Source organism: Lytechinus pictus, chromosome 5 (genome assembly GCF_037042905.1).
Source record: "Lytechinus pictus isolate F3 Inbred chromosome 5, Lp3.0, whole genome shotgun sequence".
NCBI classification, from domain to species: Eukaryota; Metazoa; Echinodermata; class Echinoidea; order Temnopleuroida; family Toxopneustidae; genus Lytechinus; species Lytechinus pictus.
This window is the reverse complement of record NC_087249.1, coordinates 20735874-20803250: the sequence shown is the minus strand read 5'-3', so window position 1 is coordinate 20803250 and position 67377 is coordinate 20735874. Positions and strand designations below refer to the sequence as shown.

Below are 67377 nucleotides of genomic sequence, written 5' to 3'. Positions count from 1 at the left end.
GATCAAAATCGGATAACTTTGATTTTGATGAAATTTCAGCATTATGCTAAATTGATTTTTCTCTATATTTATTCAAATCAACATTTTTCTGGGGTGGACTTGACCTTTAATTTTAAAGATTTGCAATATTCGGGTGAAACATTTCTAGCATGTCTTCATGAATATTCATTAGGTGGCCTGATGATGTTATATCCGGCCACTTGTTCTTTTGTATTTTATTATATGAAATTAGGTTCATTCCAAATGTTTCTAAAAAGAACTAAATCAATTGGATTGTCAACTGATTATGTGCATTAGTTATATCACCACCACCACCATCATCATCATCATCAAAATCACTTTCACCATTAGTTATCATTCCATATGGGGGACACATCATTTACACATGTAAGAAAAAATTAAACAGTTGTGATTTCATGTAATAACATAAGAAAAGGAATGTTGGGATGTGCATCAGCTCACCTAATGAATATTCATGACGGCGTGCATAACTGTTTTCACAATTTTTGCAAAGCTTAAAAATGCAATAACTTTAATTATTTGTTATCCAATAGCATTTTGCTCTGTGAATTATACTCTATCTATTTAGATATAAATATTCTCAGCCCCGGAGCATACCAAGGGGGTCTATTGAGCCAAAAAAATTTAGGAGGCCAGACATCGCGTACGGGGTAATTGATTTTTATCATAATTGTGAGCGGAAAGAAACGCCGGGAAAATAAAAAGAAAACGAGAACACAGTGAGAAAAGGGAGAAAGAAAAGGAAAGGGGAAAAGGGAAGAAAAATGGAAAGGGAAAGAATTGGACACTGAAGAGAAAAAGGGAAAACTGAAGAAAAAAAGATGGAAAATGTAGGAGAGAAGAAGTGTAAGAAAGAATATATCACCCCGAAATACTATAGCTGAGTGAGAAAGGCCGGAGAAATAAATTAAAATTGTGGCAAAATTAATCCGGGCAAAATGGAACTAGAAAGCTAGGATGAAGGCGGGAACGGGAGAGAAAAGAGCAAAAAGAAGGGGGAAATGAGGATAGAATGGGATGAGATAAAATGCTAAGGGAAAAGCTGAATTTTTAAATGAAGAAAAAAAAGACAAGAAATAAAAAATGATAAAGCATAAGAAAAAAGAATTAATGTGATGGCTATAGTCCGGGAGCAAGGACCTGCATGTGACCACATAAAAGGTTTGATACCATAGTCAGTATGGACCCTCTAGATCACTGCTAGGTAGGTAGTAGTCTCAAATTGTGGTATCACTGTCTTCTGTTGAATTTAAAGAGCAATGTAAAATAGCAAAAATTAAAAAAATCAATAACTTTAGAGGGAAGGTGAAATGTAACTTGCCATGTTTCCGCTTGTATATGTCATAAATGCGTCATCCATGTATCAAAAATGTTGCTGGGTGACAGCTCGAATGTTACAGCAACATTCAAAAGTGAAATTGAGATATCGAACCTACAAAATAGCAATACACTAATGGCCAGTGTCCATTTCCATCTCAAGTAGATATGAAAAAATTTGGACGATAAATTGATTTTTGTGTTCAGATTTGTGGCGCTCTATAAAACTATACTTGGATTAAATATGTGCTATTCATAACAAAATGAAGATTTTCAGATATGTAATATAACTAGAATGCGAGCTATACTATTTACAATCTTGTAGTGTCGTTAGTTTGGGATCCAACGCTGCTTAAATAAATTAGAATTACTTTTTACTGGCAATGTAATCTGATCCAAACCAAATTTATTACCACTGGCGTAGGACCCCGCCCTCAAAAATTAAAATGATTGGGCCAGACGTGGAGTTTAGGGCAAAACGTCTAAGAAACTGCGCGCGACCGAAGCGATTGAGCCAAAAATTACGTTTTTATACACCATATTTTTTGACAGATTATGACATATCATCCAGAAAAATATAACATTTCCTCCTGTTCCTTTTCTTTCTTCGAACTTTATTTTTTTATCTGGAAATTTGTTTAGGGGTCAACGGCCCTAAGCCCCCCCCCCCCATTTTTACAGCAGTATTCATTACTGAACATCATAAAATGTAAATATTTCCAAGTCGTTTTCCCCCTCATAGTCTTTGTTTATATCAAATTCCACCCCCCCCCCCGTCCATAGGTATGATGATCTCCGCTACCTAAATAACAAGTATCAAACCGACACTGAATGATAGGCCCAGTGATACGACAAACAATTTGAAGTGATCATCTCCATTTCGTGATAATTTTCAAACAAAGTTTACATTGTGGCCGAATTCTAATGATCAAGTTCAATTCTCAGATGAATTTTATTATATACTCAGTATTCTAATTCATTTGAATTGAATAAAGTAATTGAGGAAATGTCGCAGGTTTATTGTTGTATTATTTAACTTCATTTCAATTCAATTAAACATCTATTTTATTCCAATTGTCATTTAATAAATTTCCATGTATAATATAAACATCAATAATATCATCAATATAGTATAGAAAACAATGAATGTAAAATACATGATTGTACATGGAAGAATGCGTAAAAATCCAGAAAGCATGCAGGTGCCTTGTCGGAAATCGGGATACCTTTAAAACCATGAATAAACAACAATTAAAAAAGAAAGGGCTAAGAGAAGGGAAAGGAAAACAAGAGAGGAGAATAAAAGAGCATAGAGAGGCGAGCGAGCAAGACAAGTAGAATAAGAAAGGACATGAATTATTGTTTATGATGCAAATGACCAAGGAGTATATTTAACGCATATTTTAGTGAAGCAGCTTTTATTTTTATTGATCCCCTGCGAATTATTGAGATATTTGCTCAAAATATTATTTTGGCATATTAAGGCCTATTTTTACAGGAACCTGTTAAAAGTTGCCTCTTACACTTTTTCGTACTTGGCAATTGGAAATAATCGTCTTTTGGCATCCCAATTGTAGCAAAATGGCATTTTTGCTGTATCGGAAACATGCATGCAGCGGAAGTATCTTTTTGCCTCAATGGGGGCTCCAAAATGGCAGATTTTCCCATAGTAAATAGGCAAAATATGAAAAAGGGGTGGGTAACTTTAGCAGGCCCCGAGGGGATAGGCTTCGATTTCCTAGCACTTCTTTATATGCAGCTGATAAAGAAAGAGGCATCCCAGAAGGAAAAACCAGTTCCACTGGACTAGTTAGACCAGTAAAATTTTAACTGGTATACTCTGGAAATTGGAACATCGGTTTACTGGTCTATATAGTTAAAATTGTACTGGTCCAGATAAAAATTTAACTGGTCTTGATTTGTAACTGGAATTTTATACTGGTCTTGTTTCTGGAGTTTGTTACTGGTCTCACTGGTGGTAATACTGGTAACCCAAGCTGGTGGTAATACTGGTGTAACTGGTATTTCCTACTGGTCTGACTGGTCGTCGAACTGGTCCTTCAACTGGTCTTACTGGATCAATTTACTACATGCATTTAGTTTGTTATATACCATGGTCAGTGAAATGTGGTGGAAAAGATGGTTATTAAATTAATTTTTCTGCTGTAATTTTAAATGTGTTATGTGAAATTACACATTTTCATCATGTTTATTGTGAAATAGTTTACACAACTATTTAGAAAGTTTTTTAACAACAATGAGTGCCATTGCAATGATATTCTTTTCTAAATCCTGATTTTTCTTTAAAAAATGGGAAATATGCAAATGAGGTAAACCATGTGATCAGCATCATCAGAATTACTGGTATTACTGGTCTTGACCAGTTGGAAATTCAATTTCAAACAAATAATGGAATTACTTTTGACCAGTTGTTTATATCAAAGGAATATAACTTTGATCTTGATAATAAAAGGAAACAATTATTATAATATTAATACTAATGATGATTATAATAATGATGATAATAATAATAATAAAATAATACAATAACAATAATGATAACATTAATAAGAATGATAACAACAATGGTCATAATATAATCATCATCATTATATCAATGATAATAATAATAATGACAATGATGATAAGAATACTGAACAATAATAATAAAAATAATAAAAACAATATTAATAATAATAATAATAAGAAGAAGAAGAATGATGATGATAACGATAATAACTTTCCCTGAATTGCAAGATTCTTTTTCCATAATTCGTCAAATGAATTTGACTTGAAATAAAGTCATTATTTTTATTGGACCAATTACACCAGTTTGATGGAAAACAAATTAACTGGTATTACTACTTTGCTTCAATTAGAATACAATTGTTGGAACTGGTCTCCAGTTGATTTTTACTGGTCCAGTTAAAAATCAACTGGCCCAGTTAATATATACTGGAAATCAGTGAAAATATACTGGAAACCAGTAAAAAAAAAATTACTGGTCTTACTGGTTTTTCCTTCTGGGATGCACTCTTTTGACTCCAAGTGGCTTTAAGACGATTTAAGTGGCTTGCTTTACAGCGGAAACAGCTTTTTGCCTCATTAGGGGATACAAAATGTCAGATTTTCCCATAAATAGGCAAAATAGGAAAAGGGGTGGGTAACTTCGGCAGTCCCCCGTGAGCCGGGTAGGCTCCAATTTCCTAGAAATTCTCTATATGTTATAGCTAATAGAGAAATAACAACTCTTTTATCTCCAAGTAGTTTTAAAACGATTTAGGGGGTATGGCTTTTATATAGCGGAAACAGCTTTTTGCCTCAATAAGTGCTCCAAAATGGCAGTTTCCCATAAATAGGCAAAATACGGAATACGGGTGGGTAATTTTGGCAGCCCCCTGAGGAGATAGGCTCCAATCCCTAGCACTTCTTTATATGTACCTGATAGAGAAAAGATTACTCTTTTATCCCCATATAGTTTTCAGACGATTTATGTGGCTTGCTTTACAGCAGAAACACCTTTTTGTCTCAATCATGGGGGCTCCAAAATGACAGATTTTCCCATAATTAGGCAAAATACGAAAAAGGGGTGTGCAACTTCCGCAGCCCCTCTGTGTGGTAGAGGCTTCGATGTCCCAGCACTTCTTAATAGCTGATATAGAAAAGCCTATTTGTCCCCAAGTGATTTCATGACGATAAAAGTGGCTTTACCGTATACATATAGCATAGATGTTCTTTTACCTCAATGGGGCCTCAAAATGGCAGATTTTTACATAAATAGACAAAATATTGAAAATTGTTGGGTGACTTTGGCAGCCCCCCCCCCCCCGAGCGAGAAGGTTGCCAGCACCTATTCATTAATAACAGATAGATAAAAGGTTACTCCTTTGTCTTTAAGTGGTTTCAAGTGGTTTCTTATTTCCAAGTAGGCCTATACCTAATTTTGTTCACCTGCACTCACCCACATGCACACACCTGCACTTCTTTTTACCATAAATGATTTCCCAACCGAGATTTTTTTCTTCCAATATTTTATATTTCGTGACATCAGTTTGTCAAAATATGATTCATGATGGTTTTCATGTAGCCCCCTCTCCTGGCTGCTATTGCTTCAAGCACCTCTGTGCTTATAATAGCTGGCCCCTGTATTTTACCAAACTCACTATATCACATGCTTATGTATGATTTAATTATCAGTCTTTTCTGTATCATTTACAATGTATCTCTTTAATTGTCACATTTAAATTGTATTCATTACATGCTTGGTATTATGTGAACATGTTAATTAATCTTTGATTTATGAATAATGCAGAAACTCCTGCAAAAAAAATGAATAAAAGAGGGTTTATATACTATACATAGTAGAAATGCTAGCTGCCTCAGTAGGGACTTCAAAATGGCAAATTTTCCAAGAAATAGACAAACTTCGGAAAAGGATGGTGTCTTTGGCAGCCCCCCCCCCCCCCTGGGGGGATGCCTTTCGGCCAAGAACCCTATATAAAAGAATCATTTACAATTTAAAGAAAATTAGAAAAAATGAGTTTGAAGAAAGAAAATGGAATATGGTTGGCATCAGATCAGCGGCGTAACAGGGGTCGGTGGCCAGGGGGGGGGGGGGGGGGGCAAGAGTAAAAAATTCCCGGGCTCCTTAACACAAAGATTAGCGATTAATCGCTTATTTGAAAGAACAATTCCGATTGGTTCCTAGTCAGTCTACGCAGCTAGCAGAATGCGCATGCAAGGATGATCTCGATAGGCCAGTTCATTTAGCGATTAATCGCTATATGTTACGGAGCCCAGAGCCCCGTCTTACAAAGAGTTACGATTTGATTTGATTTGATTTATTTTATTTCCACATTTCTAAACAAAAAACAAAGAATATACAAGTATAACATTTTTTTTCAATATTACATAATAAGCAAATATTTTTTTAAACATAATGAATAATGCACATAAATCATTATAAAATATCAACTGTACTGTGAAATTATATATCTATATACATTTTCTTTAATTACTAAACATATATATAGAAATGTGGGAGACCTCCATCTTAAGCTTGGAGCTTGAAAGCGATGGAGGCCTCGAAAGGAAAGGGGATAGAAAACCAGACTGTATAGTGCAATAAAAGAGACTATCTTTTATTGCACAAAATAATAGGAATATATCAAAAGTGGATAGAGAAGAGAAATTTGATTGAGATAAGATTAATAACGTTGATAAAAGTGAAAGTGCAAGTGCAGGTGTGCGAGTGTGCATGTACAAGGGGGGGGGGGTTATCAGTTGTTTGGGTACACAGAAAGATTTTAGAAATTATAGCTTGACAGCGTATTTTTTTTCAGAACAGCTTTGAATGAATAAAGTGATGTGCATAGCTTAATGTCATGTGATAAATCATTCCACAAATCCGCACCGTAATGTCTAATTGATTTGTGTGTTATTATTAGTTTTGGATTTGTTAAATGAAAGTTTGTGGAGTTTCGTGTTGGATAAGAATGGATGGTGTTGTTCAGGGTGAACATATTTTGAAAGGAAGGGGGAAGTAATCCCTTTTTGTATTTGAACATGAATATAGCAGCATGAAATGTATTTATATCTGAAATTTTTAATGTTTTTAATTTAAAAAATAAAGGATTGGATCTAGCAAGATATTGTGATCCTGTACAAATACGGACTGCTCTTTTTTGTAATAAGAAAATCGGATTAAGTTTCGTTTTACCACAATTACCCCAAACTATATTACAATATGATATGTGAGGAAGCACCAAAACATTATAAAGTAAAAAGAGAGTTTTTTCAGGTAATATGTATTTTAATTTGGAAATTATTCCAACACCTTTGGACACGGAAGTTGTGACTTGGCTTAAATGATTATTCCAGGATAAATTTTCATCAATAGTTACCCCTAGAAACTTTGAATGTTGTTTTTGCTGTAGAGATACGTTATCAATATTTATCGTTATTGTATTGTTAACAGCATGTGTATTGTAATGCTTAAAGTGCATAAAATGTGTTTTGTTTATATTTAAGGATAATTTGTTGCATTTGAACCAAGTAGATACTTTACATAATTCAACATTTAAAGTAGATATTACAGTTTCTAGTTCTGTGTGAGCATAAAAAATATTAGTATCATCTGCAAAGAGGATAAACGATAATAAGGCCGAAGTATATGATATATCATTGACATATAATAGGAAGAGGAGCGGCCCCAAAATTGACCCCTGAGGCACACCGCATTCGATAGTTTTAAAGGTTGAATCTATTCCATTAAATGTAACATATTGTTGTCTGTTTGATAAATAATTTTCTAACCATCTGTGTGCATTTCCACGTATTCCGTATAAATGTAGTTTGTGAAGTAATATTTTGTGATTAAGTGTATCAAAAGCTTTGCTTAGGTCCAAAAATATTCCAATAACATGTTCTTTATCAGCCATCGCTTTAGTAATTTTGTCGTAAATATTTACTAGCGCTAAATCTGTAGAGTGATTTTTCCTAAAACCATATTGATTTTGATTCAATAAATTATGCAAGTTTAAAAAATTGTACAATCGTGTGTATATTATTTTTTCTAAGATTTTGGATATACTACAAAGTATAGAAATTGGGCGGTAATTACTTATTTCATGAGGATCATCTTTTTTGTAGATCGGGGTAACTTTTGCAATTTTGAGTAGGTTCGGACAAACACCTGATGATATAGATTGATTAAAAATATAAGTTAAAGGATCAACAATAGCATGAATAATTTCTTTAAGCATAGATGTACTTATCCTATCATGTCCTTGTGACTTACTAGAGTTTAAGGATTTCGTAATGTTAATGAGTTCAGTGGGGTTGGTAGGATTGAGAAAAATAGAATTTTCGAATGGCGTTGAAATAAAATCAGTAAAATGTGCATTGTTGCAACTACCTATCTTATTGGCTTATTATAATCACTCGGGTCGCGTTCGCGTTCGAAATCACTCGGGTCGCGTTCGAAATCACTCGGGTTTGGGATTTTTGGCGATTTTTTTTTTTTTTTCGATGCGATTTTTTTTATAACGGTGTCTTCAATGGGACAAACACGCTGGGAAAATGAAATGAAATTGAAATTCTAGTTTCGTGTTAAGCTGACAAGTGCCTCAAATAAAATGCACCCGCCTACTGTTTAACATAACAAACAAGCAAATCAGCCATGTGGCTCAACTATCCGAGAATACATCCAGACTTCTACTATTTTTATACGAGGACTCCGAGTCGGAACTTGCCATATCTGCCACATCGATATGACATCGCAGGGGCCGCGGAACGGTTTTCAAAGTGGGGGGGGGGGCTGACCATGCAAAAAATCACAATCATATGGTAATTTTTACGTTTTTGTACACGGTTTTGGAAAAAAGTGGGGGGCTGAAGCCCCCCCCCCCCCCAGCCCCCCCCGCTTCCGCGGCCCCTGCATCGTCATTCCCATGTGCGGACATGAATGCCTGCATGCAATGGCCCCAAGGCGGAACCCGGCCACGGTTGGACACGGCGTGCATCGGTAGCATGGAGCAAGGTAACGTGAGTCGAGCCGAGTTAGATCCCACGTTACAGTGCCAGTCAGTCCGCAGCTCGTCCAAAAGTATTTAATTCAGCGGTATGCATAGCCAGCCATCCGTGGTTTAATGCATATATACGTAATTAGACCAAGAGCTTCGGTCTCTGCAATGTTCGTTGTTCCGCTGAACTCCGTTAGCTCCACTCACCAATACAGAGACGGAAGTTCTAGCTCGATCTGTACAGGGACTCAATGGCCATATGTTTATGCATTAAGTTCCAATAAAACGGGGAAGTGAAGTTGCGCGACAGCCGAAGCAATTAGTTACTGTTGTTTCCCCTTTTAAGTTTATTTTCCCTTTTTTTTTGGTGCATTTTAGGACAAAACTGAATAATAATCTTTATTTGATACAGTTCTTTTCATATATTTTTATGAAATAAAGACAAAAATCGATGAGCGCCGTCTGGGGGATTTTGCATTGTTAACCCTGTAATGATGGTTGCACCATGGCGAGCCGTCTGTGTACGAGGAGAAATAAAAATGTTAAAAAACTCGAAACAGACGGCTGCCAGCTGTCTAATACGTAATGAGCTTTGAGGACGATCTTTCCGATAGGCGTTTTAAAATTCTGCTCTTAATTACTGTCCATTTCTCATAAAATTTGTCTTATTTTATAGATAAAATGGCCATATCATGTTTTAAGTAACTGGAGACTTAGAAATTTCCCTACCTAAATTCTCGAAACATTGCATTAGGTGATGTGCTTAATTGATCTTCTTTGTGCTCGCGTGCCAAACGTATACGTTGAGCTGAACGGGGATCAGTCTTTCTCTCTCTCTGTCTCTCCTACCTTTCCGAAATTAAAACGGTCCCTCGATCGGACATAGTTATTTAGACGCAGGACAAATAATGCTCTGACAACCAAACTAACTTTTCGTCAGCATCAGTAAAAATGTGAATGGGCTTTTAAAAACTAATACTAAAACTGATCTAAAATTGATCTTAGATCGATCTTAAAATTGATTTTGGAAATCGATTTTAAATTAATTTTAAAATTGTAATTGTACCTGTTCTAATTAACCGATTTTAAAATCGGCTCCCGATTTTACCACAATCGGCGATCACCTGCCAATCTTCGATCATGCCCCTTGAAGGGAAAATCGGATATAAAATATCGGCGTAGATCACGTTACCTTGCTCCATGCTACCGATGCACGCCGTGTCCGACCGTGGCCGGGTCCCGCCTTGGGGCCATTGCATGTCCGCACATGGGAATGACGATGTAATATCGATGTGGCAGATATGGCAAGTTCCGACTCGGAGTCCTCGTATAAAAACAGTAGAAGTCTGGATGTATTCTAGGATAGTTGAGCCACATGGCTGATTTGCTTGTTTGTTATGTTAAGCAGTAGGCGAGTGCATTTTATTTAAGGCACTTGCCGGCTTAACACGAAACTAGAATTTCAATTTCATTTCATTTTCCCAGCGTGTTTGTCCCATTGAAGACATCAAATCGCATCGAAATAAAAAAAATCGCCAAAAATCCAAAACCCGAGTGATTACGAACGCGACCCGAGTGATTTCGAACGCGAACGCGACCCGAGTGATTATAATAAGCCATCTTATTTGCTAGTTGGGGGCCGATGTTACTAAAAAAAGAATTGAATTGTGAAGCATAAGTGGAATTATCTGCGATTTTATCACCGTTTAAAGTTAGTCCATCTTTAGGTAATTAGGTAATACGATTGATCTGATCAATCGTATCTCTATGGAAATCCAACAGCGTCATAATTTTTTCTACAGGAAATTTGCAAAATGTCCTTTGTAAACAAAGGAAAACACACCAAATTGTCAAGAAATCGATGAATTTATGAATATACATATCTAGAATTTTTTTTGAACAAACATGCATTTTAAATGTTGACTTTGCTGGCTTTCCATAGTTGCTATTGATCGGATCAATCGCAACTCTTTGTATAAGACAGGCCCCTGGTCATATCATTGTATGAACAGGCGTAATGTTGTAATGAGGCGACTATTTTGAGAAGGCCAGATATTGCGTATCGGGCAAAATTTATCTTTAAAAAAGTCGTGAGCGAGCAAAATTTTTGACCTTTTTAATACAAAAATCAAATTTTGTGATAGATTTTGACATGATATCCAGAGAATAATATATTTCACTCTTCTCTCTTTAGTTTCCTTTTTGTGGTCTGTACGCCACTGTGAACAGAAATCTTTGCGGCAGAAGCGTGAAGACTAAAAAAAAAAACGAGGGGCGCAGTATAGCACATGCGCTAAAAAGCTGCTTTAAATAAGTCCCGAGCGAGAAAAAAAATCACCTTTTCATGAGAATTTAACTTTGAGCTATTTTTTTACATTATATTCAGTAAATAAACTCATATCCTACACTTTTTCTTTCCTCTTTTTTTGTTTTGTTCTTGTTTGTAGAACTTTTTGGATCGTGCCATGCCCCAACCCTTCCATATGCAGTGCTGTGCGGTTGAGGTCTGGTGCGGAGCCCCCGGAACTTCTTGACATCAAAGCCATTTAAACCTCGCAGATTGCCGCTATTTTCAAGGAGCTTCCAACACTCCTTGCTATTTTTAATCAAATCGCGGGCATATACAGAATATAGCTTTTACACAACACATTTATTCAACCCAGTTGCGTAATGAACCGAATATTTTGAGGGGGCAAAACATAGCAATGTGGGAAAAATTTGTAAAAAGTCGCAAGCGTGCAAAGCGAGCTGGAAAAAATTGCTTATTGAAATTAAATTCTAATTATGAGATAGATTTTTCCATTATATTCAGCAAATAACACATTTTCATTCTTTCCATTCATTTCATTATACGTTGTCTCCTATAAGTTCTTTTATTTCCTCTTGGGTATGGAACCAAGACCCATGCACCCCGCGCCTGTATGCCAGTGATTGAACGTGATTGAACGGGGGGGGGGGGGGGGGAGAGGCGTTTATATAGAGCCATTTGAAGGTTATAAATGAAGAGCCTCTACTGCGTGGGGTCTGGGGCAAAGCCCCGGTAGCTTATTTGCATAAAATTTAGCAAGCTTATAGCATAATGTTGTATGCAGTCCATCTTTCTTCCCGCTCTTTAATTTCAATCGTCGGCAGCCTGGTCGTATTATTTTTGTTTTTATTGTCCCTTTTCTTTGTTTTCCAATTTAGCTTTTGATTAATTACATTCTACTTTCGTTTCCATGTTGTTTGCCATGCACTTTGTCATCTTTTGATTTATTTCTCACCGTGCTATTGCATTACATAGGCCTAGCTATTTTGGAATGATTTGTTTTCTCTCAAATGTTCTCCTTTCTTACATTTTCCCGCTTTCCTTCCTTTTCCATTAAAAAAAATCTTCGTTTTTTTTTCTCTTTTCCCTTTCCTTTTCCTCCTTTCCTATTTCCCTTTCCTTCCCCTTTCCCTTTCTTTCTCCCTCCTTTTTTTCTTCTTTTTTCCGTTTTTCTTTTATTTTCCCGGTGATCGAAATCCGCCAGGGGGGCAGCTTGCCCCCTGTGCGACCCCGCCTGTTACGCCACTGCATCAGATTATATCCCCAGTGAACAAGAAATGCGAATTGATTCATACAGCGTTTGATCTCAAACTAACGGCACTAATACAAGACTGTAAATAGTAGCCCGCAGCTAGCTAGTTAGAACATATCTGAAATGTTTAAAAATATTGCCAAAATCTTCATTTTGTTATGAATGACGCATATTTAGTCCCACTGTAGTTATATAGAGCGCCTCATGACACAAAATCACTTTATCGTATCAGTTTGTTTATATCTACTTGAGATGAAAGTGGATATTAACCATATTTTGTATCAATATTTTGAAGGTTTGTTATCTAAACGTTTAATAGAGCTGTTACCGGCCCAGCAAAATTTTGATACGTATGAATGACGTATTTATGGCATATCAGTACAAGCAGAGATATGGCAACTTACATTTCACCTTACCCTTAAAGGTTATTATTATTTTGTTGTTGCTATTTTACATGGCGCTCTTTGAATTCGACTGTAGAAAAAAGTGATATATATATATATACCACAATTTGAGACTATATACTACCCCCGACATAACAGTAATCTAGAGTAATTAGTACGGACTCCTTAAATAGGACCCCTATGAAATTTTGCTCCAGGACCGTCTCAACTCAAGCGTCTGGTAGAATTAAGTAAACTTAATTGTCATCACGACATATTTCCTGGCAAAGGGGGAGGGGGCACGCCCCCCCCCCCCGATACGTTTTGAAATATTTCAGAGTGGCCCATTTAATCCTATATACCAGGCATATTACGGCTATTACCCAACTCCCAAACGTGCGGGGCTTTAAGGCTTTAACGCTTTAATGAGGGGTAAATCTACTTTCCACATTCTAAGACCGATGATGATGGATTTTTAAAGGGACTTTGTTCTCGAAATGCTTGACTGCTACTTGGAGTTGAAAGCAGCCTCAGCCGCATAGCGAGAAGAATGACGCATTATCGATACACTTACAATCACTTGATGATCAACGCCCGTTCGAACAAGGAAGAGTTTATTTTAGCTGTCGGTTTCAACGTAATATTTTAAGCAATCATTTCACATCAAATTTTCTTTAATTTAATATCATAATATTATGCCTAAAAATTGACATAAATTTAGGTAATATTTGGATCAAGATGTATCTTCATTTGTATTTTTTAGCAGGAAATCCAAAGAAAATGAATTTTGATTCCCCTCCAGACAAATAGAATATTCCAAATGTAGTTTACAAACATTACAATATGGCGACGCGTCCCTAGTTCCCGGAAAATGAGCCGAGCGTTAGGTTTGAAATACTTTCTACTTTTTATTGACTTTAATCTTATGAAATTTTTTGATCGTTGTCTAAATTAATTCTTCTTCGAATTGTTCTGTTTATTGCTTGTCTTCATGAAGTTTGTCAATGTTGTATTCTGCTGTAGGCCCTACTCTTAATGTAGACAGTACCGTACGCGTACCGTACATCATAGTTCATACATGTAACGTTAGGCTTAGCAGCAGCGGCCAGCGCGGCGGGGGCCCGCATGCATGCTTGCTCGCTCGATGCTCGTACTCGTAGCTGCTGAACGAAGAACCCACCCGCTCGAGCTCGCCGCTCATGCCATGGGCATGGCCATGCAACACTATTTCTGCTTAGCCTTACTGCCGCCAAAAAAATTGTTGTATTGGAGAATCCGCCCTACCCTAAGAATATCCCGACCCTAAGACAAGTTTTTTTTTTCTATTGCTATAAAATAATCGGTCATTCATGATCATGTTGGTATCTAGAATCTAGTCATTCTATTGATTTCTAGACAGCTGGCAGTCTGTTTCGAGGAGTTTTTTAACATTTTTATTTTTTTTATTTCTCCCCGTACACAGACGGCTCGCGATCGTGCAGCCGCCATTATGATTAGGGGGTTAACAATGCAAAATCCCCCGACGGGGCTCATCGATTTTTGTCTTTATTTCAGAGAAAATCATAAAATAGATCTAGATCTATAATTATAATTATAAAAAGAAGTGGACCAAAATAAAGATTATTATTCCGTTTTGACCTGAAATGCACCAAAACGGGAAAGAAGTAAGTGCAGAGGCAGTATCTCTGTCTTTGGGGTAAAAGATTTCAGAATTTTCTGTCAGAAACTTGGGGAAGCATTTAGTGCAAGTTTAAAGAAAATCAAAGATGGTTGGGACTTGGGTGACAAGTTTTCTGGAAATTTTTGATTTGAACTTTTGAAGTGGATAGACCCATGGTGTCAATTTTCTCCCTGATTGATCAGCCCATAGATTACACAATTTTTTTCCTAGACAAAAGGAATCGCTTGGAAATTTGGCCGGGCCAAAGCAGGATTTAATAACATTATGCATAAGATTGTAAATGCCAAATGTTCCTCTTTTTTATACTTATAGTTGGATTGGAGGAGATTTTTAGACAAATGTGGTCTTGAAATCATTCAGATGAATTGTTTCTACATGTAGATCTAGACTTACAGTTGTTTACATTTGTTTTTTTTCTCCAGATTTTGCAACAGTGACGTTTAATTATCATGGCACACAGATGAAAGTATAGAAAGTCAAGGTCTGAAACACCTATATAGGAAGAGACAATGGATATGAGAGTTCGAGATCCAGGGATAATTACCTCATCACCTGTGAATTATGAGGTAGAATCAAGTGTTGGGTTTGGTTCCAATGCTAATTTGGATACAAGTTTTGAGCTGATGTCTGCCAGCCAATTACGGGATCAACTAAGGGTAAGTGATGAAATCAATTACATCTTCTTTTTCTTTTTTTTTCTCCTTCTTTTTTTAAATCTTGTTCTCCTCTTCCTCTTATTTTCTCTCCTCATTCCCATTCTCTTTGATCATTGTTCTTCTACTACCTCTCCTTAATCCCTCCATCTTTTCCTCCTCCTTGAAGGGGTGCTCCAGGCTGAAAATAATATCATTTGATTTGAACAGATGAAGAAAAATCAGACAAACAAACACTGAAAATTTGATCAAAATTGGACAAGGAATACAAAGTTATGACACTTTAAAGATCTGCATTATTTCAGTGAAGCAGTTCTGTGCATGTCTTCATGAATATTCAATGAGCAATCTGATCTATGCTTTTCACATACATTGAAGTCTGGGATAGGTCAGCAAATAATAATCCACTCCTTAAAGGGGTACTCCGGGCTGAAAATATTTATATCTATTTCTAAATAAATAGAGTAAAATTCAGCAAAATGCTGAAAATTTCATCAACATTGGATAACGAATAACAAAGTTATTGAATTAGAAAATTTAGCAATAGTTTGTGAAAATATGCACGTCATCATGAATATTGATTAGGTGGGCTGATGATGTCACATTCCACTTTCCTTTTTCTTATTTTCTTTATGTTATGTTACATGAAATCATAATTGTTTCATTTTTTCATACATGTATGAATAATGTGTCTCCTTTGTAATGAAATAAGTTGCAGCAATGAATATCTAATGCACTAAATCTGGTGTCAATCCAATTTTTTTAAGCTCTTGGTAGACAAAATTTGAATAAACCTAATTTCATATAATAAAATACAATAGAACAAGTGGGGATATGACATCATCAGTTTTCTCATTGAATATTTATGAAGACATGCCTAGAATATTCATGAAGACATGCCTAGTACTGTTTCACCAGAATAATGCAAATCTTTAAAATGTCATGACATTGTCATTTCTTGTCCGATTTTGATCAAATTTTCAGTGTTTTGTTTGTCTTTATCAGTTTAAATCATATTATTTTGAACCTGGAGCATCCCTTTAATGGAAGTCGATCTTTAATCTCTCCTCTTCTCCATCTTCCTCTGACTTCCTCTTTTCCATTTATAAGTTCATTGCTTTGAACCAGGACTTTATATACAATCAATTTCTATAAGAAAAAGAATGAATATCACCATATAACAATACTACATGTACATGTAGGTCTAACACTTACATGTACTTTGTTGAAGGGTCTTATTTAAGCTCTTTTTGTTCTGTAAATTTTTGATATATTTTATTAAACTTTCGGAATATCAGATTTTAAAGAAAAATCAAGAAATTATCCCAAATTTTCTGTGGAGCTTTGGAGCTCCAGTTATGGGCAAACTGAGTCTGTGGGCCAATGTGTCCTTTTTGAAGTCAAAGTTAGAGAAGGAAAAAACAGCATAAAATGTGCATATAACAATCCTGGCATTGTATTTGATGTGTGTGTGTGTGGAAGGGGGGGGGGGGGTAAATTGTACAGATTGTGGATCATTTTATTTGAAAAAAAAAAAGATTTTCCAAGTCATGTGTGCTCTTCTCAGATTGAAACTCCCCAAAGTCAAGTCAGTAACCAAATAACAATAACATACTCTAGAGGATGTCAACACTTGGCTAACACATTTCTCTGTTAGTCACACTTAGCTCTTGTCTGTTGTGACCCCCCCCCCCCCTGTTCTATATTGGACTTCACCTTGGGCTTGATGTCACCTTTGGCCCTGTACATACCAGGGACTTAATCCCAAGTTTACATAACAAACAAAGGACATGTACAAGATTAATCAGCAAGACTATTTGCTCAAACTTTAATACACATTTTTGGACTTCAGTATATAGCCTCCACAGCAAACTGTATGATATATGATACAGTATGATCACAATTTTTTGTAATATCAATTTTTTATTTTTTAAATATTGAAAACTGCTTAAAGGATAATTTGAATATAATAATCTTTCTTTAGATAGTTGCATTGAAGAATTTCCCTCATTCTTAGTTAGGAGTAGAAGCTGATTCACACTGGAACTGATCATAAGATTCAACATTGCTACTAGACATTGCAAGATGATTTCGGTTTTATGAATCCAAAAGTGCAGACAGTTGCTCAATTTAGAAGACTTTGAAGTATTGTCTGTATCCAAATTATCCACCCGATTAGAAATTTGGGGAGTATGATTCTCAATAAAAATTCAAAGACTTGTATCTTTCAAATTCAATATTTCATTCTTGGAGAACTATGAAGCACATGGAACAGTTTTTTTTTATTGGTGGACTTTTGCGCTATATCAGTTTATATTGCTATAGCTCATCCAGCCTGAAATGATCTTCACCAGAGATCTGTAACACAAAAGCATAGCAATTTACTGTACAGTTGATTTTTACAATTGATTGCACATAATGAAATTATAAAATAAAAATGAGCCCTGCAATCACATATCAATTTTGTGTTGACAGATTCCACCCTTCCAAAATATGTACTGATGTGTTGGCAGGTTTGTCGTGTGAAATATTCAAGTGACTTATCAATATCAGTTGGTTCATTTAATTTCCAATCACAGAGAGAGCAAGGTAAAAGAAGAGAGAAGGAAGCAGAGATAGACGTTTTGAAAAGAACAACTGGATCAAGTCTTTATGGAGGAAGCTCCACCCCTAAATCTTCCTCGCCTATCCATAGTAGAACCTACGGGGATCATGTACCAAGTAATAGCCAAGACTCAGACTCTGGAATAAGGTAACATATTTTTTTCTGTTATTTTTTAAATTGGTACATATAAAAAATATAATGAATAACATGAATTCATGTATAGAAATAAAAGCTAAATTAACTGATTTCCACTCTTTCCTCTGAAAGAGAAAGAACTTGTTATGTCACAAGAAAATAACTTGCCTGGCCCAATCTAGTTTATGAAAACATGGGATGCAATGCCTCGTTTGTCTTTTTTGTGCATTGTATGTACACGAAGTATCCTGTCCAATTATTTATCAAAGCATGGGCAGTGCTAAGTTTTTTGTGAATAATTTCAGAATACTTCTGGATGTTTCAACCTGTCCATGATTTTAATTCATATTTGTGACGTTCACCCACAGTGGAAAAACATTCTATGACAATTTTGTGTGAATTTTGTTTTCTAGTCCCCCTTCACCTCCCCCCCCCCCACCAAAAATATTTTCATATTCTTCAGAAAAAAAGTAAAGACTTTTTAAAGCTAACAATTTTTTGTAACGTGTTATTAGTTAAATGTATAAATGAATGAACTTTTTGCTTTATTTCTAGCCATGGTGGGTCAAGGAAATCCCCCTACCACCATTTGACCCCGCCCTATCAATCAAGCTCGCTCCCCCAAGTCTCCAGTCACACTGCCTATGGGAGCCACTCATCTGCTGCACCTACCATGCCCCGCACCGTTCGGTCATCCCCCTATATCTCCTCAGGCTATGATGGCATAGGAGGAGGAGGGGTGTTGCCAGGGGGTAATACCAGCACAAGTGAGTTCTGGAATACGTCCCCGTCGTCAATGAAAAACATGAAAGATGCTATGTATGAGAGTGAGCAGCGGAGATTGGCTTTGGTTGAGAAACTGAGAGAAGCTCATGACACATTGCAGGTTTGATTTTAATTTTTTTTCTTTCTCTTTCTTTTCTCTCTCTCTCTCCCCCTCTCTCACTCTCCTTCATCACACACGTATTCCATTATACATGGCATATTTATTAAATTCCTTCATTGTCATGTTATTGATAAGTGCTAATATAAAAACAAAATTTTTAGCAATATTAAAAGTGACATAAATTGACAATTGTATTATCTTTTCAACAGCATATCAGAAACTTGATCTCAAATTGATTGACAATTCTCAAGCGCTCTCTCCTTCCCTGTCTGTCTTGTATCATTATCATTATTATTTACATAGAACAAGACAAACATCTGTTGACTGTTTCATTTGAAAATGTAATTATGCATAGAAAATGGGGTGTGGGTGTGATCCCTGAAGAGTGAAAATAATTGAATCACCATTATTCACCTTTAAATACCCAGACTTTACCTTTAATAATGTTTATTTGATAGAATCAGACAGAGAAATTGTGTAACAGTGAAGGAATGCTGAACGATACTCATCATACATTATCAAGTCTATCGGCAACAAATGAGGTAAGACCCAGTATACCATTTCGATTTTCATATCCACCTAGGTTTAGAATGTTTTAAAAGGGAAGTTCACTTCGACAATAAGTTGGTTTTTATAAGAGCAGAATAATTATGGAAAAATATTGGTAAAGTTTTGATAAAATTCAGAATTTTAAAGTTTTATCATGTGACATCTTAGATGAGTAGGTTCTCTATATGTGGTATGATATAAATTCCCCAAAATGATATTTTCTCTAAAATTGAAAGTGATTTTATTTGGGAGGTGGATATATCATCAGACACATCATTTCACACTAAGAAGAAAAATATTCATATTCACTGTTTTTCATTACGAAATTGAAATTTATGGAATTATTAGTATAAATGATATATTGGGGAGCTGCTCGCGTATGACGTCACAAATTAAAAACTTTCACATCTTAACCCTAACTAGGCCGGGCTTTTTTGGCTGTTCTGTGGCCGGGGGGGGGGTTGATTCAACCCCCCCCTGAGATCTCGGCCGCCGATCGCGCGAGCTCCGCAAAAATTTGCACGCTGGTATGGTAAAATTTTCAAATTTAAAAATTTTATATGAATTAATTATGCTAATTTATGCATAAATCATACTTTTTGCTCTAATTCACTAAATAAAGCTTCTAGAATGCTAATTTTTTGGTAAAAATATTCTTTGTAGCATTCTTAACAATGGCAATTGAAAAAAACTTCGGTTTGGAAATCAATTTCTTATGTATTTTATTGTTTTATGAATTTCTTATGTATTTCCTTGTTTTTCAACCTTTTGCTTTTCTTTGTTTTTTTCACCAGATTTATTGCACAACCTTTTTGAAGCATAATTATGCTAAAATCAATTGCTTTCAGCTGTTTAAAGTAAAAATAATCATATCTTTATGAATAAGATGAGAAAACTCAATTTGCATTGACTTTGTACACAAAATAACGTTTCGGAACAATTTTGGGTCTGACATGCACTTACAAAATGTTGCGTAATTTCGGAACCGCGTACCCGGGCATCGTAAATTTGGTCTTAAAAGATGCGCGAGACTTAAAAGTATAAACTCTGCAAGTGACGCGGTCGCGCGGCGGAATGATCGCAGAAAATGTTGAGGGGGGGGTTGATTCAACCCCCCCCCCCCCCGGCCATTTTAGGGTTAAGATTTATAGCTCTCTTTTTCTTTAATGTATTTTCATGCAAGCGCTTAGAATCGAGCCCCAACCTTGTGATTTATAGTCTGGATTAATATTCAGAAGACAACAATTTACAATGGTGCTATGCTTATTTTTTAAATCCTAGGCCCTTCAGAAGAGATTAGTAGAAGTCCAGAAAGAGAGAGACTGTTCTGTGACAGACAAAATGGATGCCTTGAGACAACAAGGTCTTCTTCAACAAAGGTTTGTATTTTCTGTTCTCTTACCATTATCTCATTCTAATACATGCAGTGAGAAAACTACATTTACGCCCTTCTTGCAATAAATGGACAATAACATATATACCTAGTGTCCGCTGTCACAATTTGCGCCATGATTCAAACAGCGTACTTAATAATAGAGTAATCGTAGTGATCTTATCATCAGCTCAGTCGTGGCAATCCTATTGATATTACAAAAAAATTTAATGGTTCAAAACTTTACGTTCAGTTACGAAAGGCCAGTAGTGAGAACGAGGTATTACACATGTTTGGGTGTGAAAAGAAGCAAAACAATAAAATTCTTTCATACATGAGGGGGGGGGGGGGGAAACTTATTTTTTTCTTCCTATTTTAGAAAAAGCGTTGTAAAAACAACAAAAGATGCAAATTTTTATTTGTCTATTATATGACCTGTCCACTCTCGTCAAGACTTTGTTCAAGTCATTGCTTGCATATTTTAAACAGATCCTATACTGGAGTGAGGATAGATCACAGAATTCATTCATGTGCTGACATTATTTGTATAATACCCATTAGCCATTTCCCAAGCCCTTTACTCATTATCCAATAAATATTCTTGTTATAATGCCCATTTTCCATTGTCAATTTCCCAACCCATTACCAATTAACCCATTACAAATAACCTTTACCAATTACCCATTATAGATTTCTTATTACCTGTTATCAAATACCAAGTTTCCAATATCCATCATTTACAGTGTGTTTGAGACAGGTCTGTAGATTTTTCCTGTACATGTAGTTTGTGAAAGCCAAGGTAAATTTAGCTGTTCTGTTCCCTTGCAGGGTGGTTGATCTGGAGCAAGAACTAAAGAGCCTACGGGCTGGTAACTCTGCTCTCCAGGCCGAGAACCGGAAACGGGATGTCCTGGTAGATCAGACGTCTCGAGCTATGAGTCTCTTGGATGAAGAAAACAAGACATTTCAACAGGTGGGTCCTGCAATGAATCCTCAGTGTTGCCTCTCAGTCACGCCAATGAAACCAACTCCAAACCAACCGATTGTATATCGTTGAAAATAACCTTTTTTTTCTCAGTCTGGAGATGGTTTCTTCAGGGAGCCTGCGACATATGGTCTCCACATCTCTAGGAGAGTCTTGGTGAATAATTCTTTACCACATCTTGGTATTAAAGAAAATATTGTTATTTGTACATTTTGTAATCTTATTGTACATCATTATAAAACTGTTTGGTATGAAAATAGTGTGCCATAGATTTGAAAATTGACATTCATTTTTTGTTCCCATCTTTAGACAAAAGACACTATGTTGAAGGAAGCCCTTGCCTTGAAAGAATCCATCATGATTGCTAAGGCCAAGAACGAGAAATTGGAATCCGAAGTGAGAGAATTAGAAAAACTCAATGAGGTAAGCAAGAATCCTAAGAATTGTAAAATAAAACTTATCATTAATTGCAACTCTGCCACTAGGGTAAAATGTCATACCAAACCAGCTCAACTACCAATGAAAACCAAGGATGTGAAGTATGTCATCAATTGCATTTTTTTTGGCAACAGGCCCTGAGAGTGTTTTGCCAAGCTTTTGTATGTTTTTTTTTTCTGGATCGTGAATACTTGGTTTAAAACCACTTGGTCTAACTTCAAGATAAGATGTCTACAATTATTGGCCTGCATTCTAAAGTCAGGTCTAACTCTGCTAAAATTATGGGAAGCCAAACATGTCAATATTGTTATTAAGTTGTTTGTTTCTTATATTTACTGTGCTCTTTCCTGATTCTTCAATGGTGAAGACAATCATCTATTCATACTTCCTAGACAATTATGAATGATTTTAGAGCCAAATGAGCTGAAATATGATGTCTCTACTGTTAGTGATTTATGAAACAATTGGTTATCCACACTTAAACCACAACTTTAAACCTGAATTTAAGTTAAACCCGACTTCAGAATATGGGCCATTGTGTTTAACCGTTTTTATCCATGTTTTATTTTTGTCTAACTTTTTGTAATTACCAGAAAGTTAAATAATGATTTTGGTGCATTATCACATATAAAGCCGCAAATGGTGATGAAATACTTTAAAGAACACTGCATTTCTATCAAATAAAAACTATGAAACTATGAAATAGAAATCCTGTTGCACCTGTATGCATTAAAGTAGAATGTAAAGTTGAAAGATAATAATATTTTATATTTTTCTATATTCTGTTTTATATTAATCTTTTGTCTTTTTGTTTGCCAGAGCCGTGAGATGCTTGCAGCAAGAAACACAGAGCTTCACGCCTACCTGATGGACGAGAGACGGCAGGTAGCTGAGCTCATGCATCAGGTTGATCTGCTTAAAGGAGATTTCATGAGAGCCAGTGAGGTCAGTCTCAATCTTCACACACACTTTTTATGGACTAGTGGTTAGGGCATGTTAGGGTCTAAAACCTTTTGGTCTATTTTTTTCTAGATGGGCTATTCAAAGATTAAGAGGTAAGACTTCAATCTTCACTTACTCTGTACCACAGTCTAGTGGGTTATGGATGTTAAGGTGACAGTACTGCAGTGAATGACAAATTTGTGGGTGTAAGCAAATTTGTTTTGAGAGGCACTGTATATATATATAAGGTAAATACTAATTGAAATTTGTGAGAATTTATAAGTGACTTCTTTTCATTGTGCTAATTTGTTTTCTTTAGGAGAGAGATGTTTTCCAGAGTAGAGCCATAGACCTAGAGGATAAATGCTCGGATCTGAATGCTCGATGTGTCAGCTCATCGGCCTCCAAGGAAAGACTGATGCAAGAGAAGTTAGACCTCCAGCAATCACTCAATCATACCATGCATGAGAAAGAAGATCTCATTAAGGTAAAGAAAATTAGACTTAGATTTCAGCGAAAAAGCACTGACATGGTGCTCCATAAAACATTTCTGTGGTCATGAGATTGCATTGTGGTTGAGAAATTTTACAAAGTGATCGGAAGAACACCTAAGAACCAAACCATGCATGAGTGAGAAGACATCATTAAGGTGAAGAAATCTGACACCTTAGACCTAAAGGTAAACCCAAAGTTCTAGGGAGTATTTTATGAGATAAATAGTCAGTGATCTTCACTAACTTTATTAAAGCTAAATGAACGTAGTTGCAATAAAACACTGATTTCGTGAGAAAGTCTGTAAAACCAAGGTAAAGTGTCGATATATCATCGTGGATCTAGATCTGGCACAGTTACATTTCTGAACTTTGTGAAATCATAATATCTAGCTAAAAAAACGATAACACTGAAGATCGCCAACACAGATAGGCACACGTGGGACAGTGTATTATCATTGCTGGAATAAAGACCCGACGGAAGTGACCGAATCCGCGCTTATTTTGCTTATTTCTCAGCAATTACACAATTTCTTCCAGAATCCTTTGGCACATATTTTTTTATTCATTACAAACAGACACTTTGGTGATCATCATATTAAACTCTGTAAAAAGTCATTTTGAGATCGTTCCCACAACTGGAATTTATCTTTAATAAACTACTGTTAATCCTTGCATCTGATTGTCTGAGAGCAGATTAGTCAGAGATGAGCTGACATGGTGCTTCATGAAACCTGGTCATGAAATTGCATTGCGGAGGAAAAATGTTTCAAACTGATTGGAAAAACACCTAGGAATCAATCTATCCATGAAGAGAAGACCCCAAAGATGAAGAAAATCTGACACCTTAGACCCTAAGTTCTGGGGAGCATTTCACAAAACATATAGTCAGTGATATATGATTGTCATAAGCTCTGCAAATCCTTGCATCTGATTGGCTGAGAGCAAATTAGTTATTGAAATTAACTGACTAAAATTGTCATGAAATACTTCACTGGAGTCCCTCCTAATCAACGGTCAATTTAAAGTTCTCTTTTTTAGTACTTTGTGATAAAAAACACCTCGTGATAAAAATATTATCATTATTTTAAGCACCTTTGCTACTGACTCTGCCTGAATTGACAGTCTTATTTGAAAATGTAGTATTTGTGTTCTGCTGTTTTTATACATCACTGTAATTTCCTCCAAATCCAAGAGCTGTTTCTGATGTCTGTTTCAATTCAACCCATTACCTTATCACAGACATACCTCTCAAAGCCCCTCCGCATTTCCTCCTTCAGCCTTTTTAGGGGATAATCTTATCTTTGTTTCACGTCTCTCTCCTCAGATCAAACAAGACATCGATAGCCAGCTAACCCAGGCCCAGCTATCAGTCACTCAACATAAGCTTATGGTGGATAAGAAGGATGAAGAATTAGAAAAACTGGAAGAGGAGCTCAATGCAACTAAAAAGGTATGAGGACATCAGTTGTGTGTTTGTAAAGGAAATGCCAGGATCTTTAAGTTTTTACTATGACTATTTAGAATAACTTGGTAGTCCAATCAGCTCTTGAATTATCATTCATGACTTTTGTAATCTGAATAGGGACTTACAAGTTTGCAAATAGTTTGCAAAGGTCCTGCATATTTGACAAAGTTTATGAGATATGTTTGCAAACAAATCACAAAGAAAAGCATCCCAAGATGAAGGATGTGGGAAATATTAACAAGTTTTTGAAAATGTAAAAAATGATTTATATTAAATGAAAAACGATTCCCGCAAATTATTTCTCGGGGCTTCCAAACCAAGCTCACATTGGTACACTTTTGCCATGTTAAATGTGACTGTAAGACTATGCCAATCTTTTGAAAATTGTATCCTTGTAAAATGTTCATGAGCCCATTGAAAACCGCACTGAAAGAAATGACAATATACACTTTCATAGCAACATGAGCTGTATAGTTATTAACGGATGATTCGTATTTTTGTGACAGGTAAGTGAGGTATTGTCAACAGAGCTTTCGCTGGTAAAGAACAATCAGGAGAGACTTCAGGAAGAATTCAAACAGCTGAACGCTGACAAGAGAGCCGTAACTCAGCAGCAGTCTTACTGGGAAGGGGAGGCAAGAAGGATAGCAGGGGAAAGGGATATCCTTACTAAGGTATGTATTATAGCAAGGGTAGAAATCTTGGCCCCGTCTTACAAAGAGTTACGATTGATCCGATCAATCACAACTATGGATGGCCAGCAACGTCAACATCTAAAATGCAAATTTGTTCAAAATATTTTCTAGGTAATAATGTATATTCATACATTCATCATTCTCTTGAAGATTCAGTGTGATTTTCCTTGCTTTCTAAGGAGATACAAATTTCCTGCAGAAAAATTATGGTATGGATGGATTTCCACACAGTTGAGATTGATTGGATCAATGATAACTCTTTATAAGACGTGGCCCTGACTGGTCTATTTACTGGTACTACAGTTACACCAATGAAACCGACCCCAGCTTGATAAAAGCTATCACATTAATTTTGAATGGCATACCATTGGTTGGTTTGGAGTCGGTTTTATTAGTATGACTGTAACACTAGGTATGAGATAGAACTTTGAAGTATTGTATGCTATTGATGGGTGGGTGTGGAATTACATGAGGAGTCTAAACAGGGAGAAGTGAGTGGAGTTTGTTTGGGAGATTTTCCTTAGAGGAAGAGAACAAAGGTGTTAAGAGAGAAAGAGAAGAGGGGTAAATAAGAAAAGAAGGAATATGAATATAAATGAAGAAAAGAGGGGGAGGAGAAGAAAAATGAAAGAGGGGGGAAGGAAGAGAAAGAGAGCAAAGGTTTTCAGAGAGAAAGAGGGGAAAAGGAGACAGGTTAGGAATATGAAGGAAGCGAAGAGAAAGAGGAAAGCAGAATGAAAGACAGGAAAGGAAGAGCACATGAGGGAAGAGGAGGGGAAGGAGGAAACGAAGGAGAGGAGAAAAAGAATACTACAGATCGAAAAAGATGTAAGGAAGAAAGGACTGTAAGAAGATGTGATATATTCCAAAATTAATTTCAGCTTTCAATTGCTAATATGCAGTGTCTTTTAATCACATTATTTCTCATTTTCCTTTTCTCTTTACAGGCCATGGAACAGTTGAAATCTGATTTCATGAAGGAGAAAGATCAGTTTGAAGAACAGCTCCAGTCTCACAGGGAGGGTACCAGGGAAGCCAGGAGTGAGAAGACAAAGGCATCAGCTAGGGTCCAGGAACTAGAAACGGTAAGTGGTTCTAGAGAAGATAAACCTTTAGAAAGCTCTCTAGTGACATAACTTCCAAACACTTATGAGCTGCGTTCTCTCCCTTGTTCAGTATCAGTAGCAAAATTGTGAAAATGAATATGAAGATGAAAATAAATAAGTAATTATCAAACATTTTGTACATGTTTTGAAATTCCAGAACTGTATGATTGCAAAGTTTATGGGTGGGGCAGGGACGGGGGCTGGCCTTGACTTGAAGCTTGTGCTTCATTAGAGACCCCAAAACCAAAACATGTTGCAAGGGAAAGAACATATATTCGACCTACAAAAAAAAATGTTATTCTTTAGATATAAGTTCATGATTTTATTCTTTCCTTGATGTGCTCGATTCCAGATGCTTCACAGAGCTAATGAAGATCTGAAGGATGCTACTCTAAAGCAGCAGGAAGAGATGGAGGAATGGAAGGGCTCCTGTGATAGGCTGTCTAGCAGTGTGGCTCGCAAGGAGAACGAATCAGCAGCCCTGAAAGAAAAGCTCAGGGAGGCCAGTGATCAGGTAAAGTAGATGGTACAGTGATGGCCTGTGTTTATTGACATGTGTTCTGTTATAGCGATGTCATGTATCATATTACATGTACATGATGTGAGATATCATCACCTAAGTTATCACTGAGGGTGTTATTTATGATAATGATATAGTCAAACCTTTATTTAAAGACAGCCCAAGGGAGACCAAAAAAAGTTTGTCAGGATTTGGTGTATTAAGACACATACATACAATGCATATTTCTGTGGGGAATACGATTCTTGGGAAATCAAAATCATGATCTTTTTAATTAGTGATAGATGTAGATTGTGGTTACTATTTAGACCCGGTGGGTGTTTCATAAGCTGTTTAATTTACAAGTGACTTTATGAATGATCCTTTCTTGTGGTAAATGATATACATCAGACTTTCATTGATGTTGAATTAGCGCCTGAAAAGGATCACCAGTCGTTTGTGAAGTCTATTGTAAATAGCTTGATGAAACACCTACCAGAACCAGTAATACTTGGTTTTTGCACAGCCAATTTCATAATCTTCTGTGTGTTAAGTACTAGTATGATACTGACTGGCCTTGGGGGGGGGGATTAGTGAATGTTGTCTATAACAGAATCATATTGTCCCAAGTTTGATAAGGGCAGTATGGTTCTAAGGACAATGGTATAAATTTCACAGCTCATTCTATCTAGGAAGAAGTTTTTGACCTGCATTGAACAGTAGGCTTCTCATGATGATGAGTATTGGTGTGCAAGTAAATCGTTCAAATTACCATCATCTCTTTCTTATTCAATCTCTCTATCTGTGTTTCCTTCCCCCCTCTCTATCTCTTTCTGTCCCTCTCTGTGCCCCATGATACTTTCCTCTTCCTCTCCTAGATCTCTGAGATGCGAGCCCAGATCCAGTCCCTTGAGAATTCTGTTGAGGAGCTGAGCCGTTTCAAGGAGACAGCCAGTGAGCTGGAGGAGGAGAACAAGAGACTTGCCCAGGAGCATGGTGAAGATCAACAGGTCATCCAACTCTTGGAGATGCAGAAGACTATCCTGTCTAAGCATCAGGTGACTTTTTTTTGTTTGTGCAATAATTATATATTGGCTTTTTAGAAGAAAATATATGGGGAAAAAAAATATGGTGTGGCGTAACCGGGCTCTGCCTGGGTAGCATTCAGTTGTTTTGCAGCCTCTCAAAAAAATGGTCTCTTACCAAAGTCTGCTGGGCATAGTTGAACAAGAAGCAAACCTGCAGATTGGGGATAGATCAACTAGGACTAGATTACCAAGATCTATTGTTCTAAATTTAAGAATGGATTTAAACCAAATATACTAGAATGCTAGAAAGTATAGTGGAAATGTCTTCATCCTCTTATAGAGTTGCAATATACTATTTTCCTTGAAACATACATGTACCTGTATAAGAGTGCTTTTTGACAGACATTGACTTATTGTTCAAACATGTATCATATGTAATTTGTTTTTGTTGTTCTGCTCTTAAGCGCCTTGTGCATCTAATAAAAATGGAAAGTGCGCTATACAAGTCTTATGTATTATCATTATTATTTCCTTGGGGCTTAACCCTGCAGAGAAAAGTAAATGCCAGACATGGATAGGTAATTTCTCACAGTATGGTACATTTTGTAAAATGAAAAATTACTTTTAACTTTTTTTACTTTTCACTTTTAATATAGACTACTGGAGTACCCAAACAAGCAGCTGAGAAGCTCCAAGCTGAAATAGATCATCTGAAAGCAGAACTTGGTTTGTCTGAGTAAGTAAGAATATTGTTTTCTTGGTTTTCTCCTTGTTTCTCTTCTCATTTGGTTCTTGACAGATTTCAGAAAATTTTGTGTATACAATAAATCATTGATGAGAAAGAGTAAACCTTTGCCCCCTCCCTTCCTCATTGCTTATTGATTTAAACATGCTTTTCTGTTTATTATCATTATTATTTTTTTTTTGGGTGGGATACACATTGTTCTTTACACTGTAAAGTATTATATTTCGGATCTTATCCTTTACATGCAGCATAGTTATGTAAAATATATTATGTAATGATAATGATATGGTATGATAATGAAAGTGATAGAAAAAATAACAGTGAAAATTGTATAAAATAATATTAAGGCCTATAGAACACCACATTTCACTGTAGAAATTATAAGGATGCTGAAAAACAAGAAGAAAAGCATGAGGAAGGAGAAAGGGAAGAAGAAAAATAAGATAAGGAAGAAGAAAGGGAGCAACAAGAAGACGGGGAAGGGTGGGGGGAGGAAGAAGAAATAGTAGAAGTAGGAGTACATTTGACCCTATGTATGGGACAGTCTTAAAACGATTTGTCTCTGTTTTATATTTCATATGAAAAATTGTTATGTTCTCCAATTATATCTATTCATCAAGTGAAAAAAATGGAGATAAATGGGGTTACGACATACCAATAAAAGGGTGATCGCTTCACTAGGATAAGAAAATGGACGAGATGAAGTACTGAACTATAGATAGAAAACCAAACAAAAATAAAAACCATGCATATTTGAAATATTTTATCTCTGATGCAGAGACAAGATAGAGGAGTTAAAGGAGGAGTTATCTCGGGAGAGAACGCCAGGTGGCTATCGATCAGCTCGGGCCACACCCATTGCCTTTGATCGAAGCACTGACCAGGATGATCATATCAAGAACCTGAAAGAGATGAACAAACTCCTGCAAGAGAAGATTAGCAAGGTAAGAAATTCTATTGACTGTTATGCTATCTCTAACTTGTAGTCAATCCTTGCGCTCATGTTGCACCCCTATTGTAATGTCACTCCTCTGCGTTAATCCTGAGAGATAGGTTGGTAGCAGTGTACTAAACCATGCAATGGCTCATACATCAGTATTCCTCTCATAGTCTGACTGATTACAAATCTCATTTAATCACTACAGTTTCCTGGGATCTTTCTGCTTTATGGCTGGTGGGCTGATAAAACCTCGTACCTCAAAATTTGAGTATTTTTTATGACAGCTCAGAATTAGCTAGATTTCAGAGTTATAACATGGGTAGCAGAAGAGTCCTTCACAGGTATCAGGAGACTGTTTTGAGGCAATAAGAGACTGCCACCATTTTTTTTTTTTTATATACAGCCTTTTCTGAGCTGCCCTCAAAATTTTTCAATTTTGAGATACGAGGTTTTATCAGCCCACCAGCGATATATTCATTCTTTCCTGCACTTAAAATTCATCATTCAATTAGATACTTGATTTTCTCATTCTCACAAAGACTTACTAGATTATTGATTGGTGACATATGTTTTGTCCTTCTTCAGCTTGAAGCAAGCCTTCTGCAGCAATCCCTGCGGGCCAAGGCAGCCGATGACATGGAGGTCAGGAATCGTGACCTTGATGAACAGGTCAGGTCAATGAATGACCTTAATCAGATGCTTGGAGAGAAAGTGAGCCGACTTGAGAAGGACAATGCAGAGCTCATGATCAGGACGCCGAAAGAAGATTGGGTGCCCAAGTTCGATTATGATACGTAAGTTGATCTCTGTACCTGTACACTCACACATTCATTCATTCATTCAAAGGCAAGCATGTGGAGGCGTCTTGGTGTAGTGGTTCTGGCTCTTGCCTTTCAATCGAGTGGTTTGGGTTCAAATGATCATCCCGGCATTAATTTTCTTCAGCAAGAACTTTTTCCACATTATGCTGCCCTCAACCAAGATGAGGTGAATGGGTGATACCATGTATGAAGAAATAATGTTTTACAAATACCCAATAACTAGATTTCAGTAGGCAATGTAATTTTGTTACACTATTATCAGTAAATTCAGATGGGTGTAAATGATTATGATAACTTGATAAGGCTGTGCTATTTCCCATCCTCAATGCATTATTCAATGTTTCTAATACAACGATTGCATTATTTCATTTGTTTCAAATTGTTTTAAATACTGCAGTACTTTATTTCACTTGTTTATTTGCAAATGCATTGTGTTTTTCTGCTTCTATTCTGTGTATTTAAAAGAGAAAATAAGATGAGGAGTTGGGGGGGGGGGGTGCTAAGCAATGAATCTTTCAAATTCATACAGGATGATTAATAATAATAATAATACAGGTATACTTAGCCAGTGAAGCCACTTCAGTTCTGAAAACTGTTCTCCCAGTGGGCCCTGCTATTATTATTACCCTGGCTTTAGCTGGTACACTGGAAATTCCATTAAATGTTTTTGTTTGTTTTGTTTGTTTTTGTTTTTTATTTTAAATACATATCAAATGTCTGTATAATGGTTTTACTTGTAGGATTGAGAAGGATAAGATCAAACTTGAAGCGGACTATGAGATCTTGAAGGCTGAGTATGCTGAGCTTGAGGCCAGACATCAAAAGTTCCTTCAGGACCATCTCTCCAGGACTCTGGACTCTTCAGGTCTAGGACTATCCCTCAGCAACCTTGATAGGAGAGGTGAGTCATGTGACGCCCACTTCATCTTACTTTCTGTTAGGTCTCTTCCTACATGGTCTAGTCCTATTTCGTCAGTTCGTCTACTAACCTTTTGGTCTAATTGCCATGTAGCCCTCTTCCTATATTGTCTGTTATTATCGGATAGGCTATACCCCTTTAATCTAATGTCCACTTGGTCCAACGCCACTTAGTCTGTGTGGTCAGTTGCACTGTTTTTAACCAAATTTTTTTTACCTTACTGGTTGGATTATTTGAGGTCAGAACAATGCCATGAGCTTTTTCTCTCTCTTTCCTCCTATTTAGATGATTTGGGTGAGCTTCACAAACTTCGGCGGGACAACAGCTCCTTGGAGCGACAGGTGGAGGTGCTTCGGGGACAGAGCACCCTGGCTGAGAACGGCAAAAAGAGGGCCGAGGATCGTTTGCGTAAGAACCTTAGATTTAATTTGGCGACCTAACTGACCACAGGGACTTGCAGGGTTGAGGGTCAAAACATGAAACAACACAGTAAAATAGTACAAGTGAAATTTGTGAATTGTTCCATTTTGGAAGAAGGAATATTTCACCTGTCAGGGTTAAGGGTCGGAGGAGGTGGTGTAACACAAAAGAGCACAGAAGAAACTAAACAGTGAAATTTGTGCATTGTTCCATTTTAGAAGAAGGAATGTATCACTTGTAAGTGTGAGGGTCAAAGATGGTATTGTCAAAATACAAAACAACACAGGAAATAAGCAGTAAAATTTGTGATTTGTTCAATTTGAAAAAAAAAAATCTGCAAGATGTAAAGCAACTGAAATGTGTTGTAAAGTTATAAATCAACCCACTTTATGTATTTTGTTTAAAAACATCATTCTAGAAAGACTAAAAGTTTCAATTCTTTCTGTTTATATACATTTTCATAGTGATAAAGGTTAAATTATGACAGTCTTGAGACAATCATATTTTTGCATCTAACTTTATTTCAATAATGCTGATAGCTTCGAGAAACGGTATTCTTTGCAAATCTCTGCAAGTCTCTTTTACTGTGATGTGCATGGCATAATTGTGGTTTACTAATTCATTTGGATTCCACCCTCTAACATTGGTTTGATATATGAAATGTTTCAAACAGTATTTACGTGTGAATGTGAATGTAAATCATGTCTAGTTTAAGATGCAGATATCATGGCTCCGTGTCATAAAAGGTACAATTAATTACAATTGTGCGAAGCTGTAACTGAGTTAATGGCAAACCGTTTGAAAGTTACGGTACACTCAATTATTGAGTTAATCTGATTATCTTACAGGCCCCAGAACTAATTACCCTGATCTCAAAATTTGATTTGATAGGAATTTGAATCATTGTACAGTAAGATTTAGATTAGTTAGTTATTTTTCAAATAAAACAAGGTGGCAATTTAAATAAGTTACTTTTTTTAACAAGATGGTTAGAAAGAATAATTTTTTTGCAAATTTTAAGAACAGTGCGTGATGAATGTTTAAGGAATCGAAATATTTTACCCATTTCCGTCAGCTCAGAGCAATTGCATATCTGTTTATCTTATCTTTCAACCATGACAGTTGGTATTAATCAAAATAAATAAATTTCAGGATAATAATTGATCAAATGGATGAATATTTGGTCTGTTGCAGGCGATAGTTTTTATCTTTGTTGTTATGCATGTATATTTGATAAAAGAAAACTCTTTATCCTGCAAAATGTATGATATGCATGAAATTTTTGGAAGATTTTACTTAAAAGCAAAACATGAACTTGATAGAAAATTTTTGAACTAATTGGTGACATGACAAATCTTTGTAATTTTTCACTGTCTTTCACAATCATAATTACATTTCAGTTGATATTCTAAATAAAAATATAATTCTGTATGATAAACTGAAATAAATTATGTATTCACTTCATTATGTATTCACTTTTTAACTCAAACATTGAAGTACAGGGTGTATTAATACCCAAAACACTTAAAATGGAACATAAGTGCAATGTAGTGAAGATTTCCATGGTAAAGAAAGAATCATTGTAGGGTTTTTGTGGTACACCAATATCCTTTTGGGGGCATGTGTTGATCCTGAAAAGGACCACCCAAACTCGACATTTCAACAAGTATTTTCTTTGTTGGCAATTAGCGTGTTTGCAGTATTGCAAGCCCCCTGTACATGTATGTGTTGTCACTAACATCCCCAACACTGTCACTTGGTCTGCATATGTGATCGTCCATGTGACTTCTTTAGCCAATCAGAGAAATGTACTCATCAGGGTACCCTGATACAACAATCTGACACAGTATATAGCATGGTTTTACAACTTTTGCTCATTCTCCTGAAGAGGACAAGAACATACTTGTTGAAAAGTCATATTTGGGTGGTCCTTTCAGGACCAACACATGCCCTCCAAAGAATACATGTTGTACCATGAATCCTCTACTCTCAGTCTTTTTTCCCTTTTGTGGTAACAGGAATAATCATTATTTATTATGTCAATGGTCATTGCAATTATAGTTAGAGACAAGGAATAGGTATTTAGTATATTTCTAATAGTGAAGGAATTGAGAGGCAATGATCAGTGTTACATTTATGTTTTTATATTCTGAATATATACATGTAATTATGAAAAAGTCAAGTAAACCCCAACAAATATTGAGTTGAATAAATAAATAAAATTAAATGAGCGTAATACTGAAAATTCCATGTTAATCAGATATAAAATAAGAAAGTACAATGACTTGAAAAAAAAAATTGAAAATATCATAACTTTACTATTTCAGATCCAATTCTGAAGAAATTCAATATTATGCTTGTTTTACTTTTCCTCAATTTATTAAAATCAAATTGTTGTTAGCGTGAACTTGGCCTTTAATTTTGATTTTTGCCTAGTGACAGTCACACTCACCATATATTTAATCAGTCCATTTCCCTAAGTATGTATATCCCTCCCTCACACACATGTATGCATGCACAGTGCACGATAACAATTTTTCTGATGTCATATACTCATGTCTGCTGTATATATTCATTCATGCCCACATTGCATGCCACAGGCCCCAATACATCTCAGGATCGTAAGTAATTATCCACATTTGCACCAAATAACAAAAAAGACAATTATATAGTCTGCACGATATTGTTTCTTTTTACCCCTACATGTATGTTTGTAGACGATGCACATTATTATCACAAAATGGGTGTGAAAATGTAAAGGTTGCTAACTCTGCTTTAAAGATGGGAAACGTTGGTTATGGTGCCGATATGGAAATATTACAGTACAGTCTATATTTGTGGTGTTTGCTTTTAATAGTGAATTGCATTTACCATGACTTCATTTGAAAACATAATCGGAATGTAATTGTAATATTAAGTCATATAATATTTATACCAGTACCATGATTTTTTTTGAAAGTCTGAATATTTTAGCGATTTGGACTTAGAGAAGAATCATTCAAGGGTTGGTAATAGTTTATTTACCATGAAAGTTATTTATTGTGATGGAACTCTTTTTAAGGATCGATTCTTAAAGTTCCTGGGAATGATGACGAGTTCTTGCTTGTGAATACTAAAAGAAAATATTCAAGTATTTCTGTGTGAAAATAATGCAGTTATAAAGTGCAATCCCAGGTATGGAGCATAATTGATTATCATTTTAATAAATGAGCTTTTTACATTTTTGTGGAATGTTTCTTTGGCTCTTGCTTGCTGTGATCTATTGTAATGTGTGCTTCTAGATTAGGTCTCTTCAAGCTGTATCTTAGTTTATTTATTTAGTGCAATGTAATGTTCCAAATCAATCCAAAAGTAAGCTTTTGAGGTGGAAAGTAAATCATGACTAGGCAATCCAAACCCTTAGGTGTCCATACTACTATTCTTCATGCGTTTGCCCCTTTTCTTCCTGCACTGTATTATTTCACATATTATTTCAAAAAATTGATTAATCTTGCAAAGATTTTTCTTATTTTTTCCAGTTTAAATGCATGATTTCTTTTAAATTTTGTAGACTTATGGGGGAAGTGAAAATTGTCCTGTTGTGCAGTTGCAAAGTTTCCTCAAAATAGCACTAATATTCTGCTGCCTTAAATAATATCTATATAACTCAAGTCTACCAAGTGGTTTATTTCTCCATCATGCTCTCTCTTTCTCTTTCAATCTTCTCTGACTGTGTCTCTCTTGCTCAATCTCTGTTTCTTTCTATCTTTCTCTCTCTCTCACCTTTGTACTACTTCTTTCCATAGTCCCATTGGCGTGCTCCCACTTTATCTTTGTGTATTTCTTTATCCCTCTCCCTCTCTCTTCATTCTACCCCACATCCTCTTTTTGCTTTGGCCGTTTTGATTTTGCTGAAATTTTGAAGTCCCTTCCCATAATAACCTTTCTCTCCTTTGATGTGCTATTCTTGGGCTTGGTAATACAATTGTTTGCAATCAATCAGAAAGTGTGTATAGCCAATCAGGACCAGTGTTGTCCAGTCCTTTCCCAGTGAACCTGTCTCTCCTTTGATATGCTATCCCCAGGCTTGGTAACACAAATATTTGTAATCAATCACAAAGTGTGTATGACCAATCAGGATCAGTATTGTATATACAGTCTCTTCCCAGTGAACCCTTCCTCTCCTTTGATGTCCCATCCCTGGGCTTGGTAACACAATTGTTTGCAATCAATCATAAAGTTTGTACAGTCATTCAAGATCAGTGTTGTATGTATAGTTCCTTTGCAGTGAACCTGTCTCTCCTTTGATGTGCTTTCCCTGGGCTTGGTAACATGAATGCTTGCAATCAATCACAAAGTGGCAATGCCCAAGTAATATCAGTGTTGAATGTGCACTTCCTTCCCACCGACATTTCTTTCCTTTGATATGCTATCCCTTGGCTTGGTAACACAATTATTTGCAATCAATCATAAAGTGTGTATGGCCAATCAGGATCAGTGATGTATGAGTGGCTGTGGTTGATTATTATCAACACCTTTAGAACAAAGTTAACAGTAAAACCCCCATTTCACAGAGAGCAAGACCTCTGAAAGACCACTGTAACTCCATGAAACTTGCTTGATCTTTCAGAGGTCAACTTTCAAAGATATCCAAGGTCTTTCAGGGATCTTCGTTGTCTCCATGATCTCCAAAAAAATTTGAAACGGTTCAAATCAGTCTTTCAGCAGTCTGTTGATGAACTTTCAAAGTTCTAGTCTTTCCATGATCTTTTGACAGTCTCAAGATTTTTGTGGAAATTACTGAAAGGCTTGTGAGAAATCATGAAAAGATCATTGAAATACAAGGAAAAGTCCATGAAAGAATTCTGAAAGATCAAAGATCTCTGAAAGACCAATGAAAGATCTCTGTAGGACTAGTCTAAGCCCAGTAAGATAAGAAGTATCAATCACTTTTTCAGAGTTCTCTTAGGGGTTTTTCGGAGTCATTCCACAGAGATAACAAATTTCAGTGATCTTCGAGACTGCTGTAAGACCTTCCCAAGTTAAGGTCCTTCAAAGGTCTCCCTTCTGTGGAATGGGGGCCTTAGGAATATCAGGCATGGAAGGGGTGTGGCGATGTCCAGACACAGAAGACCAGTAAAACCCTCTCTGTGGCCTTTTGATTCCACAAAATATGTCCTACCCAACCACTGGCGTACATTCAAGCAGCCTACCTATCGTTCAGGGATGTTTTTTTTTTATTTTGGGGGGGGGGGGCTGGGCTTTTGTGTCATCTTCTCCACTTGAATAGCATGATGTCGTGTATTTACGTGAATATACCCAATTGTCATATAAGCTATAACTGTAGATCTATCCATAATCATCAACTATAAGTTAATCCAAACCAACCTAATAATATAATCATCTAATATAATCAACCATCATCTTAATCGAACCCAACCTATGCCTATTCTTAAACTACCGGATAGGCCTATTGAAAATCATAAACCTGAGGTTTTCCAAACCTAATTCCAGCCCATTCTACATATATTGTACAACCATAAATATACCCTTAGCTGTAAACCTGAAGTTAATTTAACCTTACCTACAACATTTTTTATCTCAATTCACAAAGTAAGGTAATTCCTCCTGAAGAAAAAGCTCTCTAGAAATATTACCAAGTGTTCATGTTGTGTCACCCAAACTTGGTCAAGCATGGTGGCAATCCCTATATCAAGTTATGCCCTCTCATTATGAGCTTGCTTGTAATGAATTAACTGTAGTCAGGATCTCTGCACACTTCACACAAACTCATGTATTGTATCACTTGCTTATACAGGTCAAATAGAAGGAGAGTTAGTGGAACTACAAGACAAAATGTTGAAAGAAAGGTAGGTTCTCTGACGATGATTATGGTCATGAATATGATGATGATGATGATGAAAAGGGGATAAATTTAATATATTTTGCTCTATTTTGACGACTAAATAATTAATTCAACTGATGGAATCTCAAATGTATTTATAGAATCAGAAAATAGATTTAAAGTGAATTCATAAATTAACTTAGAAAGGCTGACTGTGCATTGAAAAGAAATCCTGCCATAGTAAGAGCTCATGAGCATAACTAGTTTCTTCAATGAATGAAATGTATTCTTCTCAGTCCATCTATGGGTTCTCAATTACAGGGAAAAAAATCAATACATCGCCAATCTAGAGATAGAGACCATACTCCGATCCCAGTTGGACGAACACAAGCAGATCATCAAGCAGCTCCAGACGGAGGTTGCCACCAAGAACGTTGCCTTGGAGAACGCTACCGTCGGTATGGAGGAGAGAATGGTTGACAAGGCTCGTGAGATGGAGAGGGTCATCAAGGAGAGGGATGAACACTGTGATGCTAGGAGAAGATTGGAACAGGAGAAGCTGGTTCTAGAAATTAAGGTAGGGCAAAAAGTCCTCAGTTTTCTGTTTTTCATCAAATGCAAATTCTGTGTTCTTCCATGCTAAAATTCTGTGTTCTTCATTCACGTAAAAAAGACTAGTTTTAAACCATAATTGGCCTATTGGAAGCATAAGTTAGTGATAGAAAAAAAGAACAATGAAAATTGAATTTCATGCATAGATTACGATAAAATTAGCATAATTAAGAAAAGTATGTTGTATTGGTAAAAATTCACTGTAGGGGTTGTGGAGATAACATCTATAGCATGTGCTGATTTTCAACGTGAGTGCATGTTCAATGGCTGTGAAGTTAAGAGAGAATTTGGAGTTGCTTCCCCCACCCACCAGCCAGGTATTTTCATGGAGTCATATAGCTCAGTACAGAAAGGGTTTAACTGATTTCCGTTTCATTTTGGTTGTAGATCAAGGAACAGAAGATGCTATTGGAGCAGCTAAGAGATGAGAAACCAAGATTACTTCAGGAGAGACAAGGAGAGATCAGCACCCTACATGAGCAACTCTTGAGTGCCAACAAGAACGTCAGGAAACTAGAAAATGATGTTAGGAATCTAGAGGTATGAAACACTCTCCCTCTTAGTGGTAGCATCTAGGAAAAAACAGTGCTTGGGGCTAGTTCTGAAATCACACCTTTCTGCCTGCTGTTGTTGGTGACAGTGGCTTCTTGGGTTGTTTGTCGGATTAAACTTCCCCAATAAAAAAAAAAACCTTTACATTTTCTTTTTTGCGCACCTGAATATGTTCCGTTTGTCACCAAAATTGATATAGCAACAGTCAAGTTATATAGTTGGCTATTCAAACGCGCACTATACATTGTCCTGGCTCCAGTTTCAGCTGCTGTTTTCAGCACTTAGAGAGTGCATTCAAGGTATAGGGTACCCTTGAGGGCAGCAGAACCAAGTGATACTCTTAAACATAAATGCTAATATTGGTAAACTTCTGAAAATTGGTTCAAACAGAATCCAGTGAAATGACCTTCCAATTTTGTGTGTATATTAAAAGAAAATATGTGCCAAATAATATTGGTGTGAAGGGGGTAATTGCTGAGAAAAAGACAAAATAAGCATGCCATTCCTGCCAGATGTTGGGTTTCTTTCCAAGCAATAACAATGCAATGTCCCACATGTGCTTATTGGTGTCGGTGATATTCAGTGTAATCATATTTCAGCCTAGATTTCAGGACCTCACAGTCTGGTTTATGTAAATGTACCAGATCTAATTCTACAAAGATATGGTTACAATTACTCTTGAATTTAAAGACTCTTTCCTGGTATTGTTAGCAGCAACTGCATGTACGTAACTATGAACCTAAAACTAAAAATGATGTGACATGTTCCTCCAGGAGCAACTTTCTGACAAGGATCATCAGCTGCGCAGGTTCCAGCTGAGCCAGTCGTCGGAGATCGAGGGGATGCATGAGGAGGCCACCAAGCAGATCAAGGAGCTCCAGCTCCAGCTCCTTAAGAAGGAGAATGAAGGATCCGAGATGAGGCAGGAGCTGAACAGGAGAGAGGATGAAATGAGACAGGTTCTCCAGGGAAAGACTAAGCAGGAGCTGGAACTTGAACAGGTATTGTTTATTTGGTTGATGTATTATGGAAATATTTCTTAAAGGCATTGGCCAACACTGATTCTTTAACAATTCTGAGCTACAAGGTCCCATCTGTGTCTGTGATATCTTTAGGTTGGCACAAAATGAGTGTGTGATGAGTGTGTGAGTGTAATTGTGGACCAAATTTCTCTTTTATTTGAGAGTCCATGCATATCATGTACATTTGAGAGGGGTGGATTGTCATGCCCATTTGAATACTAAAAATATTTTGCAGCTTAAGGCCACACTTGCACTGTCGAAACTGACTCCTTACAACCAAAATATATGATCTTACTTCTGGTTACATACCATCAGTCGGTTTTGTTGATGTGACTATTGTATCATTCTACAGTGCGTATCAATAAAAAGTTTACACTTCGAAAAGGTCATGGTAATTGAAATGTATGCAATATGGGGATAATTTTTTTCACATATATTCTTGGGTTTGGGTCTCATCTATCAAATGAAAGTAAAAATTTTGACAAAATGCTACACTTGAGTGAGCACTGTCCATTTTTGTAAAGCTCGCATAAATCTGTTTGCGCAGAAATGCTCATTTTCACGCTGTGTCAAGGAAAACAGGCATAAACAAACCGACCATGCGGTACAGTTCTCAAACCTTTCTCATGTATTTTTAGAAAATTGAATAAAACAGATAAATTCTAAAAGTTTGTGACAACTTTGCCACCCAAATTAACGTTCTAACCCGAGGTAAGCACTACCTTTCTTTGTGCCAGCTGGATCAGAGGACAGAGCTGAATGTAAACAAAAGTTTATTTCTGACATCTCCAGCATTTTTCACTATTGTAAGCTTTTATCATTTAAAGTGGGTTTATATTTCATATTTTATTTTATACCTGTTTCTCCACACTTTTCCCAAGCTTGACAATGATAACAAAACGAAAATCAAGCCTAAGCCATTTCATGTGAATCACAGCTCCGTGTAAAGCAGATATAATCACAATGGCCTCGATGTGTGGGGAGGGGAGGGAGGTTCAATGGCGCACTATGAAGTGTTTTGGGTAAGGAAACTAGTAAAAAACGTCTTTTGTTGTTATTTGTTGTTGAGAGATTGATTAAAAGAGCTTTTTACCCGATTGCTAAGAAAGCGTGAATGCCTGTATTAAAGTGTCCTGAAGGTCTAATCCAAGGAACCTGGTAATGAGGATAAATGCCCTACCAGTGGGATCTTGTGCATCAACTTGTTTTCAAATCCAGATGACTGGAATAATAATAATAATAATATTCCGCATCGGAACGACGTCTCTAAGCGCTTTACAGATATATTATTACCCCGGTCATCGGATCCTTGCATGCCCGCATACAATGTATGCACCTTCTCCACTCCAAGAGTTCCAAGACTCAATTGCTAGGCATACTACATAGGCTTTCGCATCCTACCGGGTACCCATTTAACACCTGGGTGGAGAGTGGCAAATTGTGGATAGAAGAATTGCCAAAGGACGCTAGGCCATGGTGGGATTCGAACACACGACCCTCTGATTACAAGGCGAGAGTCAGAACCGCTACACCACGGCGCTTCCACATACAAGACTTGACACCTGAGATGATAGAAGAAGAAAGCCTCACTGTGAAGAGGAAAGAAGAAAATAACCACCTCCCTCACAAATTAATCTTCAAAGAGTGTCGTCAGTGTATGATCATGCATATTGAAATGGTTTCTTTCTAGATCCGTGGTGAAGCGGGCCGAACCGTGGAGCACCTGACAAGCATCGTTGAGAAACAGGAAGGTGAAATCATTAGACTGAAGAATGAGGTAGAAAATAGGATGGAAGAACTCAAGAGGCTCAGGACTGCGCAGGTATGCAATATCAATGATTATGTTTTTAATAACAATGATAGTACATGTAATAATAGGCATCATTTATATCAACACTTCTACAGTGTTTCCACAGTGAGTGCTGCATTCCATTTCTCCAGCTTTAAGCATGGCTAACTTGATTAAGTGCTCGAGGAATAAAAAATTGATTCCTATTAGGTACTCATTTACTGCACCTGAGTGGAGAGTGGCAAATGTAGGTAAATGCCTTTCCAGTATCTTTTTTATTATGTGTTAGCTAACTGTCCTTCATGGACCGTAGACCCAAATGCTTTGTAGCAGCCAGTAAGGACATGAGATGGCGTAACGCTCAAAAGTTGGACGCACAGACTCTCAATGTTGAGGATGAAGAATAGAAAGCTTTTTGATATCCCTGTCCCAATCTCCATCTTCTCTCATCAGGAGAACGACGTAGAATCTTTGAAGGAGATGCTGTCCGACACCAACAAGAAGTACTCCAGATTGAAAGAAGAGAAGGAGATGAACGAGACTGAATTGCAACATAGCATGACAAGACAACTGCAGGATCTACGCAGAGAGATCGATAGGAAAGAACAACTCATCAAGAACATGAGTGAAGAGCTGGAGGAAGAGAGGATGCAAAAGCCTAAGTTAAAGGTGGGTGATGTTTGTAGATAGATGGGTGGATGGATAAACAGATGGATAGATAGATAGATAGAAAGAGTGAGAGAGAGACAGACAGACAGACAGATAGATAGATAGATAGATGGGCGGATGGGTGGATATATAGATAGATAGATAGATGGGCGGATGGGTGGATGGATAGATAGATAGATAGATAGATAGATAGATAGATAGATAGAAAGATACATGTTGACAAATAGATAGATGGATTATATGCATGGATGAGTTGGTTTGTGGGGTGGATGGGTGGACAGATGGATAATAGATTTGTTGATAGACAATATAAGATATATCTGTGGATAGATTAAGCTTGATACATAGATAGCAAGGTATACAGACAGAATGACAGATACATACACAGACCATGAGACAGATAGGAGAAAGATAAATAGACAGGCAGATAGATGAATACAAAATATATACAAAGTTAGGTGAATATATAGGTAGAACAATAGATATATGGATGGATGAATTGATTTGGTAGATAGGTAAGTAGATGGGTTTAGCTGATGGCTGGTTAGGATAGATAAATAGACAACGTATACAAATTGTTTGACAACATTTACTGATCACTGATGCATTCCATATGCTTTTGAATTTCAGGAGTCGATGAATGAGGTAGAAGATGAATTGATGAGCGTGAGGGCGGAACTAGCTAGGGTCAACGGGACCATCAAGATTAAAGAGACTCAGATTCAAGATCAGGACAACCAGCTCAGAGAATCTCATGATAAGGTACACATGAACCAGCTCTCTTTCAAATTACTAACGTATGTAAACTTAGCAGTCACCCGTTGAGACTCTCATCTGCCGTTTTTAATTTTTTGTTATAGCAGCTTCAAAGGCTTAAAATATATCTGTATCAATAAGAGAGGCTTCTAGTAATATTGCCTTCAAATCATCCCATATTACTTACTTTTTTCCTCAGTAATCTATTTCTCAGTGTTTCTCAGAATGTTTGATTGTCCATTTTTACTAATTCACAAAGATTGTAACGTGCATGTTGGTGTTTCATAAAGCTGTTTATAAAGTTACGCACAACTATACGCACGACTGGAATATGGTCTTGGGTGGTAAGTTAACTACATAGGGATTCAATGGGGGCATCGTGGTCTAGTGGTTATGACTCATCTTTCAATCCGAGGGGAAGTGGGTTCGAATCTCATCTATGGCATGTTTCTCTTCAGCAAGAAATTTACCTACATTGTGCTGCACTCGACCCAGGTAAGGTGAATGGGTACCCGGTAGGATTTATTCCTTGAACGCTTTAGTGCCTATATGGCGGCTCAGCTACAGCCGGGGTAATAATATGATACCAAGTAAGTGCAGGAGAGTATATGAAATTACCTGTATAAATAGACCATATTGTTATTATGATTATCATTGTTATTTAGCACATGAAAGGATTACCTGTCGTGCGTGAAGTCATTTGTATCTGTGAACAGCTTGATGAATCATCTTCCTTACCTCCTATATGTGGAACCTTTTTGTCTCTGTTTTCTAGTTCTTATCAAAGGTTTTGAATGCTCTCAAATTATGATGGCTTGAGCAGTTCATGATGAAAAAGAAGTATTGAAGCAAATGGGGTTGGATGTATGAAAATGTTGATTATTTTATGGAATTGCCCAACAGTGGTTTGAAACCGTGGTTTATCCAGATTTATTCATTGATTATGCTTAATTTTATAGCTCATGGGTCCAGTTATGGTGAGGCACTTTGGGTTTTTGTCTCGCCTGCATAGCAGAGCGAGACTATAGGCGCTGCTTTTCTGACGGCGGCGGCGTCAACATCAAATCTTAACCTAAGGTTAAGTTTTTGAAATGACATCATAACTTTGAAAATTTATGGATCTAGTCCATGAAACTTAAACATAAGGTTAATCAAGTATTAGGGAACATCCTGCATGAGTTTCAGGTCACATGACTAAGGTCAAAGGTCATTTAGGGTCAATGAACTTAGACCATGTTGGGAAAATTATTTTCAAAATCTTAACCGAAGGTTAAGTTTTTGATATGACATCATAACTTAGAAAGTATATAGACCTAGTTCATGAAACTTGAGCATAAGGTTAATCAAGTATTAGTGAACATCCTGCTTGAGTTTCAGGTCACGTGACCAAGGTCAAAGGTCATTTAGGGTCAATGAACATTGGTCAAGTTGGGGGTATTTGTTGAATTACTATCATAACTTTGAAAATGTATGGATCTAGTCCATGAAACTTGGACATAAGGTTAATCAAGTATTAGTGAACATCCTGCCTGAGTTTCAGGTCACATGACCAAGGTCAAAGGTCATTTAGGGTCAATGAACTTTGGTCAAGTTGGGGGTATTTGTTGAATTACCATCATAACTTTGAAAATTTATGGATCTAGTTCATGAAACTTGGAAATTATGTTAATCAAGTACCACTGAATATCCTGTGCGAGTTTCAGGTCACATGACCATGGTCAATGGTCATTTAAGGTCAATGAACTTTGGCCGTGTTGGGGGTATTGTTAAATTACCATCCTAACTCTGAAAGTTTATGGATATAGTTCATAAAACTTGGACATAAGAGTAATCAAGTATCACTGAACATCCTGTACGATTTCAGGTCACATGACCATGGTCAAAGGTCATTAAAGGTCAATGAACTTTGGCCGTGTTGGGGGTATTTGTTGAATTACCATCCTAACTCTGAAAGTTTATGAATCTAGTTCATAAAACTTGGGATATAAGAGTAATCAAGCATCACTGAACATCCGCTGTGAGTTTCAGGTCACAAAACCAAGTCAAAGGTCAGTTAAGGTCAATAAACTTAGGCCATGTTGGGGTAATTGTTGAATTGCCATCATAACTTTGAAAGTTTATGGATAGAGTGAATGAAATGTGGACATGGGTGTAGTTGACAGTCTTAAGTCTCCGTTCAAATGTAATTTATGGTCAATGAACGTGGTATTATGTCATTATATGAATGGTGTTTTTGTGAATGATTATTTTATAGTAGTTTTCAAAGTTAGCACTGCTGCTATAGATATTAAATTGCGTAATGCAGGCGAGACTGCCAGAGGCGTTCCACTTGTTATTAATAGCAATTGTTTTATTTTTTGAGACCTCATCTTTTTCAAGGTATGTAACTGAGTGACATTTAGAATTCATGTCTAGTGTATTTTCACCTTTTATTTTTACAGTATGACAATTTGATGAGAGAAAAGATGGATCTGAAACGAAGACTAGATTCACTTCAAGACAATGCGTGAGTGTTGAGTATTCTTTTTCTCAGCTTTCATCAGTATTATAAGACTCATCTTTATATTGTTCTTTTATCTGGAGTTGCTTTATCTTCATCATGTTTGTTATAGAAAAAAAACTGTTTATTTTATAATATTGCAAAGACAACAAAGCTAATGAGGATAATGTAATAAAAGTCTGAAGAAACAAATGTTTACGATTACTGATAGCAGCTATGTTGATGAAATTCTAATTATGATAAAATAGTCATTAGATAAAAGATGAAAGACAAGCAATCACACCATGTCCCGACAGTGGTCGTTATTGATGATAAATAATTTTTCATCATTTTCATGTCTAACATTTTTAATATAATTAGTGGGTCGATTTAAGTGATGCTTTTATGTCAACAAAAAGTAATCCAGTTTTGCCAATGCACCTGGAGTTTCAACATGCCATCTACCCAATGAGATAGCAAGATGTGTAATATTGCCAAGTCAACTTAGAAAAGTTGTTACATGTTACATGTCATCATAGCAAATAACATTATCGTTAGCTACGTGTACTGCATATCTCGCCATGACAACATAAGACCAGTAAGTCAACTGTACAAGATTACTTTTCTTGTCATGTTGGCATACAAATGTTTATATGTTGATTTGGCAAAATAATATATCTCTCCATGTCAACCTTAAAATGCTATCAAGTTGACTTGGTAAGATAATGTATCTTGCTCTGACGATAACAATTCTTTACATGACTTGGCAAAAACACATACCTTGCCCTGTTTGTATCGCTATCAAATCGACAAGGCAAGATGAAATATCTCGCCTTCACGTCAAGTACATGGCCCTTTAGAGCCTCCGTTCAACACCTTGTGGTCTATCAGTTATTTTCTTACTCTCACTATAGGGATGATGAGCTGAGAGATCTGAGGAAAAAACTTGATGCACAGAAGAATGAACTGACCATCCTTGAAGATATGAATAGAGCAGTGGAAGGAAAGGTATGTCGACAGATTTTAAGATATTGTTGATGAAGTCATAGATGGAGAAAGATAGAGAAAGAATCCATACGGTTTCATATGTACTCCTTTTTAAGGTGCCATTGCTCTCTTGTTGCCAAAAGTGCTGCAGAAAGTCAAATGACATAAAAAAAAATTAAGATTTGTTAATAAAAATGAAAGAAAAATAAGGGTACACTTTATTGCAAATTTGTAGAGGAATTGTAGGAAAGAAAGATTCAAATAGGAGTTCTGTGTACTATCAACACCTCCACTGTGCTAAATAAAAACATACAAAAAAGTGCCAAACCTGGGACATTTAGACATGGATGAATACAAAATCACTGCATCATAAAATCCATGTCATATTCAAGACCGCTTTTAGAATTGCAAAGACAAGTAGAAAAGTTATAAAACATTAGAAAATACACTCTCTGTGTTTCAGCTTCAATATTCTAACAGAACCGATGTGCATTTAGAATTCAGACCACAAAAATGCCTTTTTTATAGATTGCCTTTGCATTACATATATTGCGTAAGGAAGAATAAATCCAGCATCCATGCAAGTTTGATCGAAAGTTTTGTTGAATCTGGACTAAAATCCAGGTTAACATATGAAAATACCACCTTATATCTCATTAAAAGTTCACTTATTGTTAATCATTCCCGTCATATTTACATTTTTATCAAAGCTTGTAAACCAATTTTAGCTCGAAAGGGGATGCTGTAGTTTGAATTAATGAATAAACATAAAAATGCAAACTCTTTTTTTTTCCATTTATTTTCCCATCAAAGAAATTTTCAAAAGTTAGATTTAAAGAACCCAATGGGATACTTAAGGTAAGGTGTAAGGTGTCGGTATTTTACCCTGCCAGTGTTTCCAATGACTTTCCTCAAGAGAGGGTGATTGTTTGAGGTTTCTCTGCCATATCACCAAGGCATTGAAAAGCACTTTGTGGGACTATTAATGGGTCTGTGGATGCTGTGACTGGGATCGAACTCTTCAGGGCACAATAAGACATTGGTTCATACCCGTAATATAATATATCAGCCTTTATGTATACGGTGGTTTGCCAAAAGTATCTGTCAAAGTGCAGTGAGAAGGATGAGGTTGGCAGGTCATTGTGTCCGACATGCTGAACTATCGACATGCTGAACTATCTGAAAGTCCTCTCATCCTCTGGGAGCCTATAAACAAGGAACAGCCAGAAGAGGAAGAAGTCGGGCCACATATATCAGTGTTTTGAAGAAAGACTCAGGCCTTGATAGCATTAATGAACTGAGGACAACCATGCTGGCTAGAGAGGTCTGGAAGCACTTCTATGTTCATGGTACCCGAGATGGCATAGGCTAAAGCCTTTTCCTGCCCTCGAACTGACTGACTGATAAGAACAATCACCGAGAAATATCTGGTTATCAGCACTCTGTATCCTCTGGACACGGGGTTATATAAATCCAATAAGCCAGTTCACGGTTAGCTCATGATCAACTTCTCTCAAATGACCTTTGTGATTTTTCATTAGGATAAGCACTATCATTTTCAAATGTAGATGTTGCGTAAGCTTTACCGGTAGAGTATTCAAATTCTAAGAACAAAAGGCATAGTATAGACCAGGTGACTAGAATAGTACATCAGGGATAAAGTTTGGAAATCTGTTTTATTGTCTGCCTTTGGCACATTTGACTATTGTTTAGGCTACTGTCAAATACCAGTGATTATGAAGGCTCTATTTATTACTCTTCAGCTTGGATGTGATAAAATATTTTGAAAGGAATACATGAATAATCATCAAATCACAAATGCCTATGTCAGTGAATTTGAAAGCCACCTTTATGGTTTATCTCAAATGACCTTTTTCTGCTCGTGCGCAGTTTACAACCGTGAACAGGCTTATTAGTACATAGAAACTCATTTCATAAGTCGGGCCACTTATATCAATGTTGAAAAGAAAGGCCTGAGCTCAGGCCTTGATAGCATTAATGAACTGAAGACAGCCATGGTGGATAGAGAGGTCTGGAAGGGCTTCTATGTACATGGTACCCGAGATGGCATAGGCTAAAGCTATTCCATGCCCTCGAACTGACTTGACTTGACTTACTTTATGCAGATACAGGTGACTTTGCCTATTCCAAAGCTCTTTGGAACACAGAAATCTCCTTCCAGTTTGGCAATTATTCCTTGACAAAGTGGTTATACACCGATCGGCAGTTTAGCAAATATTTTACTTGTGTTTTTTTGTGTGTTTGAATGTTGATGGGCAAACATGTAATGGATTTCGGAAAGGAGACACATTCTTGCTGATTGGTTTCATGTTGGCACTGTTAAATTCTGGTTTCCTGCACCCTGTATCACAAGCGTAGTGATTGATATTACACTTCATTAGCATGCTTGAATGAACATAATGATCAGAGGAATCAATTATTCAGATCTGCATTATGATCAATTGCTAAGCGATGTGTTAAAGGGCTTGGTGTGTTTTGAGGTACTGATTGTTACTTTGGTCTTTTTATGCTTTTTACACAAGAATTTAACTAAGCCCATCCCCTTATCACAGTCACCTTTACCAAAGTGGTTTAATTCTGAAATTTATAGTATACTTTTAATAGACGAGCAGGGTTTGTAGTACTACACCGATCATGGTGCAATGCAATTTTAAGCATGCCTTATGCACTTAATAGTATATGAAGAGTACTGAAAAATCTGAAAATGAAATAGTATAGGGTTTGGGAGAGAGCAGGGGAAGAAAGAAATTCAAGTGTAAAAAGCATATTTGGTTTACCTTAGTTGGTGACTTTAATCAATTTTTCCTACTATGAAATCTGGAATATTGTGCTTGAACTGGCCAAACAGAAATAATTTGTGTTAATAATATCTTTTGATATTCTTTCATTCATTTAATTTTCAGTCCGAAGATAGCAATTTGAAAGTGAAGAGGTAAGTCAGGTGTTCCATTCTTTATAGATTATCACTAAGGAACTTTCTCTCACAAGTGTGCTTATCAATCACTATACGTGCATTTCTCTTTTATATGTCACCGTTTTGAATTTATCACTTAAGTTACCAAATCAGTGACCAAAAGCCACATCATTCATAATCTAATCTGTCAACTCTTCAGTAAAGTATATAGCTACAAACATCAGAATAAAATATGCAGTCCTTTGTTTCAAGTAAAAAAAAAATTGTAGAGGAGATTCACAGTATATAGTACGTAAAACTTTTTGATGATAATACACATCATTTATATTGCGCCATATTTCTGATATAAAACACTCAAAGGGACAGGCTCATCCAATCTAGGTAATTACTACACATTAGCTGATGTGTAGTAATTAGCTTAATTGGATGCGCCAATTGATTTTACAGTAAATTATATCTGTCAACGTATTGTAATTAATAAAGGTATACTAATTCTTTTTTAATACGAACATTGGAACAATGCTTACAAAACGAGAAGACCTATGTTTTCTAATATCATCATCCTGTGCGCACTGGACTTAAAACAATACTGTCACTGCCTTGTAATTTGTACATATTCCAGGGGTGGCATCTCAAAGTAAAAAACTTTGTATATCATTGAAAAGGCGCTATAGAAATATGAACTATTCTCATTAAATTTGTCTTTATTTCAAATTTCAAATTTCAATTTTGGTTTATTCTCGATTCCTTACCCCCCCCCACCCTCTCCACTATGATACAAAACACATTGCATTCCATCAAGGTATGAGGACAAGGTCAAAGGTCTCCAGGAAGAGATTGGCAACATGAATAGAATGGTGAACAATCTACAGAGTAGAAACAAGAGATTGGAGGAAAGCAAAGACAATCTTATCAAGGATATGGATTCACTCAGGGATGGTAAGTAAAATAGGCCTGTGAAATTAAAAAATTAAATTTTTGATCTGAAAAATAAATCAAAATTTTCTCAGAACCAGTCGGTTCTAAGATTCTTTCTGCCTCATATTTAGATCAAATATTCTGTCTTATTTACTTGGTGCATGCCAGAATTGGTATCTACATTTAAGTATTGATTACCCTCTTACTGACACATGGAATCACTCTTTCTACAAAATTATGTCTCCCATTTTTTCCCATAACCATCCTTTTTCTGTAGTCTTGTTTTCCATTTGTACTTGATATTCTTTGCTTATTTTATTTTTATTTCACAAGGCAATGTGCTTCACATTTTTTTTACAATCTTATCTTGACTTCATACTTTACTTTACGTACAGACTGTACTTAATCCTTGAGTGATCAATCTTTACAACCTTAGCTTCTTTGGTTCCTCATTTCTCATATAATTTGTATCTGCTTATGTCAAATATTTTGCATATGAATATCAATGAGTATTGCCAACATGTTTCTGTTAAATGTAATTCATTATTTTGTTGCATTGTAATATATATTTTCTTTTGGTATAAATGAGAAATAAATCCACTTGAACTTTCTTTAAGTTTGAAGTTTGATAACTGGAAATCTCAAATGAATTTTAACTTGTTGGAATTGATACACATTGTCATCATCATCTCCCTCCCTCTCTCTCTTTCTCTCTCCTGTAGAGAAGTCGAGGTGCTCCAAGTGCAGTCGTCTGGAAAGTCAGTACCAGGAGGTGCTGACGGAGAAGGAGAACCTGGAGGAGGATAACGAGGAGCTCCACAAGGAGGTGGAGAACCTCAACAACCTCCTTACATTGAAACAGAAAGATGCCAAAGAGAGGTAAGCTGATATTAAAGGATCATATGACGGGAGGCATTAGTGAGTGGTTCTAGAGACATTTGCTCTCAGCCAACCAGAGGATAGGATTCAGTAGCTGACATCATTTATCAGCGAAAATGTCCATCAAGATGTTTCTTGAAGCACTCCAGGAGAGCCTTTCACCAAAAGCTTTCTCAGTGATTTACCTTTAAAAATGTGGTCTTAGCAAACCTAAGGCAAGGATTTTAGTAACATGTATCATTTTTCAGTGAGAATGACCATCAAGATGTTTCATGAAAATCTTCAGGATATGTCTTTCATGCCTTTGTTGTCTTTTGATTTTGTATTTGCATGTGTTTACATGTAACAGAGCCCTCTGGGAGAACAGTATGCGTCACTGATGAGGCTACCCTGTATAAACAAGACTTAATAATAATAAAACCAGTGTATCGGTGTGTATGTTGTAGTAGGTCTTTTGTTCACCTTGGTACTCGTAAGAGTCCTTTATACAAAGTTTATATAGTCAGACTTTAAAATAGAGGGACACTAGATGTTTGATCAATCAGAATTAGAAGTGGGGTAACAAGCCAAAATTTTGAAGGAGCATGACGTGGCATATGGGGCAAAAATTTTACAACATCACTATAGGCAAATAATTTTACCCTTTTCTTAATGGAAAATCTACTTATTGTGAACAATTTTGATATAATAAGAAAATAATGTATATTTTTCATTTTTTTTTTTCTTTTTCTTTTTGTTGGTCATTCAACTTAAGGAAGGGGGGGGGGGTCCAGTGCCCCCCAGCCCCCCCCCCCACTCTATCTACATGCCAGCGACAATGATGGCAAATATTCTGTGATTGATTCCTTGGTCCTTCCATATTTATGTACCACTTCATAACACATGTGGAGATCATGGTGAATATGGTGTAAATCGTCATGAAAATCGTCTTAGAAAAGGTCAATCGTATTGTCATGTTATTCAAACAAGTTGAAGAAAAGCACATTTATGTACTTATTGTATGCTGTTTGTTTGTCACCAGTCAAAAGGTAAAAGAGTCACCGCTAAAGAGAACTCCAAACTCCACCCTTGCCTTGGAACGCTCTCAAACCTCCAGCAGGGCGTCGCCCATCTCATCGACCACACCCTCGCCCAAACCTGGGTCGGGTAGAGCGGCCACGCCCCAGCAGCTTGCAGCTGCTCTCAAGAGGCTATCGGTCAAGCAGAGTCCGCAGGGCGGTGCTGCAGGAGGAGGTGGTGGAGACGAGAAGCGGGCGTTGTCTCCGGATCCTAAGGATCGGAAAGGTCTCAAGGACCTGGGGAAGGCCAGTGGGTATGAGGATAGGAGGAAGTCACTGAACAGCATGGAGTCCAGACTACAAGCTCTCAGGAGTTCACAGGTAGGTGTGTTCTGTCATTGATGATGGCCAAGGAGACTGCGTTGATTCACAAATTATTCATATACAATACAACTCTTCCAAAAGCTTTAAAATGCCTGAGGCATAGCTTTGACATGACGAAAAACTTTCATTTGAGAACACCATACCCCAGTTTCCCTTCTCATCAATTTTCTTCTCCAAGTACGACAAACCGTAACTGCCCCAAGCAAGCAATTTAAGTATCAAAACACCTGTTTCTTGACATCGGTCCGAAGATAACACAACAGCCCGGCATATACAGTCACAGCAGGGGGCCACACACGATGGGATGCATGCGCAGCGCTGAGTGCGGTCCCTGCAAAGCATGCCGTCCGTTTTATTCGCTTACTTTCCTTATTTCGAGGTCGATTTTCTTCGTTTGAAATTGAAAATGGACTAACATTGGATTACTGAATACAATATGCCTTTGAAAACGTGATTAAATATCGAATACAATAATTTCATTCCGAAGGTCCTACTACAGGCAGAGAAGTCTTACGTAATAGCACAGCTGTTGTTTATCTTTTCGTCCTTTGCTCAACGCTCATATACTGGCCTGTGGAGGTGAAATTGAGACAGCGGGGATTACCCCTGGATTACCTGGCCAAGCGCGGTTGATAAGGGCTTGGAAATGATTTTTGGGAGATCCAAATGGAAAATGGGGTATAACACCGCAGTTTGCAATCTGAAGTGCGGTCTTTCTCCAAACGGGAGTTTGACGTAAGGATGCAAATAGTGTGGGCAGTTTTCACTGCATCGGTATCATTTATAAAAGTAATCATTGCATCTTGTATGCAATCGTAGAAATTACATGGCAAATGTTTTGTCCACTCTTGTGGACTTTCTCAACCCAAGCAATCAGTTACTTTTTGTATTTTATATGTAGGATATTACAGTTTATGGCATGAAAGTCATCCATGAGACAATTGAAAGAATGGGCAGTTTTCACAGACGGGTATCCTTACTATTTTTACATGTAGGATAAGACAATCAAGGACATGAAGAAACCAGCTGTGAAACCTGACCTGAATTCGACGGGAGGAAGCGGGGATGGAGGAAAGAAACAAGCTAGATTTGTCTTGCCATCGAGTAAGAAATTTGAAAAATCACTCGGCTCCACCGGAGGCTCATCCAGATCAAAGTGAGTATTCCTGCAATTATCCGTTCAAATGACATTTGTATTTCAAAGACATTGGTCAACATTACAAAGTTTGTGTTTAAAAAGATCCTGAACTTTAATTGTATTTATTATTGTTCTCATGATCACAAAACATCCAGGAAGAAAACAAATCAAATTTGTACGACAAATTTCAAGATGTCTGACTGCAAAATTATCATTTGATTTCACTGCTGGGGACAATAATTGTATAAATACATGTAGTATATGGAATGAAATTGGGATAGAGTTTATGGTCATTTTTACATTTCACTTAGTTGAAGCTGTTTTCAGGTGCATTTTTTAAGGCTAAATGTTTACAACATATCACAGACACAGGTGACACAAGACACCTTACAGCTTAGATTTGTAAAAGTTAAATCGTTGTCTGTCAATGCCTTTAGGATATCTATAGGTTCCAGGGATGGAGAATTAGTCTTGATACAAATACCCATTTTCGAAATATAGCATGAAATATGGTTGAATTATTGTAAGGTCAATGAGAAATACAGGAAAGGAGTTATGAGATAATTGATAGAAGATTCAGTACCATTCATCCAATTTTATGAAAACAAAAAAATAAATAGGAAAAAAAATGACATTATAGATTCGAAATAGATGTACCCTTTCTCCGTTTAATTGGGGAAAAAAATGCTTTTACTACAATTGAATTTGCATCTGTCATCTAAGGCAGGTATGATAAGAATGTTGAGGTATTTGTATAAAAACAGAAATAAAATTGGAGTATGAATACAAATAGATACAATATATCTGTGTAAATCAGTGAATAAATTTAGATTTGATATGAGTCAAGTGCCTTTTGTTTCCTACTTTGAATTAATACTGTTTTTCCTTTCTATTCTTATTTCTATTTGTTTCTCCCATTTTGCAGACTCAACAGCACTAGGTGAAGAATTTAAATGTGTTTTTACTGATCATTCAGCTCTCTTTTCATGCTCACATTATTTTTATAACCTTCAAAACATAGTATTATGAGTGTAAAAAACAACAAAACATGCTTTAAATGTTTTCATATTCAAATGCATTGATTAAGTGTTTAAATCATCTTGAGAACAAATATAATGTATGTGTCATGTCAATAATCAGGCCCCTTAACACAAAGCAAAGGGATTGGTCGTAAGTATGATTTTGCAATTGATTGCATTGGTCAATATGTGTACTCGCTTGTCAAAATCAACTATACGATCATTCACTAAGTTTTGTGTAAGTTGCCCCAGAACAATAATGTATGTCTTTCTTAATTTGAATTGTACTATTGTTTGATGATGTCTTTCAATGTTTTGCCTTTCTTTCTTGTATTTTGTCTTTCTGAATTCTATAGGCCTCCAATGGATGATAATGAAGTTTAAAAATAGTAAAGTATTCTTTAATAATGTGTGTTGTTCAAATTTTTCTAATACAATCATCCATGCATTATGTGAATTTTGATGGAATTATATATATATGTGCTGTAATACACACCCATGTTTACATGTACACATAACTACCTGTTGCACATATCATTGTGTACATTTCGTTGGGTTGCTGATACTTTTTTTTTTTTACTAACAATAATATAAGATGTTGGTTCATGTATAGCAGAGTGGTGCTAAAATTCATTAAGAATGCAAGAGCTGTTAACACATTGCCAAGAAGTTTGATATGAGTTGGATTTTTTATGCAGCATGATGAATATATTGTGCAATGTGAACAGATCCATGTATTCTTATCAGTGTCCAGTGTCGTCAAAATAAACAGTGATATTGTTTTGGCAGCAGTTGCACAAACTAATACCCAAGTCACACTAACGGGGGTTGATGCCAAAGATATAATCAATATTTGCAAGTAATTATGATTATTGGGAATGGGTTGTTGTAGATTACAAGTTCAATCAGTTGTATGATTGATTGTACATTATGTTACCGGGCCAAAATATGAAGGAAAATCCTACTTCATTTTCAATTATTGGTCAAACGGATACGTCTATCAGTCATACTGGCTGAGCTTCTAAACCACAGAAATTACTCTTAGGCCCCTTTATTTTTATTCAAGAGGATATAATGGCCGAACAGGGATTCGCACACTCAAACTCACAATCATGAGACCATTGCTCTGACCACTAGACCACTCAATGTTTTTACAGTCTACGGAATTGACTCATCTATGGTTCAATTCAACAGATGCTTAGATCGTTGCAGATAAAATCATTGTCATTATGAGCCTTTAAAATGTTTGTATAAAGAGAACTAATCTATTTTGATTATATTGCATACTAATACAATCATATGACCATGGTTCATTGCTGCTTGTGTGGAAATATATCAGTCGCCTCATCCTTACCCAGAAAATGATCCCCAAATAAAGAGCTCGAAATATTCATTACTTTTATATGTCCTATAATCCTGCAACAAAAGATGAAATAAAGTCAAAGTAATTATAATTGGAGAAAAAAAATTCAACATATCTGTACCACAATAATTACGTCTCATTTTGGAATGCACAGGGTTTATCCCAGAGATTGTATCACATCAATTCCACTTATTATCTTTTTTCTTTTTTTTTGCACATTCATTAAGTTCAGATATATTGTTTGGTCAATAAAATCATGCTGCTCATTTTTAAACTTTTTTTTTTGCATTTTGTTTTTGAAAAATATGAATTAATCAATATTTACTGGACACTTTTAACCATATAATGTTTTTAACATTTGCGTGAAAAATTTGTATATTTGTTAGCACAATCACTATTAATACGATGTACATTTTGAGTATTTCTAATAGGATACAGAAAAGAACTCATTTTTATAGCTTTTTTAAAATTTACTCATTTTGAATTCCTAAGATATTATGTGACATCAGATTTAGTCATGCAGCTTTATTTACATTTGTCACTTATTTTTGTGTTATGGGTGTCTAAATTGCATTGACTAACAATTTTGGCACATTGATAATCATATGCACTAGATTTCGATTTGGTGCCATGCAAATTAGATGTGTTATGTCATTGTGTGCAGGCCAGTTCATGCAAGATCATGTTATCAAACATGTTAGAAGACGTGGTTATGATTAGAAGACAGCATTAGCAAAGGTTTCTGGAAGGGAACATTATTTGTAATGATTACAAGTACTTGTATTCAGTGGTTAAAAAAAGGGGAGAAATCGATTTTTTCACCCATACTACCAATCATCAAAATATGAATGTAGTTAAAAAGTTGAAGATTTTATTACAATGCAGTTCATCCGAACTAATTAAAGCTAGGACACTTCATTTGTTTTATACTCCTAGAGTGATCATATTTGATGTAAAAAAATTGTATGCAGTTCAGGAATTTTTTGTAATTTCTTCATGGGTGACATATTTTTCTTATATATGTCTTGTTTTCTCTGTTTTTTGTTGCTTCAAAAATCAATGCCATAAGATCAACAAAAAAAAACCTGTTAATTATGCAGAATATTATGCAGATCACATAGAACAAGAGAGCAAAAATTATGCAAGTTTTCTGATAAACACTATATATCTATTATGCATTTTTTATCAGAATTTCTAATATCAAAGTTGAAAATTTTCATTGTTTTTACTTAAATTTCAGATCGAGTTTGACTAGGTTTTATGATAATATTTTCATACTGTTTTTTCTCATCTGGGCCTTATTAGACGATTGTAATAAAATGAACAAAATGAGATATCCATATTTAGATATATATACTTCTTTACTGATCTGCTACTATTAATATTATATATTATAATGTATACAAAACAAATGTAACCTATTTGTATACCAATAGTAATGAATATTCAAACCCCGGTTATATTGAATAATCATGTATCACATCAATATTTTGTATCGACCAAAAAAAAAATTGCATGCAGGCATGTATCTATTATGAAAAGAAAATATAGTATTTTAATGCACTGCCTTATTGAGTTTATAAAAGAATAATTGAACAAATTAGTAATTCTTATTCTTTGTAGCCTCAATATGAGTCTGAATTTTTGAAAAATATGGAAAAGGATATGCCTGTTTACCTGTAAGAGCCAGTAGTTCAACATAACCTTGCCAAATATCTATTGTGAAGAAATTGTTAACCGTCCCATATTTATGATAGCTTTTTATGTGCATGCACAAGGTGTAGAGGTATTTGCTCATTGTATACAGAGAATATGCTATCGGGATTATGAAGAATGTATATTAATGAGAAAGGTGTATTTGTGATATTGGGCAGAATTGAAGTAAAATTAGAGACATTGAAATAATTACTGGGAAAGTAATCCTATAAAACCTCGTATAATTAATATTATGAAATTACAGACAATAATTTCTTAGAAAGTTATGTCGATTTTCTGACATTACAGAAAGGGGAAGTGAAGAGGGTCCATTCATCTGTAGACATGAAAACAATTTTCAGTTACCCATAAGCCCGACACACACGATTTGATTTGTTGCGATCTAAATTTCAAAGAAATCATAATAACATTTGATATGGACATTCCAACCAATAAAATCTTAGCGTTCAGAGTTCAGAATAGTGGTAGGACTTCTGAAATCGAAATTAAGTCTAGTTAGAGTCTCCTTCAAATTGAGATCAAAATAACATCATCATCGGCATGAAGCCGATATGGACTTTACTCCGACCACAGGGCTTGCCGCAAAGCAAAGTTATGATTTTATCACTCCTAACATTTTTCTGAACTTCAAATGAAGTAATTTTACTTCTTGGAACTTCCACATTTTATGCAATATGTGATTTATTTAAAAAAAATCATGTCGCACCGTGTCGCATAATGTGCGCTGGGCTTTGTAATGCAGTCATACTGGTCAGCAAAAACCAACTCCAGACAGTCCAAAGCTTTCCCGTCATTACAAATGAGTCAATTTCCTTGGTGGGAATGTGACATTAATAGCCTATTTTTGTGCAAGGGTCTGTGGAAAACATGCCAACATCAATCACATTCAATGGCTTCAAAGTTTGAAGTGATTACAATGTAAATTTCTTATCCTTTCTGAAAAGGGGGGCGTTTCATGAAAGGACTTGTCGGACGTTTTATCCGACAAGTCCCATTTTATCCGACAGTTACCATAGTAACAGTGCCTCTCTGCCAATCAAAATCATGGAAAGATGTCTGGGGAGCATTTCATGAAAGGACTTGTCGGACGTTTTATCCGACAAGTCCCATTTTATCCGACAGTTACCATAGGAACAGTGCCTTTCAGCCAATCAACATGCAGGGAAAGATGTCAGATCTGACAACTTGTCGGATGAAAATGTTGATGAAACACTCCCCAGATCTGACAACTTGTCGGATGAAAATATGGATGAAACGCTCCCCAGGTATATGAATTAGATATTCTCTTCAATGTTCATGTGAATTCAGATATTGTGTATTCAGATACTGTGTTCACAATGGCAGTGGTATTTGAAGATATCCGTCCAAATTACACAGAAGTTCTTTCAGTAGCATAATTGGCACTCATGCTAGGCAAGTAATTCCAAGACTTATTTGTATAGTGAAAGTGGTGGATGTAACATAAAAAAAAGAACAAATCTAAAGCAGTAAAATTTGTGAACTATACATGAAAATGTATCTGTTGCAAATGCTAATGGAATTATTTCCCAGAACAAGTATTAAACATCCACTATCCATTACTAGTATAATGGTGTTTTTTCTCTCTCTTTATTCTGTGTATCAATGCAATTTACCTGTATAAAGGTGTTTTAGCTGCTTTTGTGACATAATCTATTAAAGATCTGAACATTAATGAATTTTGATTGAATTGCCTTAATTAGCATAACTTTAGTGTTGATTTTGTAATATGATGTGTTGTAAATGATTTCTTTGTTTTCAATCAGATCTTTGTTCTATTTAGAATGTGTGCTACATAAATGAAGTGTAAAAACATTTACCGTGTGTGTACTTAAGATCATTCAGAATAAACATTCATTTTTTGCTTGATAAGAGTGGGGGAAATCAATTCATTCTAGTAACAATAAGAAAATAAAAATATTAATAGATGATAGTTTAAAGGCTTGTAAAATTCAGATTGATTTAGATTTATATATTATGTATACAGTCTTTAAGGGGGCATTGCTAGAAACTTCCAAATCAATATAAGTATTTCAATGTATTCAAAACTTTCTTTCTATAGAGTATCTGAAAATGAAAGTTGAATGTTACTTATCATTGATCTATCAGTTGCAAATTAGTTATTGATGTTTGCAATTGATTGTTGAAATTTCTGTGCAACGACCCCTAATTCTGATACTTATTCCATGATAGGTAGCAGCTGGAGCTGGATCCCGGGGGGGGGGGGGGGGGCCACTTCCATTGACGAGTGGATACCATGCGCGACCACAGGATCTTGAAAAGCACCCTAAACACGTATTTTCCATATTCTGAAAATGCACCCCTTAACAAGTATTGGCGTGTGAAACCCTACCCTTAACAAGTATTGGAAACAAATACTATTGGCAAGTATTCCCAGAATTGAGCCCCTAAACAAGTACAGCGATGTATTTTCCATATTCTGAAAATGCACCCCTTACAAGTATTGGAAACAAAACGATACTCTTAGCAAGCATTTCCTAAAATGAACCCCTAAACAAGTACAGTGATATTTTATTGTTATATCACGGGTCCGTCGGTCGTCGGTTTTACCTTTACACACCATTATTTTGGTTTAGTACGACCCATGCACCTTTCACACCTCGCGCAAATCGGACACTAAACACGTAGTGTTGGGGCAAAAAGGACATCCTTTATAAAAGATTTTGATTTAGTTTTATCATCCCCGCATATTTGACCCTAAACACGTATATTTTTCCGAGCGAAATAGATACCCTTTTTTCAATGTTTTTGACACCCTTATCACGTTACGTACGTAACGTGCCCTATCTTGAAAAAGACATCCTTTTTACGTGTTTTTTTGGTCGCGCATGGTATCCACTCGTCAATGTAAGTGGCCCCCCCCCCCCCCCCCCCCCCCCCCCCCCGGGAGCTGGATATGTTCACAGGAGTTGGTGTTTTTATCTGGCACTGAGTTTATTGTTTTGATCAGAAAAGTGTAATAGGATAAAAGTAGGTACCTCCAAGTTTTCACAGATAAGATGTTTAATAAGTACACGTATGGTTCTTTTCGGCCAAAGTAGACAACATGTTGACACTAAACATGTAAATTATCCTATTTCCAGCCAAATCACAAATTGACAACTCTTCTGTTTTGTGTAAGGATGCTATTTGAGTTGTATATTAGTCTTTTGATAATTAGGCATTCAACCTTCTGTGTACAACATACCAATATATTTATTAATCACCTGGCAAAGATAATGTCTCTTGCTAAGAAATTATGATAAAAATAGAAGTGGAATTCATGAATGGCTTCTTTTTCATAGATTTAGTTTTTTTTATTTTTGGTTGTTTTATGGCTTTATTCAAACTTGTTTTGAGTATATAAAAATACAGAAGAAAACACGTTTTGTAATATTTATTACAAGGTGAACCTGTTGAACAAATAAGCTGTCATTCTTTTCTTTTGGTGCTTATTGATATTAAGAAAGAGGGAATGTTGTACTTTAAGTACTATTTCACCGTGAAAGCAGGAAAATCCCACTTCCCTGGTGGAAGTGTACTGAATCTTAGGGTGTGTTTCATAAAGCTATTCCTAAATTATGAATAACTTCTTAAAGGACAAGTCCACTCCAACAAAAAGTTGATTTGAATAAAAAGAGAAAAATCCAACAAGCATAACACTGAAAATTTCATCAAAATCGAATGTAAAATAAGAAAGCTACGACATTTTAAAGTGTCGCTTAATTTTACAAAACAATTATATGCACATCCTGGTCTGTATGCAAATGAGGAGACTGATGACGTCATCCACTCACTATTTCTTTTGTATTTTATTGTATGAAATATGAAATATTCTAATTATTTCCTCATTGCCAAGTGAAACAACGAATGATTCCTCCCTGAACGTGTGGAATTAGCATTGTTTAATACTATATGGTTCAGTCATGTTGGTCCTTATTGTCAAATCTGTAAAAAATGAAATATTGTATAATTCAAACAGTGAAAAACAAAAGAAATATTGAGTGAGGGACATCATCGACTATCTCATTTTCATGTCACTCAGTTGTGCACATCACTGTTTTGTGAAAAATAATCGAAACTTTGAAATGTCATAACTTTCTTATTTTACATCCGATTTTGATGAAATTTTCAGTGTTGTGGGGGTGGACTTGACCTTTAAACACAATATTACACAGGGCTTTACACACAATTAGATCAAATCCGTCAGTGTTGAATCAGGCCGTTATCATTTTGGTTTCCAGCAGAAACATTGAAATATTATCTGTGTAGAGTCAAGTTATTGTTGTTAACAAGCTTTGAATGCAAATTTTTTATGTAGTCATAATTTTAAAAGGGTTTTAGGAAATTGTCCCACTGGAATTAAACGGGAAATTTTGGTATCTCGTTTGGCACAAGAACATGTTCCAGACTTCACAAGTCCCTCGTAAAAATCATATATAACTATAGAAATTGTTTTATGGAAGAGATCCTAGATGGGTGTTTCATAAGGCTGATTGTGCAGTAGCGCATGACTTACGTATGACTGGAACATGTTCTTAGATGCTACGTCAGCTACTTAGGGATAGATCATGTCACACAAGAAAGCGTCACCGGTTGTGCGTAAAGTTATTAGTAACTTTACAAATAGCTTAATATGAAACGGGTCTCAGGTCATTACGATGGTGTCTAACGGAACATTTTTGAACTATCCAAACTGGAGGCTGTTATCTGCTCTTCCAACATCAAATAAAAGATGCACCTCAAATACTATAAGGGTCGCTGAACAAAATGGAATTACAAGGTCATTTGCTAACAAAATTGTCAGATTTTGTGGATTATTGTTATTGGTATGTGTGTAAACGTAGAATAATTTGGGGCTATATACTGTATAGTTCACATGGAGTAATTTTAAAAAAATTCTGTAAGATTTGATCATGTGGTTTGTATAAAATACTATAACCGAGATGATTAGAAAATATGTCCATTCCATTATAATATACTGAATTAACCCTTGCTTTTTAATCAAATCATTCCATGGACACATCTTGCTTGGTTACATACATGTACCATGTAGCTATTAGTCTTTGAAACGATGACTTCATTGCACATTCTACTTGACATGTAGGTAATGTTTAAAATTTTACAATTCATTCCAGTGAGATAGCTTTGAAGCTACGCATGATCCAAATGATGTTAAAGTGAATTGTTATGAAAATCTTTGATATTGATTGATACTACATTCTTATGATCATATTTTTGTTTATCACAGTTGAAATTTATAAGTCTGGTAAATATGAAAATAGCAATAACTTATTTGGTAGGCAACAGTGTGACCATATTATGGTACTATTTCAAAGTTTACAAGCAGTACCATTACTTTATTATCCACATTATCATTCCAAATATCTCACTTTTGTAGCTGCTTTGAGAATGTAAATAACAGTCATTAAAGCTTTATCAGAAGAGTGCCCTGTTTACATAAAAGATAAAATCAAATGTACAATTGATTGTAACCAGGGGCCCATTTCATAAAGGACTTGCAACGGTTGTTACTTTGCCATTATAGGAACTACCATGGTAACCTTGATTCTGATTGGCTGATGAGCCCTGTTACCATAGTAGTTACCATAATGGCAAAGTTACAACAGTTGCAAGTCCTTTATGAAACTGGCCCCAGGTCTCTGGCAAAATATGTACATAAAGTTACAATCAATCGTACATATTGATATTATCTTTTCGTATTAATACAGAGCGCAGATTGTGTATATAAGAAATTCTAAACCCATTTTTAAATGAGAATCAATGTAACGTGTAAATACCTCATGCATGACAGCCAATAATGCAGTCCTTTTTTTTATCTTTTTAATGAATAATGTGAATTTCTGTAATCATTTTCTACTGTGAGCATAGATGTAAAGGCCCTTATCCTCGAGTAATGATCAAGGGACTGTCCTTTGTAATTGCGGTGTCAATCAAGCGTATATTTGTATTTATTAAATAAATAAGAAATACTGTAACATTTGAAGATCTTGTGTGTCTTTGATTTTGATAGTATTTTTCCCCAATTTCATTGTGGGCTCTGAATAAGAGGGACAGGTATTTCACGAATTCATCCATCAGTTACTTTTACTATGTTCTTCCTTCACAACTGATATAATGAACCAAAATCCTTGCAATCGATTGGTTGAAAGCCAAATAGCCAATTTGTACAAGTGAATATCACTGATAAGACGCTTCATGAAATTCTTCCCTGAAATACCGGTTTTTGGGGGGCTGGCAAAAATAACGGTCTCTTTGGAGTCTGCCAATTTCCCCAGGAAAATTCTTCCCTGATAAACTGGTTTTTGGGGGACTGGCAAAAATAACGGTCTCTTTGGAGTCTGCCAATTTCCCCAGGGAAATTCTTCCCTGATATACCGTTTTCCTGATATAGCATTTTTCCTGTGCCCTCGTTTGATGAGATTATCATTGAATCACAACTATGGAAAGCCAGCAAGTCAGTAACGCTGTGATTTGTAATTGAGAGCACCACATTATTCTAAAACTGGTCTTAACTATCTATATCAGTCCATAATCGCCCCACTTCAAGATTTTGGACAATAAATCCGTAACGTGAAAGGGTCACATCGCATTGTTTCTGGACTTTTCTCTTTCAAGTCTTGCGCAGCCCTTTGAGACCAAATCTATGATGCACGGGTATGCAGTTTCAAAATTATGCAATATTATGCAAGTGCATGTCGGACCCAAAATCGCAAAAAAACATGACGTCATGTATATACAAATCCAATGCATAACACTAGGAAAAAGTTATAAAGGTAACAAAAAAAATTTAAAAAATACATTACAAGAACATTTATAGTGAGTACCTGCACAGTGCACATCAATATCCAGTAGATTTTTTTCCCCCTGTGATATCAATGAGAATCATTTTTCTCTTACCTGTACACAAAGCATGGAGAAAGAACAAGCAGACCACATTTCATTAAAAATGTATTTATTCACTCATTCAAAACATTCTGTACAAATTTATGTAAATCTGAAAACACATTTCTATTGAAAATGAAAGAAGGATTTAAATGGTAATTTGGAATGGTATAATGCTACATATACTCGAATACAAACACGACAGGCATCCTGGGGAAACTGACCAGTGTGAATCTGACTTTTCTTTGTCATTAAGAATTTTCTCACATAAATCAGAGGGGAAAAGGACCATATTTCTTGATTGATTCATTTATTTATTTATCTATGATTTATTAAAATATCTTTATACAGGATAAACATATACAATGTTTATCAACATAGTCCTGTTGACATAAAAAATATATAACATACAGAAAAAATGCATAAAACAATTTAAATTCAGATATAGTAGTTAGAAAAAAAAAAGACTGTGTGACATTTTAAATGAAGGAGTCACAACGGGGTATGGGGAGGGTAACTCTCTTAAGTAGACTTGCGATAACAATTTCGATAGTACAAGGTCACAATCTACCTTTAAAATTATATAAAATGGGAAATGTATATCAAATATTATATAATAGTTAAAACTATGAGTTACAAACACAACAATGATTCAAATGCTCTACTTGAATCAAACAGTTAAAATACAAGATTGCACATGTTGATTGCTTCACAAATCTATTTCCATCAAAGTTAATTCACTAGAAAAGGTCTGTACTTTTACTTTCTCGGTAACCAATTTGTAACTGATATATAGACCAGTTCGTAGTTACTTCATGGACAATTTTGGTCAAATGACCTTTCATTTCTTTCATTAAGATAGGCAGATTTCAAAGCAAGATATAACGTAAGCTTGCCTTACATAGCAGGATGAAGAAATTGAATAGACCAGGTGACTAGAATAGCACACCAATGAACACTTTATGAAGGTATTTGTTGCATTCCTACTTTGGATGCATATCATAGCATGTTGCACAATGTACTTTGCAAACTGTGCAATACCAGTCGTTCGTGGACGCATTGTTGTTTTTTGTGGATGTAAATGAAAACCACAATTCAAAAGAATATATGAATAATAAAGACATCAAAGTTGGTGGTTATCTCATTAGATTTTAAACCACCATGTCACTTTAGATCAAATGACCTTCCTCTGATCATGCGTAGAATCTTTTGATCATGCGTAGAAAGGAACTACGAACTGGCTTATTGAATTAGATTCTTAGAATTTCCATACCTGGCTTTATGGATAATGAAAATGTATCAAATTAAGATGATCAACTATTTATTTCAGAAACACCATTCAGCCTGTACAGAAGAAAAACTCCTCTGCCTCTTTTTTAAGAGTAACCTGCTTGCTTGTCTAGTAATGAGCTGAAAAGTACTGTAACATGTAAAATTAGCTTTAATATTGGGACTGGCGGCAGATATGATAGAGTTTTACCCACTCCGATCTGAAATGGGGGAATTTGTGCTATCAATTTTAAAGTAAAAAGATCATATTTTTATATTCCAATCTATTTCCGCTCTAATTCCATGGCTTATTGCAGATTTTTTTAATACTTGCTGGCAGTCCTAAAGCCCAGGCAGGGAAAACAGGGTGGGCAAAGCTGTTCAAAATTTAACATCTTTGATGTTTTGTCATCATTTTTGTACCTGTAGAGAAAACTAGATGAACAAAAATTGCCTTTTTTTCAAAAGGGCTACAAAACGGCAACAAAAAATATGAAAATACTGAAATTTGAAAATATGAAATTACTAAAATTTGAAAGTATGAAAATACTGAGTATAAGTATGAAATTACTGAAATTCATACTTAAAATTATTGAAGTATGAAATAACTGAGAGAATAGTCTCATTTAGGTTTACATTCCTTGAATAAAAAGGAAACCCTCAAAGCTACCCTCCTTCTTCCCTTTGCTTTATCTTTTTCTCCTCCTCCCCCTTTTTTCTTCCTCTTTGGGGACGTAGTGTGGGATGGGAGGTGATTGGTTCCCTTGCTATGCGCCCGATTCATCATGAAATGGACTGTTTTTTAGATGTCAGCGTGAGAGATATGAAAATTGAAAGGCAAGAAAGAGAAAGATGAGAGTGAGAGATATCTTTCATGATATATACATGAGGTATAGTCCTTAAAAGGACTGTAAACCAGACAAGATCAATGACATGAAGTAGAAGTGTAGATGAGCTGAGAT

The 67377-nt window shown here is 36.0% G+C and overlaps 2 protein-coding genes across 7 annotated transcripts in view; one reads left to right on the top strand and one right to left on the bottom strand.

Annotated features, from left to right (window-relative positions):
• The first annotated feature begins 13342 nt into the window (after nucleotides 1-13342).
• On the top strand, nucleotides 13343-57914 carry LOC129261676 (putative uncharacterized protein MYH16). 6 transcript variants are annotated; one of them, XM_064099987.1, is made up of 36 exons: nucleotides 13609-13691; nucleotides 14908-15141; nucleotides 17718-17890; nucleotides 18434-18764; nucleotides 19223-19306; nucleotides 20595-20692; nucleotides 21514-21658; nucleotides 21980-22093; nucleotides 22928-23053; nucleotides 23370-23537; nucleotides 24869-24994; nucleotides 25516-25683; nucleotides 26652-26789; nucleotides 27163-27324; nucleotides 28188-28367; nucleotides 28994-29073; nucleotides 29861-30026; nucleotides 30608-30816; nucleotides 31584-31744; nucleotides 32048-32170; nucleotides 34783-34803; nucleotides 37980-38031; nucleotides 38328-38583; nucleotides 39006-39158; nucleotides 39944-40171; nucleotides 41883-42014; nucleotides 42435-42650; nucleotides 43281-43412; nucleotides 45848-45912; nucleotides 46800-46893; nucleotides 49797-49825; nucleotides 50610-50746; nucleotides 51448-51604; nucleotides 52626-52983; nucleotides 53982-54142; nucleotides 55500-57914. In XM_064099987.1, the coding sequence occupies exons 2-36, from the start codon at nucleotides 14995-14997 to the stop codon at nucleotides 55525-55527; spliced, it is 5118 nt and encodes a 1705-aa protein (XP_063956057.1). In that variant the 5' UTR covers nucleotides 13609-13691; nucleotides 14908-14994; the 3' UTR covers nucleotides 55528-57914. The 6 variants fall into 6 exon arrangements, with proteins under 6 accessions (XP_063956060.1, XP_063956057.1, XP_063956058.1 ...); XM_064099988.1 differs by having other exon boundaries at nucleotides 55050-57914; XM_064099990.1 differs by lacking the exons at nucleotides 13609-13691; nucleotides 34783-34803 and adding an exon at nucleotides 13343-13441.
• Nucleotides 57915-65199: 7285 nt separating this feature from the next.
• LOC129262299 (cotranscriptional regulator ARB2A homolog) overlaps nucleotides 65200-67377 on the bottom strand; it is a 16035-nt gene continuing 13857 nt past the window's right edge. The window contains exon 10 of the mRNA XM_064099986.1: nucleotides 65200-67377. This exon is cut by the window's right edge and continues 747 nt beyond it. The gene's annotated coding sequence lies outside the window, so the exon portion shown is untranslated.

Coding starts and splice junctions, on each gene's coding strand:
- LOC129261676 (XM_064099987.1), top strand. CDS start 14,995: ATGGATATGAGAGTTCGAGATCCAGGGATAATTACCTCATCACCTGTG. Junction 21,659..21,979: donor AAAACAAGACATTTCAACAG/GTGGGTCCTGCA, acceptor TCCCATCTTTAG/ACAAAAGACACTATGTTGAA. Junction 51,605..52,625: donor CAGAAAGATGCCAAAGAGAG/GTAAGCTGATAT, acceptor GTTTGTCACCAG/TCAAAAGGTAAAAGAGTCAC.